Source organism: Rutidosis leptorrhynchoides, chromosome 7 (genome assembly GCF_046630445.1).
Source record: "Rutidosis leptorrhynchoides isolate AG116_Rl617_1_P2 chromosome 7, CSIRO_AGI_Rlap_v1, whole genome shotgun sequence".
NCBI classification, from domain to species: Eukaryota; Viridiplantae; Streptophyta; class Magnoliopsida; order Asterales; family Asteraceae; genus Rutidosis; species Rutidosis leptorrhynchoides.
Window position 1 is genome coordinate 237,980,078 of NC_092339.1, and position 72,089 is coordinate 238,052,166.

A 72,089-nucleotide genomic window follows, 5' to 3' on the forward strand; every position below is an offset into this window, starting at 1 on the left:
TCCTTGATGATTCGGTCTTTTCCAGGATATTCTGGTAATTTGACAAATCAAAATCGTGCCATTACCATTTCTTTCTTAGAGCATTAGCTATGTTCATTCCGAATTTCATACCTACGAATTCCGGACCATTGCTCGCTTGACTTGAGGACGGGAAGAAGAAACGAAGGGACAAAGCCCAAAATAAAAATTGGAGTAAAAATCACAGCAAATAGGAGAGGGTATTAACTGTAGATGACAATGATTATGGAAGACAGAAGTAGGGACATCGAAATATAAGGAAAGATATAAAACCCAATAACAACCCTAAAACTACAAATCGTGCATATCAATACGTATTGCCACGTAAAGGCACGGGAAGATTAAAAACACTATAACCTCAAGATAATAGTAGAAGTAAATAAAATCCTCCGGTGGTAGATGAAAGAGAAGAACGACGGATGTGAAAATTAGGATTATATCAAGAATTAGAATTGGATGGAGCATATTGGCGAATGTCTTAAAGTAGAAATTAAGAAGAAAGAGTAGAAGGTGTGAGTTGTGTAAAATAAGGAAACGAAGGGGTGGATTTATAGTGAAATATCCGACAGAGAAATCGAAACAGATTGTCGCATTAAATCAAAGAAGATCCTGATCGCCGAAGAACCAAATCTTATTACGTAAGATTTTCTTTAAATCCCTTAAATCCCGAAATTCAATAGTAACTACCTCAACGGGTAAAACGATTCCATATTTACTCATTTCACTCTCTCGCGATAGCTTCACTTATATTCTTCGCATAATCTTATTGTTTTATCTATATTACTTAAATATGATAAAACTCCATATTCACCTCATATTCGTCATGAAAACATTCCTATTGTTAACCATGACGACCTCAATCAAATTTCGGGGACAAAATTTCTTTAACGGGTAGGTACTGTAATGACCCGGAAATTTCCGACCAAATTTAAACCTTAATCTTTATATGTTACCGACACGATAAGCAAAATCTGTAATGTTGAGTCTAGAAAGTTTGAAATCTATAATCAGTTACCCTTTAACTATGTCTGACGATTCACGAACATTTATGTGTATATACATGAATACAAGTATATATATATATATATACATATATATATAATAAACTTGAATTAAATTAATAAATTATTATATTTTTATATATTACTTGGAATATACATAATGCTATAATTTAGATTTCTTTAATTCTAAATATGTATTTAATATATTTATATTACGTAATAGAAACATGTAATTAAAATGTAATTATATATATTGTTTAATATATATAATTATATAATTATATATTTTACGAATTTGATCTCTTTATTTAGAAATACTCATTTTATTTTTCATAAGGAAATTAATAACGAATATTTATATATATATATATATAATTATAAGTTAATAAATGATACATATATATATACATATATATATACATATATATATACATATATACATATATATATATATATATATATATATATATATATATATATATATATATATATATATATATATATATATATATATATATATATATAATTTACATACATAGTAATTTAAATAAATATTGTCATCTATAAAGTTTATATTTATAGAAATTATTAACATTTTATAATTATGTGTTAATTTGTTCTAATATTTTTATTAGTATTATTATTATGGTTATTATTATTATTATTTTTAAATTAATAATGTTATTAATAAGATATTTATTATAAATATTAAATTAAATAATTTATATATATAAATATATATACAAAAAACAGAATACAGATATTTTCGCATATATTACTAGTTACCTTTTTCTATTTTTATCTTTATCTGATTAACTATTAAGCCTGTGAACAAATGTGACACATATTTTTTTTATATATATATCTCCATCGAATCATCACAGATAAGGGAGAAAAGTTTAGTCGAATCTCTCTATCACCCTAATCAAACATAATAGTTTTTAACTTCAATTATTAAAGTAATTAAAAAAAAATAGAAAGTTTATGAAACCGGGACTCTGTTACTCGACTTTATTGCCAAAACCTCGAAACTCAATTCCATTTCAAAATCCACAAATTCAAGTTTGTTAGGAATGTTTCGTTGAAACTATCTGGTAAATTTCAACTCCTAATCTTTCAAAACGAGTTTGAATTTAGGAGTCAAAGTTCGGTTTTTAAAAGTCAAACGATTTGTTCATAAGAAAATTTGAGTTTGTTGTTGAGTTTCTGGAACAATTGACGATTGATAAAGTTTTTAGGTGTAATTTGAAACACGATTCATGTTATAATCTTTGTATAATACGTCCTCAAGATTGAAATCAATATTTTTTTTAAAAAAAATACTAGCGACAGCAGGTATGAGCATTTTTATTTTTTTTTTTATTTTTTTTATTTCAATTACACAACTTTATAATTTCTGGGTGTTTACAAGTCATAAACAACACTTTAAATTCGTTATTTTAGCTTTTGATGTTGGTTAGATCGATTGAGTTTTTGGAGAAGATGAACATAGAAATAGGGTTATGTTATATTTATATAGAAAGGTTATATAACAGAAAAATCATAACAGCTCGTTGGTTAAGGTGTTGGGGTGTATTCGGGAGGTCGGGGGTTCGAACCTTGTGATAGGCACATAGTTTTGGGAGCCCTTTTCTAAGGTAGTTTTCTATATTATTATTATTATTATTATTATTATTATTATTATTATTATTATTATTATTATTATTATTATTATTATTATTATTATTATTATTATTATTATTATTATTATTATTATTATTATTATTATTATTAGCAAGTAGTATCATTATTATTGAAAATATTATTATTATTAAGTATTATCATGTAGTATTCATATTGTTATTACAAATATTAATATAAGTATTGTCATCATTATAATTGTTATTATTAATAATGCTAAAACAAGTATTAAGTATCATTATTATGATTACTATGATTATTATTATAAACACAATAAAATTCATTATTATTATTAGTAACATATGTGTGATTATAGATAATATCATTATTAGCAATATTAACATAATTATCATTATTAATATTGTTATTATTATTATCATTATGATTATCACTAAAATTATTATTTTGTTTTCATTTAAACTGTCATTATTAATACTATCGGTATTTTCTATAACATTATTATATAAAAAAAAAAATTAACAATTCCGTTATGGAAGTAAAAGTTTTAAAAATATTGTTAGGGTTATAAATATATTTTAATCATATTAACAATACTTATATAAATGTTCATATATAACAAGCTAGGTATTCCTATTAAAATACTAATCAAATATATATTAATATAACTAAATACATATAATATATAAATTAAGATATAATATATACAGTTATTTAATTTCAGACATGTGTATTAATAAATATTCAAATGATATAGGTGATGTTAAAGCTAAGGGGTATATAATACTATTAAATTTTAGCAGGAAAATACTATTAAATACGATACAATTTTACACAAGATATTTATTTATTTATAGAATGGATATACTTAAACCTTGCTACAACACTTATAGGCAGTGTACCTAATCGTACAGTAGTTTAGTTTTTAGTAAGTCCGGTTCATTCCACAGGGAATCTTTTTAAACAAAGCTTAACGCTATATTAGTTTACTTTTATAAAAATACAAATATATATATATATATATAAGTAATATTATTATTATAAATGGGGGGTTTTTACCGTTTAATGACCGGTTTGTCGATTTTAAAACTTTAGTCGCAGTTAAAACCAAATGTAAAATATTAAAATAAATACAAAACTTAAATTAAAGCATAAAGTAAATAACGATAATAAAATTGCGAATAATAAAAGTGCGATAAAATAAAGTTGCGATAATTAAAAAGTACGATAATTAAAAGTGCAATTAAATACAATAACAATAAAAATGCGATAATTAGAAGTGCAATTAAATATAAAATAAAGGAAATTAAATATGAAATAAAAGAATTATGCTTATTTAAACTTCCGTAATCATGATGTTTGACGTGTTGATTTTAGTTTTATGCCCATGGGTTAATTGTCCTTTGTCCTGGATTATTTAATATGTCCGTCTGGTTTTTGTCCATAACAGTCCATCAGTCATAAATATAAAGTGCGAGTGTCCTCGTCAAATTATCCTTATACCCGAAGTTAAATATTCCAACTAATTGGGGATTTAAACTGTAACAAGATTTTAATACTTTGTTTAATAATTACACCAGGATGTCGACTGAGTGTAACCCAAGGTTTTAATATTTTGTTATCAATTATACCAAGTGTCATTTGTACATAATTTCACCCCTGTTTTAATTATTCTAGTGGCTATTAATCCATTCCCGTGTCCGGTTAAATAAACGATTATTCGTACATATAAATACCCCGCCCATCGTGTCCGATTGAGTGTATATGGTAATTTATAGGGACGCCCAATTGTAAATCTTTATATTAGCATTAACAAACTATCATTTAGTTAAACAAATATAAAGCCCATTAATAGCTCATAGTCTAATTTCCACAAGTGTCGTTCTTTTGTCCAAACCCCAATTATGGTACAAAGCCCAATTACCCAATTTTAGTAATTAGCCCAACATCATGATTACTTCGGATTAAATAAGCATAATAATAACTTAGCTACGAGACATTAATAAAAAAAGGTTGAACATAACTTACAATGATTAAAAATAGCGTAGCGTTACACGGACAGAATTTCGACTTACACCCTTACAACATTCGCTAACATACCCTTATTATTAGGATTAAAATTAAAATTAAAATTAAAATTAAAATATAAATATAAATATATACGATATAGATAGAGAGATGGATATATTTGGGTTTTTTTTTGCGATCAGAATTCGTTTGCTTTTATAGGGATTTTCGACTTTTCGGGCTCCGCGACTCGCGGCATTTTTGCCTTCAAACTCTGCGTGTCGCGGAGTTTACTTTTACAGCTCACCCATGTTTGGAGTCTTTCTTGCCGACAATTTATTTTATATATATAATTAATATAATTAATTATATATTATATTATATTTATATACATAGTTAACTTGTAATTTTTAGTCCGTTGCGTCGAGCGTTGAGAGTTGACTCTGGTCCCGGTTCCGGATTTTCGAACGTCCTTGCGTACAATTTTATATTTTGTACTTTGCGTTTTGAATCTTGTACTCTTGTAATTTCGAGACGTTTCTTATCAATAATTGGAACCTCTTTGATTATCTTTTGTACTTTTGAGCTTTTTGGTCGTTTGCGTCTTCAATTCGTCGAATCTGTCTTTTGTCTTCACCTTTTATTATTTAAACGAATATCACTTTTAAATAGAACAATTGCAACTAAAAGCTTGTCTTTCTTGAGGAATAATGCTATGAAATATATGTTCGTTTTTAGCATTATCAAATATTTCCACACTTGAGCGTTGCTTGTCCTCAAGCAATATCGTCTTGAAATACTAGAATCACTTCTTTATTCTTCACACTTTGTACATCAGTGATTTTCTATACGGCGGTATAAACAATGGTAGTAACGATATGGTTTACAGTCCCACATGACTATAAAAATTTAGATCCATTAAGGAAATTGGATCTTTATGAAAACATTTGATCTTTTGAAAATTAAATCTAGTTTTTACCCTAGATAAGTTTTCCGGGATAACCCTTTACCGTTGTTTGCAAAATATTTTTGTGGGTTTGGTGGGTTTCAGATTTGAAAATTTTAGCTCAAAACTTATGGTTTTGTGTCACCCACTTGCTAACCTTGTATTTGGAAAGCAATACGTCCAGTTTACTTGTCCCGTATATTACTTTTCGGTAAACTACCGTCCGGTTATAAAGGAAAGCGTTGAACAAGCAACTGTTAAGGCAATGTCCCCTGACATGCTTTTAATTATGGTCTATAACGTGTCGGACGCAATTACTATCCTTGGTAGTAGCAATAGTAAAGCTCACCCTTATGATTTTTTCGATCTGGCACAAGGTCCTGTCTTTGACCATGCTATGCAACCACCGTTCTTACGGTTGACACCCGATTTAGTTCAGGTGACCTAATGAATTTCAGGTGAATTCCTAGGATTTTACGTTCAATGGTAATGAACGCATTGAAAATAGGGTTTTCAGAAAACAAATCGGTTTGTAATTTTGATCAAAATATTTTCTCGTTCAAGCTCGAGTTTAGATATCATTGAATTCCATGAGTTTGTAATTCTCAATCTTTAAGGTCAATCTCTAGGATTGAGTAATATCAGGCTTTAAAAGCTGATTTTTAATCTTTAAGGAGATTATCCTTTCTGGGGATCTGATTCATTAGTCTTATCCAGCTAATTTCAATGGTGCCCCCCCATTGTACGAGATAAATCCTTCTCATGGTTAGGATAAATCTGACCACTTGGCAACCCTGTTTAATGCTGAGGTCCGTGGATTTCCTGCTGATTTTAGTGATGACTTTTCTAGATTTTTCATCAACCTACAACTGGTCTGGACGACAACTTCATGACCTAAATCAAGAAGCGCGTGTCTTTTTCGGAAGACTTTACTTCCTTTTAATGATGGAATTGATTCATCGTGTAGATCCATCTTTTCTTTTCTTTCATCGGGTAAAACAGTTTAGTTTAGTCCAAAGCAAAAGTATTTTCAGTTATTTGTTACAGATATATGTGACATATGTTTAAGATAACTTGGCAAATATTCCCACACTTGGCTTTTATTTTCCTTTTTATCGTCCTCTATTCCATTTTAAATAAATTTTAACATTTTAGTTTGTTTCTCAATTTATGTCCTTTCCGAGGTAACAATAATTTCGGTGTCAAAACCTAGTTTTATCGTTCATAAATATGTATAAACATGATTTTGAGTTCATTTAATTGAAAATTTTGAAAATTTTTACTAGAATTGGGTAGTCAGTATATAAGACTAGGGATGTTCTTTATTATCAGAGAGCACTAGATTCTAATACAACTACTGCTTTACTAGTATTTTTAATGGTAACCAAGTGTATAAAGTAAAAAATTTTAAAATCCGAAAGAATTTAACCCCTTCCTACACTTAAGATCTTGCAATGCCCTCATTTGCAAGAAATCAGTAATAATTTAAATTATTGAGGGTGATTTGTGTGAAAATGATTAAATTTTTACCAAAGTTTCCAAATATATTGGCGTTTGTTTGCTGAATGATAAATGGTGCACATCATTTGTTCATTCCGTCTTGTTGTTATTTCACATATATTTTGCCTCTTGTCGTCAAAATTAGTTGCTTTTGCTGGACTTAATGCCAGTCTTTGAAAATGTATTGTTTTATCCTATTGTGTACATAAGATAAACTGCAAACATATATACATATTTTTGAAGTTTGGTATATTACCCCACATTCAAAAATTATTAAAATCTAGGAATAAAAGTTAGAAAATTATAAAAACTATTACAATATTAACATAAGTATTAAATGTATCAATCATTACAAATTACAAAATAAAAAAAACTAAGTAGACTAGGGATGATACTGGTACCAATAGGGGTTCCAGGCATAACCATAGGTGCTATAGAATGCTTCGGCAGGGTTATACGTAGGATACGGTGGCTGCATCTCTATAGACCAGGGAGGGAAGATGGGTTTCGGTGTAGGAATATAGTTTCTACCTATATGTTGGCAATGAGCTATGATTTGGTTCTGATGAACTTGCCAATATTCAAATGCTCTCTGTCTAGCATTTTCGTACTCCTGAGAAGCTATAAACCTTTGCATTTCTTGCATCTCATTTCCCCCTCCTACATTACCTTGCTGTTGGTTTCTCTCAACCTGTGGATGTCTACCATGGTATTGTACTGCGGCGTTATTTCGCCTCTTCAAAACTTTCGCACCATGGTATACATTTAAACCTATAGTATCGCGGGGTTCTGGTTCTTCTACTAATAATCCCCCCCGACTTATATCCACACCGAGATATTCACCAATCAAAGTAATAAAAATACCACCTCCTATTATGCTATGCGGTCTCATCCCCCGAACCATAGCTGATAAATAATAACCCACACAATACGGTATACTTACAGCGCTTTGTGGGTCTCGAATACACATATGGTAAACAAATCCTGTTCATTTACTTTTTCCTTGTTCTTACCCCTTTGTGTAATCGAATTAGCTAAAAACCTATGAATTACTCTTAATTCAGCTCTATCTATATCCAAATAAGAGTAATTTCCCTCTTTGAAACGGTGATGGCTTGTCATTTGACTCCACACACCGTGTGTATCAAAATTTTCATCTATCTTTCTACCATTTAGTATTAACCCTCTACAATCGGCAGATACTAACTCCTCAGGCGTATATATACGTAAAGCCTGAGCCATGTCTAGTAAAGACATGTGGCGCATCGAACCGCCTAACAAAAATCTAATAAAAGAACGATCGGTTAAACTAGCTACCCGATCATTCAACTCTATACTACACAACAATTCTTCACACCATACTTTATATACAGGTCTACGCATGGTGAATAAACGTACCCAGTCATTAAAAGTAGAATTACCATACCTCTGTACAAGTAATTCCCTAATTGGCCCGGCCAATTCTACAGCTTCTAAGGGTCCCCATTCTATGACCCTCGGTACCTCAACAACCTTAGAATGAAGAGTATGCAAACTCCTTTGATATTTTGGATAATCTATCCAAAGTCTGTCAAATCTCAGGTTCGGGTGCAACTCTTCCAAGTGCATATCAGAAAAGGTCATGACTGGATGAGGTATATCCTGCTTGTAGTAGTTATCCACCTCCTGTTGTTCTGCATTCTCAGCAGGAGCATTGCGAGCTTGGGATGAAGATTCACCCCTTTCAGTCTGCAAAACACATCAAACACAATTTTTGTGCATCCAAATATGCATTAGTGTCAGCAAAATCATCAATCAAAATAATTACAATGACATGATCAATTTATATCAAACTTAAGCTCATTTTCACATTTTTATCAAATCTACACTTTTTCAAATAAGCATATACGAAAATGTTCGCCAAGTTCATAAGCATTCAACTCAAATAACATGTCAAAATAATCATTACTAGCAATTAAACAAGTTTCAAATGGCATTATCTCTCAAAAATCAAGTTCATGAATTTTAGACTTGAAAAAGTCCACTTTAATTCTCAAAATCATGTTTAGGCTCAAAGTTTGGATCATTTAACTACATAGACATGTTACAATACTTAATTTAGCAACAATTCATGACAAAAATCGGCCATAACCTGTTTATATCAAAAAGCCCCAAATTTGCTCAAGAACACAAACCCTAGATTACTCAAAATTTGAAGTTTAAGGCTTCTAATCATGTTAAACAGCATCAATCTAGGTTATACAAGCATAATACATAAACAATTTAAGCCTAATTACACTAAAAAGCATCAAAATTAAATTGGGGAAAAAAATTGCTCAAGAACACTAATTTCGGATTAAATGGTGTTTAGGTGTAGAAATTTACCGTTTTTCTTGAGTAATTCCTTGATAGCATCCTTCTCAACATGATTTTAGTAAAAGATTTGATGATTAACGGTTAAAAATTGTGATTTTGGGGGTTTTTTTCGGGTTTTTCGTGGGTTATTTCGCAGTTAATTTGCTGTATATTTAAGTTGTGTGTGTTGTCTGAGCAGTTCTTTGGGTTTTATTTTTTTTCTGTTTTTCGGTCCCTCCGCGACTCGCGGAGATATCCCCTTCAAACTCCGCGAGTCGCGGAGTTTGGTATTTTTTTTTTATATAATCTTTAACTTATTAAAACAATTAATTAATTAATTTTAAAATTTTGTTTCCTTTGTTATTTAGGACGAGGTCATTTCGGATCGATGTCCTAGTCCTTCCTTCGACAAAATTTTAAAATTTGTCTTTTTGTAGCGATTGTTTTAAAAGCTAAGATTTTTGGGTTTTTTTTAATGTTTTTGGCATACTTTAATTCAATAAGATTAAAAATAATGATAATAAAAGTTCTCGTCCCTCCCTCGGGTAAAGCAATTTCGGTTCAAAGACCTAGTCTTCAACTTACGACGAATTTTAAAAATCATATTTTTAACTTAATGAGATAAAGTAAATTTTTGTTTTTAAATTCACACAACTTAAATATAAAATTCAAAATTAATATTAAAAATTCACACCAAACTTAAAATTTGAAATGCATAAAATTAAAAATTCATATTTTAAAAATTAAAAATTCACACCAAATTTATATTAATTTTTCAAATATTTACAATTTTAAAAATATTGTTTTTACAAAGTTTACAATATTAATTTAAGATTTATATATTAATTTTAAAAACATGGTAAAAATAAAATTAAAAATCTTTTTGGCTTTTTATCCCACTTTAATCAATCAAATATTATCAAAAATATGCGCCCCTCTTTTCGGTAAAGTAATTTCGGTTCCAAAACCTAATTTAACTCATGACAAATTTTTGAAATATTTTGAGTTGATTGATTAAAGATATTTATACCTTAAGAATAAACGTTAAATTTCGCAGTGATGTAATAAATTTTTGAATGATATTAATAATTTCGGTCGCCAAACCTAATTTTATTCAATACCAATTTAATACTTTTTAGCTAACAAATTAGCGTTTATTATCAAAAGGTTAAAAAAAAAAAAAAAAACTGTACAGACATACCTGTGAAATAGATTTCTTAGTTATATGATCTATCCCATTCATAAGATAGTCGGTTTAATTGGTTTTCCATGGCTACATAGGCGTAACCTCGAGCATTTAGTGTCTTTTCTTCTAAACATATGAACGGTCCGTCTCTGCATAAAGTAACAAATTCGGTATTTGAATAGGTTTGATTATTTGAACATTTACCTCCATGTGACCATTTTCCGCATTTGTGACATCTTTCTAGGTGTCGTGCTCTTCTTTTCGCTGCGGATTTTGATTTTCCTTTACCAAATTGTAACTTATTATCTTCGCATCTGGATTCTTTTCTAACTCCGTCCATTCTTTCTCTGATTACTGATACTAGTTCACTCGGTAGTATGTCATTATTACGTTTAGTGATCAAAGCGTGTAGCATTAGACCATAGTTTAGTTCACAGGCAGTCTTCATTTTGTAAAAACCTAAAAAAAATAAAAATTCAGAATGGGGGGAGAAGACTAGTTCTTTAGGGTCTGCTAGGGAAAGACCATTCGGGTTCCATTTTTGAGAACTACACGAAAACAGACAATCTAACTCTAACAGAAATACATATTATCCTTTAAAGACTTGATTCTCCCCACACTTAGTTAGCTGTGGTGTCGAAATTGTGATTAACTTCGTTGTCAACTTCCATCGGACCATGTATGTAATGTTTAACTCTGTGACCATTAACTTTAAATTCAATCCCTTTTGAATTTATTAATTCTATCATTCCGTATGGAAAAACTCTTTTGACTATGAATGGTCCAGACCATCTTGATTTCAATTTTTCAGGAAATAGCTTGAATCGTGAATTGAAAAGAAGAACTCTGTCTCCTTCTTTAAATTCTTTTGAACTTCTGATTCTTTTATCATGCCATTTCTTCGTTCTTTCTTTATAGATTAACGAATTTTTGTATGCTTCATGTCTTAATTCTTCTAATTCGTTTAGTTGACTTAATCGTAGACGTCCGGCTTCATGTAAATCAAGATTACATGTCTTCAAAGCCCAAAATGCTTTGTGTTCAATTTCTACTGGAAGATGACATGCTTTTCCATAAACAAGTCTAAAAGGTGTGGTTCCAATTGGAGTTTTGTAGGCTGTTCTAAAAGCCCAGAGTGCATCCTCCAATTTAATGGACCATTCCTTCGGATTTGATCCTACGGTTTTCTCTAGAATACGTTTTAAGGCTCGGTTGGTATTTTCAACTTGTCCACTTGTTTGTGGATGATATGCGGTGGAGATTTTATGAGTTACTCCATATCTTTTAAGAACTTTCTCAAGTTGATTATTACAGAAATGAGTACCCCGATCACTTATCAAAGCTTTCGGTGTTCCAAACCTTGCAAAAAGACGTTTTAAAAAGTTGACTATAACTCGTGCATCGTTAGTTGGGAGAGCTTGTGCTTCCGCCCATTTAGATACATAATCAATGGCTACGAGTATATATAGATTATTATGAGATTTTGGAAATGGACCCATAAAGTCAATACCCCAAATGTCAAATACTTCACATACTTGGATGACATTTTGTGGCATTTCATCACGTTGACTTATTTTTCCGGCCCTTTGACAAGCATCACAAGATTTGCAAAGAAGGTGTGCGTCTTTGTAAATTGTAGGCCAATAGAATCCAGCATCATAAACTTTTCTTGCTGTTAGTTGAGGCCCATAATGCCCTCCTGTTGGTCCTGTGTTACAATGGTTTAATATTTTACTAGCTTCATCTCCAAATACACATCGGCGTATTATTCCATCTGGACAACTTTTAAACAAATGTGGATCTTCCCAGAAATAGTGTTTTATATCACTGAAGAATTTCTTTCGTTTTTGGTACGATAATCCTTTTTCAAGGAATCCACAAACTAAGTAGTTTGCATAGTCTGCAAACCATGGTATTTCTTTATAATCTATCTTCAATAGATATTCATCAGGAAAGTTGTCTTGTATGGCCGATTCATTTAGAACTTCTAATTCGGGATTTTCAAGACGAGAAAGATGATCAGCGGCGAGATTTTCTGCTCCTCTTTTATCTCGGATTTCAATATCAAACTCTTGTAAGAGTAATATCCAACGGATTAATCTTGGTTTAGCATCTTGTTTTGAAAATAGGTATCTAAGAGCAGAATGGTCGGTATAGACCACCGTTTTTGCTAGAACGAGATATGATCGAAAATTGTCAAAAGCAAAGACAATAGCAAGGAGTTCTTTTTCAGTAGTTGTATAGTTCGTTTGTGCTCCTTGTAACGTCTTACTAGCATAATATATAGGTTGAAATCGTTTTTCAATCCTTTGTCCTAAAACGGCTCCCATTGCAAAATCACTTGCATCGCACATTAATTCAAATGGTAGATTCCAATTTGGTGTGATCATGATCGGCGCATTAGTGAGTTTTTCTTTAAGAATATTAAAAGATTTGATACACTCATCTGAACAGATGAATGGAGCATCCTTTTCTAGGAGTTTATTCATAGGAGTGGCAATTTTAGAAAAATCTTTTATGAAACGTCGGTAAAAACCGGCATGCCCTAGAAAACTCCTAACTCCTCTAACATTGGTGGGATGTGGAAGTTTAGCAATTACATCTACTTTAGCTTTATCCACTTCAATTCCTTCTTTTGAAATTTTATGTCTAAGAACGATGCCTTCTTTAACCATGAAATGGCATTTCTCCCAATTAAGAACTAGATTTGATTGTTCGCATCTAATTAGCATTCGTTCCAGATTAACTAGACATGATTCAAATGTATCACCGAAGACTGAAAAGTCATCCATGAAAACTTCCATGCATTCTTCTATCATGTCATGAAAAATCGCCATCATACACCTTTGAAAGGTTGCAGGGGCGTTACAAAGTCCAAATGGCATGCGTTTGTAAGAAAAAGTACCATAAGGGCACGTGAATGTGGTTTTCTCTTGATCTTCGGGTGCTATTGGAATTTGAAAATATCCGGAAAATCCATCTAGAAAACAATAATAACTATTTCCGGCTAATCTTTCCAACATTTGATCAATGAAAGGTAAGGGAAAGTGATCTTTTCTGGTGGCGTCATTTAATTTTCTATAATCAATACACACACGCCATCCTATTACAGTCCTAGTAGGAATAAGCTCACTTTTCTCATTTGTAATGACAGTCATGCCACCCTTCTTAGGTACGCATTGAACTGGGCTTACCCATGGACTATCAGAGATTGGATAAATTAAACCTGCATCTAGCAGTTTAATAATCTCTTTCTTAACTACATCTTGCATATTAGGATTTAGTCTTCGTTGGCGTTGCACATACGTTTTATGACCTTCTTCCATAAGGATTTTATGTGTGCAATACGAAGGATTTATTCCTTTAATATCATGAATCTTCCATGCAATGGCTGGTTTATGAGCTTTCAACACAGAAATGAGTTGTGATTTCTCATTTTCAGTAAGAGAAGATGATATTATTACAGGTAATTCAGATTCACCATGTAAATTAGCGTATTCCAAATGGTTTGGAAGTGGCTTTAACTCTAATTTCGGAGGATCTTCTATCGATGATTTGTATCGATATATGTCTTCTTTTAGCATTTGAATTTCTTCTGTTGTTGGTTCATATCCATTAGCTATAAGTGTAGCTAACATTTCAGCTTCATCAATTGGTTCATTTCCTTCTCCTAAAGAACATTCTCCTGTTCCTTGTAATTCTGGAAATTCTTCTAATAATTCTGCATGTGCATCTATAGTTTGAATATAATAACATGTATCATCTGCAGATTGTGGTTGTTGCATTGCTCTATCAACTGAAAAGGTAACACTCTCATCCTCTATACTTAGGGTCAATTTCTTACCGAACACGTCTATCATTGCTTTAGCCGTGTTTAAGAATGGTCTTCCTAATATGAGAGGAACTTGAGAATCTTCTTCCATGTCCAGAACAACAAAATCTACTGGAAATACTAAAGTACCAACTTTAACTAGCATGTTCTCCATTATCCCTCTAGGATATTTTATTGATCTATCGGCTAGTTGTATGCTTATTCTGGTTGGTTTCAATTCTCCAAGGTCTAGTTTAGCGTATAGTGAATACGGCATTAGATTTATACTAGCACCTAAGTCTGCCAATGCTTCTATTGAACTAAGACTACCCAGAAAACATGGAATTGTGAAACTTCCTGGATCAGATAGTTTTTCTGGTATCTTATTCAACAGCACTGCTGAACAATTAGCATTCATGGTAACAGCCGAGAGTTCTTCCATTTTCTTTCTATTTGAGATTAGATCTTTCAAGAATTTAGCATATCTAGGCATTCCTGAAATCACATCAATGAAAGGAAGATTTACATTTATCTGTTTAAACATATCCAAGAATTTGGATTGCTCGGCTTCAAGTTTCTCTTTCTTCATTTTACTCGGGTAAGGAAGTGGTGGTTGGTATGGTTTAACATAAGGTTTAGCCTTAACTGTGTTATCTTCATTAACCTTTTCAACTGCCGGTTCTTTTTCCTTATCTTGATCAGGTTGTGGTTCTTGTGGAGTAGGAATAGCTTCATCAGAAATTACAGGTATTTCAGGTGGTATAAGTGTTGTACCACTTCTTGTGGTAATAGCTTTAGCTGTTTCATTCCAGGGGTTAGCATTTGTATCACTAGGTAGACTTCCCGATTTTCTTTCACCTATTAACCTTGCTAGGTTACTCACTTCTTGTTCCAGATTTTGAATAGAAGCCTGTTGATTTCTAAATGCTTGAGCATTTTGTTCATTGGTTTGTTTTTGAGATGTGAAAAACTGTGTTTGAGTTTCAACTAGCTTCGTCATCATATCTTCTAAATTCGGCTTTTTATCATCGGTTTGTTGTGGTGGTTTGTTTTGAAAATTAGGTCTTTGCTGATTGTAAGTATTATTGGATACTTGTTGATTGCTAGGACCTTGTTGGTTGTTGTATGGAATATTTCAGTTATAACTCTGGTTTTGATTGTAAATCGGTCTTGGCGGTTGATAATTATTCTGATAATTATTTCCAGGCCTTTGGTTTATGTATGAAATATTCTCTCTTTGTTCCATTGTTAATTCAATACTGAGACAATCTTTTGTCAAATGTGGTCATCCACACTGCTCACAACTAATTCGTATTGAGTGAATATCTTTAGTCATCTTTTTCCATTCGTCTTTCCACAGCATCTATCTTTGCGGAAATGGAATCTAAGTCATGGCTAGAATCGGCTCTAGCTGCTTTAGATGATCTAACGATATCTTTTTCTTGGTGCCACTCATGTGAGTGGGAAGCAGTGTTATCAATAATTTTGTAAGCATCAGTTTCGGTTTTCTTCATAATAGAACCACTAGCTGCTATATCTATGTCTTTCCTTGTAGTGATGTCGCATCCTTGGTAGAATATTTGTACTATTTGACAGGTGTCTAAACCATGTTGCGGACATCCTCTTAACAACTTTCCATATCTAGTCCACACCTCATATAGAGTTTCATTCGGTTTCTGTGTGAACGTAACAATTTCTGCTTGAAGTCTTACGGCTTTAGATGCCGGAAAGAATTGTTTAAGAAAATTTTCAACTAAAACATCCCATGTATCGATCGCCCCTTCAGGTAACGATTCCAACCAATCTTTGGCTTCTCTCTTTAAAGTCCAGGGAAATAACATGAGATATATCTGTTCATCCTCCACTTCTCGGATTTTAAATAGTGTGCAGATCCTATTAAAGGTACGTAGATGTTCATTTGGATCTTCCTTCGGCGCACCACTAAATTGGCATTGATTAGTCATCATGTGTAGAATTTGTCCTTTGATTTCATAATCTGGCGCATTAATGTCTGGATGAGTAATTGCGTGACCTTGGCCAGTACGTTTAGCTCTCATTCGGTCTTCCATACTTAAAGGTTCCAGATTCTCCATAATTGAATTTGTTGAATCGGAATCACTAGAGGATTCTGATTTAATGGTTCGTTCCTCAACAATCTCTGTTTGAATGATTGGTGGTTTCGGAGGAAAGTTTAGTGGTTCAGGATCTACAAACCGTTCCTGAATATTCTCCGGATTCTCAATTGTGAGGTCGGGTTCAAAAAATGGATTATCGGAAATTTGAACTGAAGTACTTGGTCGACTGGATGACGATTCTAAAGAAAAATCAACGGCAGTAATATTTGCTAAATGTCTTGATCTAGTTACAGGTGGTGAACGTACAAAAGGTGGTGAACGTCTTGCTCGGTGCATTCACTGAATATCCTATTAATTTTTAAAAGGAAAGAAAAATTATAATAAGTTATCCAATCAATAGACTTTTCTGATTTTGCCCACGTTTCGAATAGCCAAAAGATGCAGCAGAGGGGCAGGATTCGTTTGGTCTCAATATAATTGAGGACTATTTGGCTCCAATAACCCGGTCCACGTACAAATCCAACTATTACTACGAACCAGAAAATTTTGATGTCTATCAATTTAACCACTTAAAATAAATTTTCGTAATTTTAAGAAATTTAGATAAGAAGTAGAATAAAAATCTATGTCCTAAAAAATAGAATAGCGAGAAATAAGAAAGAAAAAGAGTTCGTCGAAAAAGGTCGAAAAAGAAAAATGGTTGAAAAATAAAAGGTGACGGAAAAATTAAAGAAACTTATAAAACTTAAAAATACTTGACTAACCTAACCTTATTACTACAACTAACTTAAAATTATAATCGCAAATTGAAATTACTAATTGGAATGATAATTGATACATAGGTAAAAGGTGTCTAAAAATATTAAAGCTTACAGGAAAAACTAAATACCAAATGGAAATAACTTAAAAAGAAACTAAAACTTAAAAAGGCGTCGCAAAATTCTTAAAGTACCTAAATCTTAGTCTAAGAAAAAGTACTTAAGGAATTCTACGGCAAAGCCTAAAAATCTAGAAATAAAAATAACTGTGGCAAAAACTAAGTTTAAAACTAAATATGAGCTAAAAATACAAATATTACGCTAAAACGATTAAAAAGGGACAAAATATAAAAATATACAAAAAGTTGTAAAAAATACAATTTTTATAAAAATATTATTTTTATATTATTTTATAAAAGTATTAATTTAAATATATAAATAAAACTAATTAAAACTTAATATAACTAAATAATTAAAATTAAATATTAATTTAATTAAAACCTAAATCTTAATTAATTAATAATAATAATTATTACTCCGTATTAAATGCTGTTTAGGGTTTCTGTCGGTGTCAGAGTTTCTCCGCGAGTTGCGGTATTTAATGCATCAAACCCCGCGAGTCGCGGGGTTCCAGTTTTAAACTGACAGGTTATTTAAATTCAACGCGTTTTTCTTTATTTATTTTTTTTTTATTTTCTGTTTTTAATTTTTTTCTGTTTATATAAAAAAAAATATGTGTATAATAAAAACTTATATTTAAAACTTAAATAAAAATAGAATTACTTTATAATTTTATAAATAAAAATCTTAAAACTAGATTTATATATATATTTTTTATATGTTTTTAAATAAAAACAAAATACTTAAATAAAACTTATATAAAAATAAAGAAACTTTATAAAACTTAAATATTTAACAAAATCTTAAAAATACATAATATTTTTTTTTTATATTAGCGTTGCGCTTCCGGCTTTTAAGAGACTCCCCGGTAGCGGCGCCAAAAATACTTGATGTTAAAGCTAAGGGGTATATAATACTATTAAATTTTAGTAGGAAAATACTATTAAATACGATACAATTTTACACAAGATATTTATTTATTTATAGAATGGATATACTTAAACCTTGCTACAACACTTATAGGCAGTGTACCTAATCGTACAGTAGTGTAGTTTTTAGTAAGTCCGGTTCGTTCCACAGAGAATCTTTTTAAACAAAGCTTAACGCTATATTAGTTTACTTTTATAAAAATACAAATATATATATATAAGTAATATTATTATTATAAATGGGGGGGTTTTTACCGTTTAATGACCGGTTTGTCAATTTTAAAACTTTAGTCGCAGTTAAAACCAAATGTAAAATATTAAAATAAATACAAAACTTAAATTAAAGCATAAAGTAAATAACGATAATGAAATTGCGAATAATAAAAGTGCGATAAAATAAACTTGCGATAATTAAAAAGTACGATAATTAAAAGTGCAATTAAATACAATAACAATAAAAATGCGATAATTAGAAGTGCAATTAAATATAAAATAAAGGAAATTAAATATGAAATAAAAGAATTATGCTTATTTAAATTTCCATAATCATGATGTTTGACGTGTTGATTTTAGTTTTATGCCCATGGGTTAATTTTCCTTTGTCCTGGATTATTTAATATGTCCGTCTGGTTTTTGTCCATAACAGTCCATCAGTCATAAATATAAAGTGCGAGTGTCCTCGTCAAATTATCCTTATACCCGAAGTTAAATATTCCAACTAATTGGGGATTTAAACTGTAACAAGATTTTAATACTTTGTTTAATAATTACACCAGGATGTCGACTGAGTGTAACCCAATGTTTTAATATTTTGTTATCAATTATACCAAGTGTCCTTTGTACATAATTTCACCCCTGTTTTAATTATTCTAGTGGCTATTAATCCATTCCCGTGTCCGGTTAAATGAACGATTATTCGTACATATAAATACCCCGCCCATCGTGTCCGATTGAGTGTATATGGTAATTTATAGGGACGCCCAATTGTAAATCTTTATATTAACATTAACAAACTATCATTTAGTTAAACAAATATAAAGCCCATTAATAGCTCATAGTCTAATTTCCACAAATGTCGTTCTTTTGTCCAAACCCCAATTATGGTACAAAGCCCAATTACCCAATTTTAGTAATTAGCCCAACATCATGATTACTTCGGATTAAATAAGCATAATAATAACTTAGCTACGAGACATTAATATAAAAAGGTTGAACATAACTTACAATGATTAAAAATAGCGTAGCGTTACACGGACAGAATTTCGACTTACACCTTTACAACATTCGCTAACATACCCTTATTATTAGGATTAAAATTAAAATTAAAATATAAATATAAATATATACGATATAGATAGAGAGATGGATATATTTGGGTTTTTTTTTGCGATCAAAATTCGTTTGCTTTTATAGGGATTTTCGACTTTTGGGGCTCCGCGACTCGCGGCATTTTTGCCTTCAAACTCCGCGAGTCGCGGAGTTTACTTTTACAGCTCACCCATGTTTGGAGTCTTTCTTGCCGACGATTTATTTTATATATATAATATATATATAATTAATATAATTAATTATATATTATATTATATTTATATACATAGTTAACTTGTAATTTTTAGTCCGTTGCGTCGAGCGTTGAGAGTTGACTCTGGTCCCGGTTCCGGATTTTCGAACGTCCTTGCGTACAATTTTATATTTTGTACTTTGCATTTTGAATCTTGTACTCTTGTAATTTCGAGACGTTTCTTATCAATAATTGGAACCTCTTTGATTGTCTTTTGTACTTTTGAGCTTTTTGGTCGTTTGCGTCTTCAATTCGTCGAATCTGTCTTTTGTCTTCACCTTTTATTATTTAAACGAATATCACTTTTAAATAGAACAATTGCAACTAAAAGCTTGTCTTTCTTGAGGAATAATGCTATGAAATATATGTTCGTTTTTAGCATTATCAATAGGTTCGTGAATCCGAGGCCAACCTTATACGTGTTCAATGATGTTATATGTATTTTTACTACAAAATACAGTATGGTGAGTATATAGTCCCTTTTAAACTCTAAATATTTTGGAATGAGAATACATGCATTTTATGATTTACGTTATGGACACAAGTGATTAAAAATAAATTCTATGTTGAGTTGTACCATGGCATATTTCTTTATACTTGGTAACTAATATTTACATGAGGAATGTAAACGCGAATCCTGTTGATAGATCTATCGGGCCTGACAACCCCAAACGGGCTGGACGACCAGTTTTCAACGGTTGCACAGTACTTTGTTTCTGTATACTACACTTGGTACGGTGTAGCAATTATTTAAGAATATGCTGCGATGATTTAAATGTTAAGTATGGTTACCAAGTGCTCAACTACTTTTACATACACTTGCGAGTGTATTATATTTAATTATATGAAATCTTGTGGTCCATAGTTAATACGCTGCTAGCATCAAACCTATATATCTCACCAACTTTATATTGACGTTTTAAAGCATGTTATTCTCAGGTACGAATTAAGTCTTCCGCTGTGCATTAGCTCATACTAAAGACATTACTTGGAGTCGATCATCGCAATGGAACCAAATGTTGAAGACTTTGTCCAGGTGGATAAGGACGGGTCCTTACATTTAATTAACGTTATATTAATGTAAATAATATTATATTAGTTAAAACATAATATTATTTAATATTAGTATACTCATGTAATACATATATTTTTATATAAATATTCTTCTGTTTGTAAAATTAATAATCATAATAATACTAGATAAGTATCATAATAATAATGATAGTAATAGTAGTGATAATAATAATGTTAATTTTTAGTAATGATAATTTGAATAAAGATAATAACTTTAATAAAAATAATAATTTTACTAAAAATGATGCTTTTACTAAAACGATAAAATGGTAGTTTTATAATTAATGATTCTTTTAATAATATTATAGTTGTAATAATAATAATAATGATACTTTTATTGATAAATGATAGTTCTAAATTTTAATCATAATACTTTTAATAATGATGATAATGTATAATGTTTATAAAATCACGTCAATGATAATAATACTAATAGTACTGATAATAATAATACTATGTTAATAATTTTTAATGTCAATAGTAATAGTTTTAATCATAACGATACCAATAATAATAACCTAAGTGATAATACTAATATTCATAATATTTATGATATTAGTATTAATGATAATCATATACTTATTCTATTAATAATAACTAAGCTAATGATCATAGTTAAGTCAATGATAATAATTACATTTAATAGTAATACTTGTTAATACTAATAATAATAATAATAATAATAATAATAATAATAATAATAATAATAATAATAATAATAATAATAATAATAATAATATAAACAAAAGCACTACCTCAATGTATTCAGGCTTTAAAAACAAATAAACGTCAATGCCTGGGCTCGAACCCGAGACCTCTCGCTCCCTCCTAACACCCTCCAACCAGTTGCTCTAGTCCATCTTTCTGAATTATAACCATATAGTATTTATTTAAACTATATCTATCTGCTCTCAATTTCCCTTCTTCTTCATTGTTTGATCGATCAAGAATTTGTAAGACAAAATAACACATTCGTTGTTTTATTTAAGGTTTATAAACATCAACAAATATTAGAAAGATAGTTATTAATTAAAAAAAAACAAAAAAAAATAGACATCTAACAGATACTGCTGTTCGTCGAGGTTTATAGAAAAAAAAAATTGAATAAGGATTTGAGGACGTGTTAGCCAAAGGTTATAAAACGAAATGTGTTTCAAATGATCATTAGAACCTTTCTCAAACACTAATTTCAATAGAAACAAGCTACAAAGCTTTAATTTAATCAAAGAACATAGGTTTGACTTTTTAGTTTAAAAACTTTGACTCGACAATTGATAACCAATATGAAAAATTAAAACCTGTAACTTTGCAGATAGTTTGCTCAATGGATTCCTAACATATCAGCAATTTTTGTTTTTCAAAATTCGTATGAAATCCTTCTTTTCATAAAATGGAGTGTTACAGAGGTTAGAGAAAAAATAAATAAATAAATAAAGGTTTTAATTCAATAAGTCTAATTTGTTAGTACCAGTTATAATTGAGATTTGGTGACAGAGGATTGAATGAATTTTCTTCTCAACACCAATTAATCGATTCCTTATATTATTTGGGAGTATCGACAGCAAATTCCATCCAGGCAAGTGAAAACAAAAAAAAAAAAAAAAAAAAGGCAGATAGTGATCGAAATTTGACTTGTACCAGATGTGATTAAATTTTTTGTTGTGTAGCTTGATTGTCTAGACAAGATCGTACTAGTATGAAAATTGAATCAGGAAAACAAATAAAATAAGTAAATGAAGATAAAGAAGACTACGATGTGTAACTAATTTTTTTTATCCATCTGATCTTATTAATTTTAATTAATATTAATATTAATAATTATATTAATAATACTTTTAATATTTAATAATAATTGTAATAACAATAATGTAAATAATATAAATAATAATAATAATTATAGTAATAACTAAAATCATATTTATAATAATGATAATAATAGTAATAATAATAATATTATTATTAATGATATTGATAATAATAGCTATAAAATTTATAGTAATTATAACTATAATAATAATATTAATATTTTTAATGATAATAATAATATTAGTAATTATAACACTTTCTATATATATATATATATATATATATATATATATATATATATATATATATATATATATATATATATATATCAAATTTGTATTTATAGATTTTAATAAATCTTTTAATAAATATAAATTAATAATGCCCTTATTATTATAACTAATAGTAATACAGGTATAATAGTTGTATTAATGATAATGATAGTATTATAAAATGTATAACAATAATGTTATTAATAATAATATTACAAATTATTAATTTATATATATATCAACTTTCATATCTATGTACTATCTATTGATAATAATAATATTTCTAACACTGATTTTAATAAGGATCATAATAATAAAAGTATTAATATTATTAATGTACCAGTAATATTATTAGTTATAAATGTATTAATATAAATAATATTAATAATATAGCAACTTATACTTATCAAATTTCATATATATAATAATAATAATGATGCAAATATTATTATAAGAATAATAATAATAATATTAATATAACAATTATAATGTTAACTTGTAATTACATATAATATATTACCTTTATAATCTATCAATTCTATCCTTTATTATAATTTATTAACTTTTATTATATCCTATTTACCAATTATATAATTTATTGAATCTTTTAATATTTATATATTACAATTCGTATGATATTACTTATGTATAAAATTCGTATATATTTACATTTTTATTTACACATAAATGTTCGTGAATCGTCGGAAGTGGTCGAGGTCAAATGATTTCATAAAATAGTTCAAAAATTTCGAGATTCAATTAAATAGACTTTGATTATCGTGTTGAAATCATATAAAGATTAAGTTTAAATTTGGTCAGAAATTTCCGGGTCATCACATACAATGTAGCATGAAACGAGGAACCTGAATCCACCACCCATTACCCATCAAGAACTCCCTCATACAACATCAGCGTATCATCGATCACTGCAACTGTTTCACTCCCACCGTACTTATATTTCTAGCATTTTGACTTGTTGTGACCAACCCGCTGCCAATTCAAACACGTTACGTTCATACTTTTTGGTGGACTTCTCGATCTAGTTCTCCTCCGTTAAATGCTCAAAGCTGAACTTGAACTATCACATGAAATCCTTCAAAAAGTAAGCTTAATAGTTCCAGATGAAACTAATTGTTGTCATAGTGCCAGTTTAACTCCCGTTTAATGAAAACAACATAAACAATGCCTCCATCTCATCCTCAAATTGTACCCCTACTGATTTGAAACGGGTTAAACTCAAGCTAAACGTGTTCGCATGATCCGCTGCTACCTCCATCATTCTAGCATTCACCAACTGTCGTATCAAGAAATTCAAAGTAGGTGGATTTTCATACAACCTAGATAAAGCCCATGGTTGTGGTCTTTCCCACAATGTTTTAAGCGACGTTCTTGACCGTAAGAAGTAGAACAATCCCTTGGGCTAATCACATGCTCCTTTCTCCATATCTTCCAGTATAACACCTAATAACGGCTAGTACAACTTCTTTTGATTGATGAAATCATTTATCTGCATCTTATAGGAACTGAAATCAATCCCATCAAACCTATATATCTTCAACTAATTTTTACCTACTATTGTTCCCAGAATACACTCGTAGCATGATCTCTGATACTACTTGTTAGTAATTTTGGGAGACATAATAAGAGCTTGATAATCTAAGGTTATCACCCAATAACAACTAATAGATAATCACAAAGTAACAAAAAAAAGCAAGAATCGTAATGAACAGAAAGAACTTAGAGTGGTTATATCCAATATTGCTATTGGTTTAATCCACGATCAACCAGTAAGAAATTATTATTATTTTCATAGGTTTATTATTATTTTCATAGGTGTTAAGTTTACAAGAGGCTAAGGTTTTAATTTATAGGATAATACAAAATAAGAAACAAAATCTGCCGACTTGCTAAATACACCAGATGTTGCGTCTCGCGAACACCCTCTCGCGATACATGGGGGTCTTGATCTCCAGTCCATCAACTACTCGGTTACACTTCTCGCGTTCTGACACTTCTGCTCGTGATCTAGGAAGTAACCCTCATGAACCGCGAGGTACCCCTGTACCTTGTTTCTTCTTCGTTTTGCACAAACTGTCTCAATGGGACCGGGGTTTGAGGTTGTCCCAAGTTACGAATAAGATCACATCTTATCCCGTCACAAAGCGATTAAAATCTAGAAAACTTGTTGCTGAATTTCTCTGTAACTAAATTCCAAAATTCATCTCTTACACTTGAAAACCCCCAATTTCGCAAAAAAAAAAAAAAAAAAAAAAAAAAAAGTTGGCCTACTTCCACACTAGATAGGTCGTATAACCTATTTAGTGTATGGTATCTTTGATACGGATACAACTGCTTATCACCCACCTTAGAATCAACTTATGCGTATATGTTCACACGACATAAACTATATGTAGATTATTGTAGACCGTTTTGTATAATAGAGGACCATTATAGTTCGACACTTTAAGTAACAATGAATACTCTTTTTGTTTAATTATTCCGGCATGGTTTATAAATAATTAAAAAATTATTCAGGCTTTTAAAATGTTTGAGCCGTTTAAAAATTTTAAGCCCTGTTCGGTTGCACACTTTGTACATGGCCCGGAGATATCTTTGTCTACGGAAGCTTGAAGTACGATTACCTAATTTCATATGTTATATATCAGAACCAACAAATCAAAAGTTCATACATTCTTATTGTCCTATAATATTGATCAATTTGAATTTTAAGATTTATTTCTAAAATTAAAACTATAATTTGATCAATCATGGATGATGATCAATTTACTATAGAAATAAACTCAGCCCTGGAACTTCTAGACAACATGGATCAAAGGCATGACGATAGTCTTCCATTCATAAGTTTATCAGATGGTACCAATGAAAATCCAAGCTTTACCTTCATTGGTGATCATCAAGCTGGTTGTTATTATGATCCAATTGCAGATATCTCGACAACAAATGTTATGTCGACGAAGCTATCAAGAGTCGAAAGTTTCTTCAATTCAAATCCGCCAAACTTAAACTATAGCTTTACTGGGGAGAATAAGCCAATAAGGAATTATGTAAGTCGTTTGTAACTAATTTTGAAAACAACTTCAATTTCTTCCTGATAACTCAATATAAATAATATTTGTATGAGTCTTTTGTAATTATCCTTTTACGTCGATATTTATATGTTCAATTAAGAGATATGGTGGTAAAAAGCGAAAGAAAAACAATGAAGCCAAAGAGAAGAAACTGCGAGAAGTTGTTCATGTTAGAGCACGCAGAGGTGAAGCTACTGATAGTCACAGTTTGGCAGAAAGGGTTTGTTTCCTCTGATTAAAATTCACGTATAAAAATTAATATACTACTTGGTTTCGGACTTTTTTTCTAAACGCGATTTATATTAATGAAAGATTAGTAGTATATTAGAAACCCTAACATCAACAAAATGTTGATCTTGATTTATTTTTATTACTTCTTGTATATATAGTTAAGAAGGGAGAAAATAAACGGAAAGTTAAGATCATTACAAGAACTGGTTCCAGGATGTTATAAGGTATAAACAGATTGTACATATGTATCTATTTATTTATAATCATTTTCGGGATCTACTATTAAAACTGAATCATTTTTATCGAGTGTCAACAGACAATGGGAATGTCAATAATGTTGGATGTAACGATCAACTATATCCGATCTTTGCAGAATCAGATCGAGGTGCCTTTCTTAGAGTAACCTTTTACTAGCTTACATTCAATAGGTTATGAATTATGACAGGCTGCTTGTCTTGATTTTTTTTGTTCTTCTCAGTTTCTTTCTATGAAGCTTTCTGCTGCAAGCATGTTTTACGACTTCAACTCTGCTGAAATGGAAGCTTTGGATTCAATGAAGGTAATACACAGTACAGTTATGACCAAGATGCTCAATATATTAAAAATATATTTCAAGTTGATCTTGATTTTCAATTTGGTTATCTTTAATAGCATGTTTAGTTCCCTGAGTGATCCCAAACTACTGTTCAGAAAAAATAGCATGTTTATGGGTTCATTAATGTGTTCGATTCATGATATAGTAGTGAATCTGCTGCTAGAATACATAATTATTTCTCTAGAAAATGTGGAACAAAAATCTTGTTTTCAACAATGAACTATTTTATCCTAAATGTGTCAAAAGAGCAGATTTAACGAGCTGAGCATTTACAATTTCACAAATCTGATACTTGTTCATCTTCAAAAGCGAAGATATAACTAGATACATTATAGTCTAAGGATTGAGTAGATAAACAACAATTAATGGATCTATTGTGCGAATATCATGACATATACGCTTATGATGATATGTTCGTTCATCCATTTTCAATAATAATTAATGCATTGGTTGAAAAACTGACTCATAGGTTTGTTGTGTATGTTGACATAAATTGATGATATAGGTAACAAATGGATATGAAGGTGACCAAGTTATAGACAGGATGGGTGATGAAGGTTATGGAGAGCTTCTACAGTTTCAATCAGCATGGCCTCTTTGAACTTTATTCATCTATTAAAAATTAATATTTTTATATATACACTAATCATACACGCACATATATAGTCCAGAAATTAATGGTGCAAAATATTTATAATCATAAGTGCTACTTTGTTACTTGAAGTGTTAAACCATAACTTTTGGTTTCATGTATTTTACATACATATAGAATAATCTAGCCACGGTTAATCATTGCTTTATAGTGTACACTTCTTATTTTAGCTACTTATCATAATGGCCTGCAACATCTTCTGCGAATTTTTTGACGGTATAATAGTATTAATCATCAAGTTTATGGTTCTAAGTAAAAAAAAAAAAATTATAAAACTAGTATAACCGGTGTTGGAAACATAGGTTTGATGATGTCACTATCAAACCGGTGTTGGGAAGGCCGATTTAATGATGTGGCCATCAAACTGACCATCAAATCGGTGTTGGGAAGGCCGGTTTGATGGCTTACATGGATTTTTTTTTTTTTTTTAAATCTCATTTTAAGTTTAACATGCATTGAGTTAGTTACAAAACATGCATTTATGAAATAATATACGAGAGTTTAATATATATATATTTCTTTGTATATACAAAACTTTCTTTAGTCTGATTTTTGTATAACTCTGAATGGGTATTAGGATGAATTTCATTAATCGTTCGCAATATGTGCTAATTACTGAACGTTAGAGTAGCATTTAATTAAAATAATGAAGCAACATTAACGGGAAATGTCAAACCATTGTCAAACCAGTATGCACGAGGTTTTGAAATCTCCTAAAACACACAATGGACCCGACCAATGTCAAACGATAACATTAACGGGAATAAACCTAAGAGTAGTTGCTAGCCAATTAGAGAGTTGCTAGCCAAATGGAGGTACCGATACACCATTTAAGGAAAAGCTAGGATCATCTCTCCACATACACTACCATTAAAACTTGCTTGAACTAATATAGATGAGTGATGTTTCCAAACCTCATTTAAAAAGTGTTGTAAAACTTTCCGCACAATTGTTTCTAGGATTACGAAAATTAGACTCCGTAAGTAACTAGAGAGATGGTGAATAGTTACTTAATAGGATTTTTAAACTTTTTCAATGACCAACAAGATTTGAACAATCTTTGATCAACTTAATCAACTCAAACTCAATGTGTGTAGTGTTTATTTTTGAAGTAATGCAGAATGTAAAGTAAAGAACATAAACACAAGAATTTATAGTGGTTCGGGTGGATGTTAACTAATCTATCTTAATCCACTCCCCAATTCACTAATCGGGAGTTTTGCTTCACTAAGCCCCTTTCTTCAAATTCGTTGGAGATCCGATTTACAAGCCTTATATACTCCTTAATAGACAACAAACTTAATCCTTCTATCCCGTCTAAAGATTACTTCTAACTTAGATCAACTTGTCTTCACCTTGGACAAGTATAATCCTCAATGGAATTAATCAACTTCCTAGTTCCCTTTAAGGAAGAAGATAACTAAGCTAGCTTATGCTTTTAATTACAAAGTACAAGACTCACCCTTTCTAGTGATGAAAATCCTAAGACAATTCAAAGGATAACACAACACTAAGTAAACTCACAAAGATCGTAAATTTGATAGTAAGTTTACACCCTTCTACAATCTATGAGATCATAGAACTTCTCTTGCAAATCACAAAAATATATGAGTTATGATCTAGTGATTCTCTGATAAATTTTGAGTTGAAGTATGCAAGAGGGTCTAGTCTTCAAAGTTCTCCAAGTCTTGCTATTTATATGGAGAGATAAATAAAATAGTTGTTACTGCGGCTCAACCCACATGCGGTACAGTCTAAAACACTTATCCGTTGTATAGCCGTTTGAATCAGTTTTGAACTCAAATCTTTGGACTCTTTACTTCATTTAATACCTGCAAAAGATACTCAACATCCTATACAAGTACTTTATGCATTAAGTGAACATTTATCTTGGATGTATTGTCTACATAGTGACTTGTCATATTCAAAGTGGTAAGTCTAACATTCTTGGATACATGTCATGATAGTCATTTGAGGAAATCTCAGTTTTGTCATAATATTTTATTTGTAATTAACACATTTGCTAAAGTAGGGATGACAGCGGGTCGGGTTTGATCGGGTATAGACAATACCAAACCCGAATCCGATTAAAAAACTCACTCCCAAACCCGGTTTCATACCCGACGGGTACCCATTTATTAACTAACCATCGGGTAACGGGTTTCCCCTCGGGTAACGGGGATCCCCGTTTATACATTCACCTGTAACAATTTTTATGGTTCTATAATAATATAATGTCAAAAGAGTACCATGGGCCATGAGTTATCAAATTCTAATATCATGCAAAAATAGAATTGATAACAAAAACATCAAACAACAACATGTCTTAACTTTTAACACAAGGTCTTAACAAAATGTATGAAAATCTAAAATATAGAATGATAATAGAAACAGCAACAGAAGCTCAAAGTTGACAAGTTTAATAATCTAAAACATAGAATCATAATAAATGGGTCGAGTAAATGGGTCGGGTAAATGAGTTTTTAACTAAAACCAAACCCAAACCCGAGTCCGGAAAAAAAATAATTCTATAACCATACCCGAACCTAAACCCGTATACCCGAACCGTACCCGGCCCGATTATTCGGGTTTCCCCATCGGGTACGGGTATTTTTGCCATCCATATGCTAAAGTCCTATTGGTTGGTCAACATGTCATTGATGACAATAACCCACTTAATCACAAAATACATTAAAATTCATCTTTAAGCTTGTTTGTGGATTAATTAAGTGTGTTCATAATGTCTTAACAAATGAAACAAGTAATATCAAGTAAGCATGTTGTAAGACATTAAGTTAATCAAGACTAGACCATTTTTAAACTTGTTTATAGACTTAAGCAAATTCCATGTGTGTTAATAATTCTTTATCCTTTTAAGATCACTAGATTATGACATATCAAATGGTATCCAAGTAGCATAAGTATATTGAAGTAGTCCAAATACAAGTTGATGTTTTTCCAACTTGTTGCACATAGCAAGACAAAGTTCATGCATTTATTAAGTAACTACTAGCATATTGGCATTTAGCACATAGTCATATAATACTCATGTATTAATAGCAAGTAGTCAAGTAATACTCATGTAATGACTAGCAAAGATATCACTAATTAATCTAAGATTAAACATATAGTGATGACATAGCATTGTACCAAAGCTGTGTAAGTTTTACTTGCAATGTAGCATTTGCAAGATTAATGTATAAGTATACATTAATATCCAACACATGTACAAGGAAGGAGCAACTCTTGGTTGAGACTTGATGACCATCTTATGTATGTCTAAATACATTTTAGAACTACATGTTTTCCTGCAACACTTATGTGTTACCTCTTAATCAAGGCTAAATTGTCATTAAGGTGCCATTAGGTGTGATTAATTAAGATTGGCGTTCTAGTGATCAAAACTCTTTTAGATATGAATGGGGCAACTATTCTAAGAATTTTTAAACAAGTTTCATAAATTATAGATGTCTCAAAGTGGTCAAACTAAATTTGATCAAAATTTCAGACAGAACCTTTTGCGGTAGACCCACGGTTGACCGTGGAGTCGATCATGCACTCCTGGTTTCATAAGCCATGGTGCAGGGTTCCACGGTTTGACCTGCGGTCGACCGTGGACCAAAACGTGTGGTTTATGTTTATCTTTTAAGCTTTATTTGGTTTTGGTCTTTTGCTAGAGTAAGTGTGTATTATTGAACTTGTATATTTATGTCAAGATGTCTACCATCACCTCTAGTTATGTGCATGTGTCATCATAAAAACACTTATTGTTATGGGATAATATTAGTATAATCGTTAAGCATAAACTCACATTCTCCCCAAACAAAATGGAAATTAGAGACCATGTACCCAACCACTTTACCCCTCGAATTACACACAATGCCACATGTATTCCATGAGGCAATCCTCATGTCAACAATTTACGCTTTGTCTTATCGTTGCCCACCAACGCGTTCATAACACTACTGAATTTCCCAAAAGAAGGTATTGATTTTTTTTCCGAGCAGACTGACTACCAAGATGTTTTTTAGAACTCACCTTTTTGAGGTCACCATTGGACTCTATCACTTGAAGATTCCGAATATTCGTACAAAAATGAGGTATCGTATATCTCTTCCTTAATAGCTGAAACCTTTTCTTTTGACTTCTTGTTATTCCCATTAACAGTGGGAGTCCCCTAGCTAAACTTCAGTTTGTTGCATCCTTCAAAATCCTTACTTACTTTTATTATTTAAAAGTTCTTTTTTACCAATGCACATGAAGCTCTACAATTTTATCCATCACAATTACAATTACAGTTGCGTGAGATTTTAAATGATCAGAAGGTGCAAAAGAGATTGGGTTATTCTGCAAAATGTTATTTCAGAAAAGGGGACGGTACCCCGGCAAATGTTATCTGGTTTCAGGGTATGGGAAAAAGGAGCAACATCTGAGGAAGGAGAGAGTGAAGGAAAAGTTCACTTATTTTAAATATCAGAATTATTTTGGAAAAAGGACGAATCAGGTATAGTATTACGAATAGAAGAGGTTTTTTTTGCCAGCTATGTCACTAATACTTTGTGACCTATTAGCTTAATTCTTTTGATTTGTACGATTAAAAGGCTGTTGTGTGTCTCCACTTTGCCTTTCGTTATTCGTTGTGTAACTTTGTAAATATTTCTCTAATTTATTCAAGGACCCAGAATAAACATCGTATTGGTAAAGTGCAACTTGAATTGAGTCCCCCACTCCACCTCTTTTACACTTTCCCACACAATAGGAATAGAATTTGAAATTTGCTCGCTAACGGCCGACTGAACCTCACCTAAACAAGTAACCGGAGCAACTTCTACCTTCGGCAGGACTGACTCGGGGTTCATCTTCATCTGTATTACTTACCTTCTTAGCAACTAACTCATTTAATGACTCAATATCCTCTTCAGAAAACACATTACCAAAATCGATCTCACCTTTATCTTCTTCCACCCAGATATTATACTTTTTGTATTGTGAGAAGGCCCCAATATATTTAGAGACGAAACTAGGGTTAGCAAGTTTCATTAAAACATAAAGTGAACATTCTTGTCTTTTTTGGTGATTGTGAGAATGAACATGCAAAACATTCCCTAGACCTTTGGCGATATTCCTTATAGAATCAAAATGACAACATTCTAAAGGAACGTCGCGTAATTCCAACCAAACTATCCTAGAATATTTTCCTTTTCAGACGTACATAGGTTGAACACGTGCATAATTGTCATAGTTTAAAGATGGACCATTAGTAACCTTTTTAAAACTGTCCTTATCTTTATATTGAACAATGCACGCTAATTTTTACCATAAAGTAACAGACACAATTTGAACATCCATGTGTTTCAACCATGCAAAGAGTTTATCTGTGGAGAAACTAACCTTATCGATTATTTGCACGAAAAGCCCCAAAAAATCCACAGTTTCTTGATCTTCAATCAAAATGGTAGTCGAAGTGGTGTAGTTGTGTTGTCTATTTTCCACGTACCTATTGTTGGCAGTTACTATCTTTTGGTCCCAAATTAACAACGGAAGTATTGTAAAGGGGCGGTAAATAAAATTATTTTGCTAATTAAATGCTTTCAACATTAAGCATATAATTAAGCAAGTAATATAAATCAGAGTCGAGATAATTTTTAACTTATTCTTTTATTGACATAATCTCAAAAAAAATCACGATTATCTTATAGCGGAAAAGATAACCAGTTGATACAGATTAACATATTGATAGCTTAGAAAACTCTTAAGCACTCTTAAGCATACTGCATATACAAGTTACATAATCTATCAATTTATAATCCCAGACCACTAAAAAATAAAACCTTAGTGTATTTGTCTATTTAAACAAAGTCTAGTAACCGTGTGATGGAGCTAGTGTCTGTTGGTTAAAGAGATGCTTGTACTTTGGCGGAAAACACTATAAGAAATCACGTGGCTATCTTTTTTTTATAAGCTATATCTGGAACTGCCTAATTTAGGTGGACATACTATTTGAATAAACAAATAGAATGTTGAGTTCCCAAGGCATTGACAATACGTATAACCATGAAATGTGCATGGGTTATACCTCTGCATTCTACGTTGTCTTTTAAGGTCACTTGTCAACCGCCGACTTGTGTCCTTCTCTCTTCAACTTAATCTTCAATGTCAGTTGAATAGAAAGTTTGTGATGCAGACAACATTGGAAACATTCATGTTTTTTAACAGCATTATTTGACCAAGTGTTTTTTGCTGCTTCTACATCTTCTGCCGGTTCTTTTTTGGTCTTTTGTTGGGTCAGCATCCATCCCTCATGCTAGTTATGAAGAACCAGTATACTTAACTATTTTAAGCTATTTTAAGCTGATAGTTAAGGCAGCAAACCTCAAACACTCAGGACCAACTTACATTTTTGCTGGTTACACACAACTAACATATGTTGGATGTTAACAACTCAGTGCTGCTGGTGGTTTGCACATAATTAAATCCTTAATTCTATAGGGGACTCAACACTATCATTTCTTACCTAGCGAACCCACATAAATCTTCCTAGTCTGCATGATAGCGCCATTCCTTTGGAGCACAGCTTCATAAGCTTGATAATGATTTTCAAATTTAACGAATGCAAACTTGCGATCTTGCTTCCAAGAAATGCCTAAAATCTTGCCAAACCATTTAAAAACAATCGAGGTACTTAGGGGTGAGGTTTTGAGGGATAATTTTCCAAGAAAAATACTTGAAGTGAAATTAGAATTTGAACAAGTTTTTTCTTTATTAGTGTTCATTCCAATGAAAGCTAATTGTTGAAATTGATTGCGGACTGGGATTGAATTAGGATATGAAGGTTTGAAATGGGAGAATGATTGACGATGATGGGTTTGGAAAGGGTAATTGTTTGGAAAAGGGGGTGAATGGAAGGTTTGAAAAGTGGGTTGAGTGTTAGAGAAGACCATGCTTCTAGAGTTCGGGGATATGATGATAGATATCCATTCACCACATAAGTGTTAAATTTATTAACAATCAAACTTATTTTTAGTATGTTTATGTTATTTTGCCTTATTTGTGGTGTTTTCTAGTATTTTGTGCAGGCTTTAACATTCTTATGATTCCCAAGGGACCAGTTTTGACATTATCAAAAGTAGATGGACTGCTGAGGTTGTGTAAAGAAGATTCAAGGATGTTTTAGCTATTTTCTCCATTATAAAAGAGAATATGATTTAGGGTTCTAGCAGTTTTCACGATTTCATCATCTGCTTCATCATATCTCCCTCAAAGGAAAACCCTAGTTCATATTTTGTGAAGAATCAGTTCTTTTGATTCTTCTGTTTCAGTTTTATTTCATTCTTATCAGTCTTTGATTGTGTATTCTTAAATCTCAAACATCTTGAGACTTATTTTGATTTGTTCTCTGATTAGGGATTGTGTAATTTTGGCTAATAGTTGAAGTTTTCTGCTACTCCAGAAGTTTATTGTATTCTGTATATGAATTTTTCATGGTATCAGAGCGGAATACGATCGATTGGTGATTTTGTTCTTCATTCTAGAGTTTGAAGGGTTTCTTCTAGAGCTGTTCTTGTTTCTGTTGATATTGTGTTATCACAATTGTTAAAGGTTTTGTGACGGTTTATTGTTGCTGTAGTGAAGATTCCCTAATTCTTAGGGTTAGGGTTTTCTGGTTTAAAAGTGGTGATCTGTTGGTGCTTGAAAGTTCTTGTATCTTCTTCTGCTGTGATTCTTCTTGTCTTCCGCTGTAATTTCTCTTGTGTTCTCAACTCTGGTTGATCTACAAAGGGGAGTCTCGGATTTATTCGTGTTATTTCTTGTGTGTTTATTTGTTTTTCTTTAAATTTTTTTTTATCTTGTCTTGCTGTTACTTGGTTTCTTGTTGATTATTTGTATGTTTATATTATTGCTTTCATTATGGGTGATGAAACTGCTCTTACTCTTATTAATAAACTTGATTTTAGTGATCCACTTTATTTGCATCCTAGTGATACTACTGGTACACCACTTGTTTCTGTCAAATTAAAAGGAACTGAAAATTATAATATCTGGAGTAGATCTGTTTTGCTTGCTTTAGGTACTAAAAATAAAGTTGGATTTATTGATGGTACATGTGTAAAAAATACTACTGATGATGTGCTTGCTAGACAGTGGGATAGATGTAATTCTGTTGTGTTAACATGGTTACTTGGATCTTTAAGTGAATAATTGTATTCTGGTTCTATTTTCTCTGTGGATGCTGCTACTGTGTGGAAGGATTTAAAAGATACTTATGATAAAATAGATGGATCTGTTATCTTTAATCTGTATCAAAATATAAATACTGTTAAACAATGTAATAGTACATTAGCTGAATACTATCATAAGTTAAGTTTTTTGTGGGTTCAGTATGATGTCATGATCAAATTGACTAAATGCACTTGTGATGCTGCTCAAACTAATCAAACTCATAATAATATGTTAAGATTGAAGCAGTTTCTTATGAGATTAAATGACTGTTATATTGCTTTTAGGAGTAATTTACTTCTTAGAGATCCTTTGCCTAATGTTAAAACTGCTTATTCTGTGATTTCTAGAGAAGAGTCTCATAGAAGTGTTATTAATGGTGAATCTAGTAAACCTTAGAATTCTGTGTTTTTATCTCAATCTGATACTAATAGTACTGTTGTTAACTATAGTAACACTAATAGAAATAATAACTTTAACAGAGGAAATGCAGGCACAAATACTTTTAATAGAAATGTCAACTCTAACTTAAAATGCACAAAGTGTAATAGGGTTGGTCATACTATTGATAGGTGTTTTGAAGTTGTGGGTTATCCATCTAATTGGAAGAGAAAACTCTTTGTTAATAAGTTCAATAATAATAAAAGTGTTACTAACAACAATGCTGTTAGTAGTAATTCTGATGTTTCAGGTTCAAGCAATATGAATCTTACAAATGATCAAATGATGAGACTCCTATCTCTAATAAATGAAAAGAATCCTGTAAATGAAATTGCTAATGATAACATGGCAGGTACTGTTTTTAATGGGAGTAAGAAGTTCAATGAAAATTTTGGTACATTTTTTAATGCAAATGGATGTTTAATAAATAATAAAAGTAAAAGTTGGATTGTAGATTCTGGTGCAAATCAACATATGACTGATTCTATTCAAGGTTTAACTAATGTTTTTGATGTAACTTATTTAAATCTAACTGTTGGACATCCTAATGGTACAAAAGCTCTTATTAGAAAAATAGGTGATTTAAACTTAACCAAAAATATTGTTTTGCACAATGTGTTAGTTATACCTGAATATTGTGTAAGTCTGCTTTCTGTGTATAAACTTTCTAAGGATAATGATTTATTTGTTGGTTTTGATAAGTCTAAGTGTTACATTCAGGACTTGAAGCTAGGGACAATTGTAGGGACTGGTGATATGTATGATGGTCTCTATGTATTTGATGTAAGCAATTCTGTGTGTATGAATGTTTGTTTCTCTGAAAATAAAAGTTATATATCTAAACAATTATGGCATTCTAGACTTGGTCATCCTTCTGATCATGTTCTAGATATTTTGAAAAAGAAAATTGCTATAACTAATTATGATAAAAAGTTAATTGAACCTTGTGATATTTGCCATTAGGCAAAGCAGACAAGGGATTCTTTTCCTCTCAGTGATCATAAAACTACAAGTCTAGGTGAATTGGTTCATCTTGATTTGTGGGGACATTTCAAAGTTCAAAGTAGAGATGGATTTAAATATTTTTTAACTGTGGTTGATGATTTTTCTAGATGTGTTTGGATATATTTAATTAAACATAAAGATGAAGTTACTCATCAAATTAAAAGTTTTGTTTCTTTCTTAGAAACACAATTTTCTAAACAAGTTAAAACCTTTAGGTCTGATATTGGATCTGAATTTGTTAATAATCAAACTAATGAGTTTTTTAATTCCAAAGGAATTTTACATCAAACATCATGTGTTTACACTCCTCAACAGAATGGTATTGTAGAGAAGAAACATAGACACTTGCTTAATGTTGCAAGAGCTCTTATGTTTCAAGGGGGGATACCTCTTAATATGTGGAGTGATTGTGTTCTAACTGCATGTTACTTAATTAACAGGACTCCTTCATCTGTGCTCTCTGGTCTGTCTCCTTATGAAGTAATTTTTAAGAAAACTCCTAGTCTCTCTCAATTAAGAGTTTTTGGTTGTCTTTGTTATGCTGTTGATTTAAAACCTAAACATAAATTTAGTAGCAGGTCTGTGCAGTGTGTTTTTATTGGCTATTCAAATCAAAAAAAGGGTTATAAACTTTTTAATATTGAAAATAAAAGTGTGTTGTTTTCTAGAAATGTTAAGTTTTATGAAATTATTTTTCCTTTCAAAATTAAAAGGTTTTTTGATAATTGTGATAGTAGAAGTGATTTGAATCAAATTAATTTTTTGATTGTGTTTTAAGTCAATCAAATTCTCTAAGTCCCAATGATGAGGAGAGAGACATCAGTGATGGTGAGGGTAGTAGTGGTACTTGTCCTTTAAGAGATGAGTGTCCTACTGATGGTAATGCTAGTGACACTTGTCCTTCAAGTGATGAGTGCCCTATTTCAACACCTTTGGACAATTCCACATCTCCTGAGGGCACAAGTCATTCTGAACCTGTTGTTGATCAAAACTTAAGGAGATCAACCAGAGAGACTAATATTCCGAAGAAATTTGATGATTATGTTTTTGAAGGAAAAGTTAAATATGGTGTTGAAAGAGTTGTGAATTATTCAATGCTTAATTCTGATAATTGATGTTTTGTGTCTAACTTGAATAAATCTGTTGAACATAAGACTTATAAACAGGCTGCATGTGATCAAAATTGGGTAGATGCTATGAATCTTGAAAAGGCTGCTTTAAATAGAAATAATACTTGAGAAATTACTGAATTACCTCCTGATAGAATACCTATAGGTAATAAATGGGTTTATAGAATCAAATATAAGTCTAATGGTGAAATAGAAAGGTATAAACAAGGCTTGTGGCTAAAGGGTATAGTCAACAAGAAGGTATTGACTATGAAGAAACCTTTTCTCCTGTTGTAAAACATGCTACTATTAGATGCATTGTTACTCTTGATGTTAATAACAACTGGCCTATGTTTCAATTAGATGTTAATAATGCATTTCTATATGGTGATTTATATGAAGAAGTTTATATGACTTTGCCTGAAGGATATTTTTCTGAAAATGATAATAGAGTATGCAAACTTAACAAGTCTCTTTATGGACTTAAACAAGCTCCTAGGCAATGGAATGAAAAATTAAACTCTGCTCTTGTTGAACATGGTTTTAAACAAAGTACATGTGATTACTCATTATATGTTAAGTCTTCTGATAATGTGTTTATTGCTATTTTGGTATATGTTGATGACATTGTTGTAACTGGTAATAGTCTGAATGAAATTGAGAAGTTTAAATTGTTCTTGAAGTCAAAATTTCAAATAAAAGATCTTGGCAAGTTGAAATATTTTCTTGGAATTGAAATTTTAAATAATGAAAAAGGTATTTTGTGACGACCCGGAAGTTTCCATCCAAATTTAAACTTAATCTTTATATGATTTCGACACGATAAGCAAAGTCTGTAATGTCAAGTCTCAAAAATTTTGAACTGTTTCATATATTCAATTGACCTTCGACTGTTCCCGACGATTCACGAATAACTATTTGTAAATAGATATGTATATATTTAAATACATATATATATATAATTTGAAATATAATTTATGATGAAATTGTTAGAAATTAATTATGTAAAAATAATAATTAGTATTTAAAGCATACCTATATGTGAATAAAGTATATTGAATAAGTATATATAGTTTCGAAGTTATGTTATAGTCGTCAGTAATGCTCAATTGTCATTCGATCGATAGGAAACAAGTTAAATTCAAACTTATAAGATTTTAAGAATAAACGGTGATCCGAGTTATATAAATTATAGCTTCATTAAAAATATATTTAGAATATATTTTGATAAATTTTAATACTCTGTACATTTTTACTTGGGACTGAGTGCAAATAATTAATCAACTCATTATAATTGATTTTACACCCTAAACGACCGAAATAAATAAATATATTTAATATAAAAATTTGAGATTTTTTCGAAGACTTTTATTCGCCACTGATTAAACAACGGAGCACGAAATATTGATTTGCAAAATAGATGTCGACAAGGATACTGCCAATTGACACTGCTATACTATTTCCTTTATATTTAAACATGTGATTCCTTTTTGCTTAATAATTCTGCTTTCCACTTTATCATATTTATATATGATATTTTTTTTTCACCCACTTGAATTGAATAATTGCTCGAGCCTTTTAATGCTTCTATAGATTTGTTAACAAAAACTCTAACACCATCATATCCTATTACACTAGAACAGTTTTCCATAGAACAACAATACCATCTTCATTCTAGTTTCAAGATCAAACCACATTCATTAAACCATGGTAAGGCTCCCAATATTTTTTTCTTTCTCCTAATAGCCACAATCAGGTTCCGTTTTCAATCTAGATTGCTTGAGCTGGCGACTAGGCGACTAGACCAACAGCACCAAGGATTGAATCCTACTTCCATCATCATGTGTAGATTATGTGGGTCAATCTATGGTTGGGGAAACAACATGATAAGGACTCTAATGTCTTCGCAAATGAAGCATACTAATACGCTATAGAAATTAAAGTCACCACCTTTCATCGCTTTTGGTTTTCGCCATTGTTGCTCTAATCAAAACTCGCGTATTTTTCTTTTTCTTTACTTATATTACATACTCTGTATAATGTATCATTCTTCACCATGGTTTCTATTTGTTTGTTAATTGCTGAATCCATAAATTATATTCGATCCACCCAAGAACACACCACCCATCTCACCACGTTGATAAAACTTGATGTTTGAAGATCTGCTACACTTCCAAATTTTCTGTTTCTTTCCTTTTGATCAAACAATGCTACTACTACATCTATAATCTGTTTCCTGTTTAGTTTCAAAACCAACCACCACCACTGTTTTCTTCTCCACCAACCACCAACAATCCCTGCAGCTGCTTGATTGTTTGTTTTTCTATTTTGCAACTCAAACAACACCACCACAATCCACCATCAGTCACCATTACAACCACCACTATCTACAACCTCCAATCCCATCATAACCACCACTTGGTTGCTATTATAATTGTTTCCTGATGTTTCTATTTCATCACACATTGAACATCATCATCATCAACATAGAACCCACTACATCACCCCCATTCGACAAACCTGCAACACTTTTTTTCTTTTTCTGTTTCTCAGCTCATGTTCTAGCAGTTTCTGTTTCTGTTTTCAATCGTGAAGAACCAATTCAAAATCTTGCTGCTGCTGTTTTAATTAAACGACAATGATGATGATGCTGAGATTTATTTTTCTATGATGATGAAAATAATTAGATAAATTGATGATGATAAGTATCGTTTCTGTTTCACTTTTTCCTAACGAGAGAAACCCACCACCAAAGTGACAGATAATCAATTTTGTTTTAATTCTCCACATATCACGAAACCCTTTTACTTAGCTGTTGTCGGCCACTAAATTTTTTTTTAAGTGTATTGTATACCGAAAAGCCTTGATTTAATTGATGAACTTTGGGCTGAGATTTTCGTTCTCTGATTGGGCCGAATATGAAGCATGATGTTGGGCCATGGGTTTGCAAATGGATTATTGTACCATGGACTTCTAGTGTTGGGTTGTTTCTTGTTGGACCGAGAGATGGATTATGATGATGATAACCATACATGATAGAGGATGATAAATGAAGTTCACTATAATGATTATGATCAGGTCAATGATGATTCAAAACAGAAAACCAAGTTAAAAGATATTAAAATCTTAATAATAATAGAAAAACTGATATGGTGTAATGGTTAAGGATGTTATCGGGCTAGCGGGAGGTCGCGGGTTCAAACCCGGACTTGGGCATTTTTTTTAGGACTACTTCTTTGAGGTAGTTTACTTATTATTATTATTATTATTATTATTATTATTATTATTATTATTATTATTATTATTATTATTATTATTATTATTATTATTATTATTATTATTATTATTATTATTATTATTATTATTATTATGATTAATGATTAATGTTATTAAAATGTTAAGGTTAGGTTTAAGAATAAAATTAAGGATTAAGTTTATGATTTAAAGTAGGTTAATGATATGATTATGATTATTAAGAAAAAGTATGATTAAGCTTATGACAAATACTTATTATTATTTTTGAAAATTATTAATATTATTATTATTATTATTATTAAAACTATTATTATTATTATTATTATTATTATTATTATTATTATTATTATTAAAAACTATCATGTTTATTAAAATCATTATTTTTAACAATATTAGTATTATTATTTTTATCATTATGATTATTATCCTTAATAGTATTATAATTATCATTAATAAGAATCATTATTATTAATATATCATTATTGTTAATATTAAAATATTTTAATGAAACACATAAGTTATAAAATGATATCACTAGAAAATAGGTATATAAATCTATTTATTACAATTAGAGGTGTTAATATATATACTTGATATAGGTTCGTGAATCCGAGATCAACCCTGCATTGTTCAGTTCCGTCGTATGCATATTTTTACTACAAAATATCGTATTGTGAGTTTCATTTGCTCCCTTTTTAAATGCTTTTGCAATATATATTTTTGGGACTGAGAATACATGCGCTGCTTTTATAAATGTTTTACAAAATAGACACAAATAATCGAAATTACATTCTATGGTTGGATTATCGAAATTGAATATGCCCCTTTTAGCTTGGTAGCCTAAGAATTAGGGAACTGGCCCCTAATTGACGCGAATCCTAAAGATAGATCTATGGGCACTAACAAGCCCCAGTCAGAGAATTTGAACTGCTTTAGTACTTCGATTTTATCATGTCCGAAAGGAGTCCCAGAATGATGGGGATATTCTATATGCATCTTGTTAATGTCGGTTACCAGGTGTTCAATCCATATGAATGATTTTTATCTCTATGTATGGGATATATATTAATGAGAAATGGAAATGAAAATCTTGTGGTCTATTAAAAATGATGAAAATGAATGTTTATAATAAACTAATGAACTCACCAACCTTTTGGTTGACACTTGAAAGCATGTTTATTCTCAGGTATTAAAGAAATTTTCCGCTGTGCATTTATTCATTTTAAAGATATTACTTGGAGTCATTCATGACATATTTCAAAGACGTTACATTCAAGTCGTTAGGTTCATTAAAGATTATGATTAAGCAAATGACAAATTAGGTCATTTATAGTTGGATATTATGAAATGGTATGCATGCCTATCAACTTTCGATGAAATGAAAGTTTGTCTTTTAAAATAAATGCAATGTTTGTAAAATGTATTATATAGAGGTCAAATACCTCGCAATGTAATCATATGTTATTGTATTCATCCTTATGGATTAGGACGGAGTATCACATATTTGTATGAATCAAAGAAAATATTGTCTTGATCTTCTTAGTGACTATGGAATGCTTGGTTGTAAGCCTGCAAATACTCCTATTGAATCAAATCTTTGTGTTACTTGTGATCTAAGTGAAAAAGATCCTTTGTTATCAAATATTACTGAGTATCAAAAACTGATTGGTAGATTAATCTATCTTACTCTTACTAGACCTGATATTTCTTATGCTGTACAAGTTCTTAGTCAATTCATGCATGCTCCTTTACAATCTCATTTGAATTTGGCTTTTAGAGTTCTTAGATATCTTAAATGTGCTCCTGGAAAAGGAATTCAGTTTGTTAAAGGTAATGATCATGATGTTTATGCTTAATGTGATGCTGATTGGGTAAGTGCAAGGTTATGAGAAAGTCTGTTTCTGGATACTTAGTTTATTTTTGTGGATCTTTAATATCTTGAAAAAGTAAAAAACAAGATATTGTTGCTAGGTCCTCTGCTGAAGCAGAATATAGGGCTATGGCAGCAGCAGCTTGTGAAATTGTTTGGATAAAAAATTTGCTTCAAGAGTTGAATATTAATCTCAAACTTCCTATTAACTTATTCTGTGATGATAATTCTGCCATTCAAATTGCTGCAAATCCAGTTTTTTATGAAAGAACCAAACATTTTGAGATTGATATTCATTTTATAAGGCAGAAAGTTTTAATTGGTTTGATTAAAACTGTTAAAGTTCCACCTGTTTTACAATATGCTGACATTTTAACTAAAGGGTTAAGTGTCACTCAACATGGTTTTCTTTCTAGTAAACTTGGTTTATATGATATATACCAAAAATAAGTTTGAGGGAGGGTGTTAAATTTATTAACAATCAAACTTATTTTTAGTATGTTTATGTTATTTTGCCTTATTTGTGGTGTTTTCTAGTATTTTGTGTAGGCTTTAACATTCTTATGATTCCCAAGGGACCAGTTTTGACATTATCAAAAGTAGATGGACTGCTGAGGTTGTGCAAAGAAGATTCAAGGATGTTTTAGCTATTTTCTCCATTATAAAAGAGAATATGTTTTAGGGTTCCAGCAGTTTTCACGATTTCATCATCTGCTTCATCATATCTCTCTCAAAGGAAAACCCTAGTTCATATTTTGTGAAGAATCAGTTCTTTTGATTCTTCTGTTTCAGTTTTATTTCATTCTTATCATTCTTTGATTGTGTATTCTTAAATCTCAAATATCTTGAGACTTATTTTGATTTGTTCTCTGATTAAGGATTGTGTAATTTTGGCTAATAGTTGAAGTTTTCTGCTACTCCAGAAGTTTATTGTATTCTGTATATGAATTTTTCAATAAGTTCTATAAACTCATTGCAAAATACGAGTAATGATCCAAAAAAATAACAGGCTAAAAAGGATAGAAATAAAAGGAGCTAATGATATAGAAATACTAAATCGAAAATAAAGTTCAGGGTCGATTCCATACATAATCAAGATAGGATTGTCTATTATGATAGATAAATGAAATATTTTCTCAAGATTTATATTCATCGACTTCATATTTCGAAAATGGGATGGCTTCTATCTTCTCATTTGCCTCACCCTCCTCATTACTTTCTTCGAATTTTAATGGCAATGCTCGAAACCTAAAATCAAACATTTGTCAATTATTTTCCACTAATAACAACTGCAAACTGCAACAACAAAAGAAGAAGAAATCTTTTATTGTTGCTTTAGCATCCCCAATGCCATCAGCCGTTGTGAGTACAAATTTCCGGTTCAAGCTTGATAATATTGGACCTCAACTGGGTTCAAGAAAAAACAGAAAAGAAAAGGAAGAGGACATGCTGCTGGTCATGGTGGAAGTTGTGGGTTTGGAATGAGAGGTTAGAAATCATGGTCCGGTCAAATGCCTCTTTATTGAAGGCTTCCTAACTTAAGGGGTATTATTGGAGGTAATAAAAAAAAAAAATATTCATGAAAATAGAAACTCAATCTTTTCAAAACTTGTATGAAATGAGTCTTACTAATGTTAGTTAATTGTGGATTGATTTAAGGTATGTCTACTGGACTATCAAAGTACGTTCAGGTGAACTTGAAAGACGTAGAAAGTGTAGGGTTTCAAGAGGGGGAAGAAGTTTCACTTGAATCATTGAAACAAAAGGGATTGATCAATCCATGAGGAAGACACAAAAGTCATCCTTTAAAGGTACAAACTTTATTTAATTTGCTGATGGAGAAACATAACTGTTGTTAGAATTGGTAAGCACAAACACAATCACAGATGCAGGAAAGACGGTTGAACTTAGAGAAACGTAATGTTTCACAATTGATAAAGATATACATTCATGATGATAGTATTATTATCAGCCTATAAGTAATAAGTACGGAGTAATAGCTTTGCTATTGGTCATTGATAGCAGCATGAAACACAGTTGAACTTCTTAATTGTATATAGTACTCCATACGAATTTTGCTCGTTTTGTTTAAGCAAACAATCCAACGTATTGGTGTGAGTGTATACATTGACTTATCAATAAATATTAGTCATTTATCTCTTATAATACTCCACTTATCTCTTATCAGTATCTCTTTGGAAATTAAATATTAGATATTGACGTTTAATGAGATGTTGATCAACGAGTTATCAAACTTTCAGTGTGTAATAAGTGTTTGGGGTATGCTAATCTGGCTGGCATGTAGTTTGATCCAAAAATCGTCAAGGGTGACTATTAATATGGAAAGCTAGTTTTGGACATTACGCAATTGATCAGATCAAATGTTTATAGCTCATTATGGTTGTAAAAGTCAGTCAACTTGGCCGACTAATCTTCTACTATTCGGGATTTTGAAGTATCCCGGACTAGTTCTCGACTCATCTCCGACTTGGCTGATTTATTTGGTTATAGTTGTCCGAAGTCTAATTTAGTAGTCAAAGTTGGATTTACTCGGTCCAAATCTTCCACTGTAGGTCAAATACAGTCAAAGTTGGTCAATGTCACACTATCCTCCAACTTGGCTGATTAGTCCCTACAAGGTCCTAACCGACTAGTCCTGACTAGCGACTTCTACAACCTTGGCTCATACCGTAGTATCTAATAACCTAATTAAGATCTATTTCGATATTATTTGTTCATCACTTACAATTTTAGTAAAATATCATTTGTTCTTGGCTTCATCCGGGATTTACATGGTTCTCGATCTTCCAAAAGCAACACAATTAATGATAATTTGTTTTTTTCTTTCTTTTTTTTTAGATTTTTGGTAATGGTGAAGTAACTCTAAAGTTGAATTTTCAAGGTTCGTGCAATTTCTGCACAAGCGAAAGAAAAGGTTGACGCTGTTGGTTGTTCTTTTAGACCATATATAACCCTGCCTGTGACGTCACAAGCGGATTATACACTTTTTGACAAAAAGTACAATCTCTCTTTGACGTAGCAGATGTCAGTTTCTGACCCAAAATAACCCTGACGCTCCATTTCTGTGTCACCTGAATGTAGGTCCCACCAGTTTTATTATTTTTTTATTTTATATTAAATATGAATACAAAGTATTTTTTATAAAATAAAATGCATATAAAATATAAAAAAAACATCACAAATTAATATTTCATAAAATTCAACCATTACGCTCATGGTGCAACAATACGCTCGTTTTCCGAATCGAATTCGGAATTAAGTAAATACGATGCCATTTAATTATATAAATAATTTGAATGAAAGTGTTAAAATGAGAGAAAATATTGAGTTTGATGTGTTAAAATGATAGGTTTTGATGGATTTATATAGAAAAGAATATATAAATAATTTAAATAAATAAATAAAAAACAAAAAAAAATCATTTGAATGAAAGTATTAAAATGAGCGAAAATAATGAGTTTGATGTGTTAAAAATGATAGGTTTTGATGTGTTTATATAGAAAAGAATATAAATAATTTAAATAAATAAATAAAAAAAATTATTTAAATGAAAGTGCTAAAATGAAAAAAAAATATTGAGGTTGATGTGTTAAAAATGATAGGTTTTGATGGGTTTATATAGAAAAGAATATAAATAATTTAAATAAATAATAAAAAAAACAAAAACAAAACAAAAATCATTTGAATGAAAGTGTTAAAATGAGAGAAAATATTGAGTTTAATGTGTTAAAAATGATAGGTTTTGATGGGTTTATATAGAAAAGAATATATATAATTTAAATAAATAAAAAAAACAAAAAACATCAAAATACGTGGACCAATCACAGCATCTGACGCATTTTTTCCGTAAAAAATCCGACTGACGCCCCGGGGCGTTTCGCCTGACGCCGCATTAGGGGTATCAGAGGGCGTCAGCGAGCCTGACGGGACGCCTCTGTCGCCGCGTTAAAAATGGTCTTACCATTTTACCAGGTCGAAAGAAATTGGTCAAACCAGCCGTTGTTAAAAACCTGGCTCGTGCTGATGAATACTTTGGCAAGAAACGAGCTGCTGCAGCTGCTAATGAGTCACTTGAAACTCCCACTGCTTAGAAACGACCGCACAACTGAATCAACTGTAAGATTAAATGTAGATGTGAGGGTCACCAAGTTATATTCTGTTTGCCTGGAATATTTTCATCCTTTTATCTTCAAGAATATAAAGATCTCCTTTTTGTGCTTGCTTTGTCTTGGCCCATTTTATGATCCTATAGGGTAGTGTACTTTTTGATTTCTCAAACTTGTTTTGTAATAGAAAACATACGTTTGTTAATAACTCATGTTCATTATTGTATACTATCTTCGTTCCATTTTAATCGCTTACCTTAGTATTTTTATTTGTCTAGAAAAACGTCTACTTACAAAAATAACTAATAAAACTCATAATCATATTGTTCTAAATAACAGTAAAATTCGTTTTAAATACACAGTTAAATATGATGATTCATCAATGTATTGTTAATAAAAAGGTTAATTGAAGGATATTATGAAATAGAGGAAATAAACATTTTGCAAATTGGGTATAAAGACAACCTTCGCAACATTATATGTTTATATGTTGAAAACGAAAGTAGTGTGCTAGTTTTTGAAAGAAAAAGAGTTACGAGATCTCATATTGTTATAATTCTATTAGTTTATGAATACTTTTAACCTAAGCCTATACAATCCCTAAATATGAGAGAGTAGTAATGGAAAAGAGAGATAGTATATTTCTTATATGTAAGAAAGGGTGTGTATATGTGTGTTCATTATCCACATATATATAGTACAAATTTTACTATCCATATTTGACTAATTACCATCCATATTTTACTACTAAATTTACAACACTCCCCCTTGGATGGTAATTTTTTTTTTTTTTTAAATAGCAATTAATACTGCCTCGTTAAAAACCTTGCTAAAGAAAACCTAGTAGGATAAAACTTTAGCTAAGGGAAAAAGAGTGCAGCATAGAGTTGACTCCCCCTCAAGTAGACAACGCTGAGTCGTCACATCTTTTGAACTTGCCTCATGCCAATATTGTGAACGTATGTTTTGAAAATAGCGATTGACAGTGCTTTGGTATAAAGATCAGCAGAGTTGTTGTATGAACGTATCTCATTTTAATCTGGTTGTTTTTTACGAGATCTTGAGTATATGAGAAGAATATGAGGTTTTCATCTGAAACTGTATCATCTAAATCTTTTATGTACAAGTTTAGCCCCTGTGATTTGTCTACAATCTCCTTCATGGTTTGTTCAAACCCTTGTTTCAATTCCTATTCCCTTGTAGTCTTTTCTGAACCTTACCAACATACCATTTTTTTTTTCATCAAACTTATGACCGTTAAGACTGTCTATGGCTTTGGCGCCTCGTCAGTATTTATATTTTGTCCAGTCACTTTTGATACTCTTCTTTCATTTGTATTATGCAAGCTGCATTATCTTCATATATAGTTGTTGGTGAAGATAGTTGTTAGTCTTTTATAGCGTTCTAGTCCACAAGAATCAATAATGATTTGTGTCATTGATCTCAACCAAACACATTTTCGAGTAGTTTCATATAATGCAATCACTTCGTCATGATTTGATGATGTTACAACAAGTGTTTGTTTTAAGAACGCCATGATTTTTGTGGTACCTCCATTTAGGAATACATATCGAGTTTAAGATTTATCTTTATGAGGATTTGATGAATGACCTGCATATACATAATCAACCAAATCTTGTTTTGAAACGTTAGAATAAAATAATTTTAAATCAGCAGTTTCTCAAGGGTATCAAAATATGTGTTTATCCCATTCCAATGTCTTTTTGTAAGGGCTGAGTTGAACATTGTCAACAAATTAACTGTAAAAGAAATGTCAGGTCTTGTACAATTTGTAAGATACATAACAGTCCCAATTGCACTAATATATGGAACTTCTGATCCGTTAATATCTTCATGATCTTCACGGGGATGAAATGGATCAGTGTCAATATTGAGTGATCTAACAACCAATTGGTTTTATCTTTAAATAAATGTTTTAAAATCTTTTCAGTATAAGTTGTTTAATGTACAAGTAGATCATTAGGCATATGCTCAATTTGCAATCCAAGGTAATACTTGATTTTTTTCAAGATCTTTCATTTCAAAATAATTCTTTAGAAGTTGAATGATTTCATAGATTTCTTTATTTGTTCATATGATGTTAAGAACATTGACATAAACAACTACGATCACATATCCGAACATTGTTTTTATAAAACATACGTGCAAAATAAGTTTATATGTATATTTTTTTTTATCAAGTAGTCATTTAATCGGTTATATCACATACGTCCCGTTTGTATAAACCCATTTAGAAATCTTTGTGATTTAATGGAATATATTCCCTTGGGTTTTACATTAGATGCTTATGATACCTTAACCCTTTAGGTATATATTCATATATATCACTATTAAGTGATCCATACAGATAAGTAGTAACAACATTCATGAGATGCATTTAAATAACTACCAGGTTGATTAAGTATCTAATAAGTAATTGTATCCATTACAGGAGGATAAGTTTTCCTCCTAATTCATTTCTGGTCTTTGTGGGAAATATTGAGTTACAAGTCTAGTTTTGCCTTGTAACTTCATTTGCACATTTCTTTTCGGATAAAAATTCATTTGTATCCCATACGTTTCACATCTTTAAAAGTGATAACGATTGATCCGAAAACTTTTCTTTTATCGAGCGATTCTAATTCAGCTCGTATTGCTCCTTTCCATTGAGCTCAATCATGTCCATTTTGTATATTCAATGACAGATTTTAGTTCCAGATCATCATCTTTACTCATGATGTCATTGTAACATTATATGAAAATATCTCATAGAGATTTTAATTTCATTTCGGTTCCATAATATTGCATAATTTATTGCAATTTTAGTATTTACATTTATCAATATCCTCTGCAGAAGGAATATTGATTTGTGGTTCTTCTTGAACACTTTCTTTTACCTCATTATCAGCTGATTTTCTTTTTCGAGGATTTTTATCTTCGGAACCAATTGATCTTCCACGTTTGATGCGTGGCAAAGACTCAACAGTGACATTATTGCCAGCTTTTGGAATTTCAGTTCGAGCTGAAGCATTTATCGCTGGTATATATGATCTAGTCACCATTTTTATATCTGTAAATGCATAAAGTAATTAATTTGCAAGTTCTTGCATATGCATTATTTTTTTTTTTTTTTTTTGAACTTTCGTTTCACATTCTTTTGTGCGAGTTCAATATACCTTAATTGATGTTCAAATCATGAAGCATCATTTTATTATTATTTTTTTTTACTTCACCCCCTAATCTAGGGAACAATGTTTAAAATGACAATCAGCAAAACGTGCTGTAAAAACATCACCCATCATGGGTTCAGTATATCTTATGATTGAAGATGTTTTATATCCAAAATATATTACCATATTTCTTTGAAAAACCATTTTATTGTGTTGTGGTGATATAATTGGAACATACACTGCACAACCAATGTTCTAAGGTGGAAAATATTTGGCTTTTGGCCAAAAACAAGTAGTAAGTGAAACTATTTATGACTTCCACATGGTATAATGCGAATTAATGTCGCAGCATGTAAATTTACATGTCCACATATAAATATTGAGAGTTTTGTACTCATTATTAATTGTCTAGTTATTAGCTGCAAGCGTTTATCTATTGATTTAGCTAAACCAATTTTGTGTATGCACATGAGCAACTTGATGTTCAACAACAATCCCTGTAGATATATAATGATCATTAAATGCTTGAGATGTTAACTCACCAGCATTATCAAGTCTCATCCTTTTAATGGTGTAATCAGAATAATGTGTTCTCAATTTAATAATTTGTGCAAGAAATTTTGCAAATGCCATATTACGGCTTGATAACATATAAATATGAGACCATCCGCTAGATGCGTCTATTAGAACCATGAAATATCAAAATGGTTCACATGATGGATGAATTGGTTCATATATCTTACCTTGAATTCTTTCAAGAAAACATTTGTGATTCTTTTTCACAATATACTTTTCATTAATCACCATATGTGTTTTCCATTAATCACCATATGTGTTTTTTTTTTATTTTATAAATCACCATATGTGTTTTTTCATCATATATCCTTTTCACCATTTGCGCTTTTAATCATATGCGTTGCGCTTTTGTGTTTTGCGATTTTACAGTAGAGTTCATGTGACTTGTTTATATCTTAATGGAATAATTAACAATTGTTAGACTAGGGATGAGTTTGGGATGAAAATATCATTTTAAGGACTATTTGAGCAGTTTTTAATTGGGAGGGATGAAAACACAAAAATGAGTTAACACAGAATGATTTGAGCAATTTTATCTATACAATATTGTTTCATATTATAAATATTATATTAATAACTTAAATGTTTTGAGGGGATACAATCTCCTTTTATCTCTAGTTGCACCTTAAGAGATGGTCACAAAAGAGGTCCACAAGTTATCAAGCGGGTTATGCTTTGAGTGCAAATAGTGAAATCAAATTGGGGATTAATTGTTTAGTTTACACTCCGATAAATGTTCATACAGAATCGTGATATGGAATCGGCGAGTGTGTCTGAAACCATATCAAGTAGGTAATATTTGCTACTTGCTAATCAAAAGAAAATATTAGACAGTCAACTAGTTATGCAGAATCATTAACGTCATGTACGATCAAGTATTATTAGAAAAATAAAAAAAAAATCCATAGAAATGTAACCAGAGATAGTTCTTGTTGCGATGTTGTCACATCACCTATTACTAGTAATAAAGCATGCTTTATGATATGATAAATATCGTCCTAATTTTGTCAAAAAAAAATGGTAGATTCATCACAATATATGCATGTTGTAGGTGTGATGGTTACTAGGCCCACAAGAACATCAATAATTGAACTTTAGTGACTGATATTTTCGCAACTACTACAAACCAACAAATAAATAATTTCTTCAACAAGTCAATTTTTTTCGTAGTTTTTTTTTTTTTAATTTACATATGTACAATCCATTCAAATTGTTACGCGTAATAAATATGCAACGGTTTGCGTGAATCTAAGATATATAGTGTTTAGGTAGAGAAAAACCCGTATGAATAATTCATATATGTTTCTTACCTACTCTTAGTGGGATCCACAAAACACGTTTAATGACTATAAAGAAAATTGTCATTTACTTTGGTTTTGTATATGAAGAAAGTGAGTAAAAAGTTTGCAAAAATCAATAATGACTATATCCGTTTTATAGTGATATTCAACTATTTTATTTTATCTCAAATTAATATTTAATTTCCCAATAAATTGATGGTGTTTGTGATTATCGAGACAAAAGACGATAGACGATTGAGTGTAAATCTAGACAAACTAATTTAATTATTTGTTGGTCTAACAACTCAAACCCAATAGTTATCCTTGTGTATCCCTTTTCTCAATTGACGATTCAGTTTGTTTTCATATTTTAATTACATCAATAAACCAAAAATTATCTCATAGCTACAACTATTCTCTACTCTTCTTTTACAAATGATAATATGCATCTTCGAACTTTTAACAAGGTAATTTGTTCCATTTCAATATTCCATTTATATCTACTATTTTCTTATTTTAACTTTTAAGATTTACTTTTAATACAAACTACTTTTTGTATTTTAACTTTTAAGATTATAAATTTAAGAATAAACACTAGTATGCATGAAATAAATAATGATTAATTGCATAAGTAATCATAAATGTTAGATAGCATATAAAGACCCCATTGTATTCGTATTGATCGGAATTAATCTCGACCCATGGTACCGTGTTGTCAAATGACGTGTTGCGTACATGAAGTACCGTGTTGTCAAATGACGTGTTGCGTACAATCATGAGGTCTTATTAACATAAATATAAATGTTAGTGAAGTTAATAAGAGTTAGTAAACATAAATATAATTCAGGCGGTATAACCGACCATATATAACTTAAATAACATAAATATAAATGTTAGTAGTCCAAAGTTTGATATATTCGAGTCTGAAAATTATTAATAATTTCATACCTTGATCAGTGACTCGTGATCGTTTGAGATATCCTTTGATTACACTAAGCTCTTCGTGCTGATAACGTGTTATAATTCTATTAGTTTATGAATACTTTTAACCTAAGCCTATACAATCCCTAAATATGAGAGAGTAGTAATGGAAAAGAGAGATAGTATATTTCTTATATGTAAGAAAGGGTGTGTATATGTGTGTTCATTATCCACTTATATATAGTACAAATTTTACTATCCATATTTGACTAATTACCATCCATATTTTACTACTAAATTTACAACACATATAATATTATATCCTTGCATCTAAATAAGAAAAATATTTGTAACAATATATTAATTAAAATTTAGTTAATATTAAAGATAGTTGATGTAAGAGGGTTGCTTGCACATTTGCACATGGTCATTCATTAAAATGTTGCGTGGTGGTTTTTAATGTGTACATTGCCGGTGGGTCACAATAAAGTGGTTGAATGTGGGTAAAGTAGCATAACGACAACACAATTATTAAGTTAAGCTTTTTATTACACCAAATCAAATCAAATCCTTTTTTCACCCTTCATAGAATATGATTTTAAAAAAGTGTCACGTTAATACTAAGGTTCTAAATATCTATGTTATTTCTTTGGAAGTAGATAAATTAAAAAGCTCTTTGGGAAGTAAATAACAATGAAGAATTAGGTTAGTTTTGGTTTTGGTTTTGGTTTTGGTTTTGGTATTTCTCCCGTTTTGTTTGGTATGGTCTGTGTTGTGCTTTTTGGCTAGTTTTGTTGGTAGTTTAGACCTCTTGGAATCAATTGCTTTGTTTCATTGATGTCTATTTGACTAAACTCGCCTATATTGTTTAGGCTAGTTTGGTTTCGTTTGTGGTCTGCTTTCTTATTTTGAGGCTTGCTTGTATCTTTTATACAGTTGTAAAGTTTCTCAATGGATTCTTTCATTTTTGATGAAAGTTTCTTGATTTTTAATGTTATCATTTTTTAGCAGAAAACATTTTAGAGGGAAATCGCATATATTTCATTCAAGTGAATAAAATCGCTATTACAATATGATAATATATCAAAGTTAACTAATTAACCAACCTCAAGGTATTGACGTATTGGTGATGACCTGACTTCCTATAAGGGATGTCAGGGGTTCGAACCCCATGAGCTGCACAATTGTAGTGACCCGAACTTTTCCATGTTTATATATATTAAATGAAATTGGTATATTTACATGATTAAATGTTTTCAACATGTTAAGCAATCAAACTTGTTAAGATTTGATTATTTGAAATGTGCTTCATATAGACAATTGACCGCCTAAGTTGACCGGCGATTCACGAACGTTAAAAATTTGTAAAACATTTGAAAGACTTTCCAGAAATGCCTTAGTTTATAAAAGGCTTTCCTTTGATAGGTGGAGTATATCACATTGGGGAGACCGTAAGTTACGCCGTATTTTCTTTAAAGCGTTAAGTGCAGGGAACCCAAATGCAATTTTACGCTGCGGGTTAAGAACCTATTTGGACTCAACATATCCCAACATAGGATTTCATGAGTTAGAAAGAGCTTCTAACATGCAACATAAGGAAGCGTGTTATGCTTACAGGTTAGTGATGTTCGCTTCTCACCAAAGTGAGAAAAAGAATATCGGATTAAAACTTTTAAATAAAACCTTCCCGCAAGTAACGGATTCAGTAGTTGGGGTGAGAAACAAGGTTTTTAGATTATTACGGGGCTGTTGGACATTACGAAACCCTCGTCCCTTTGATGATGTTACAACATGCTGTCTTGTCAACGGTCACAACGCTTATGTTCCACAAGACCAAGGATGAGAAGTAGTCTTAATAAAACCAGAATGCATAGTCATTTCTGGACGTATGAATTACGTGTCTTTATTGCCTTTGTTGAACGACTTGCGTATTAACTAGAATTATCTTCGGAACTGTTTTGTATCAGAGTTTTTATGTGCTATATTTCATGATATATGTAAAATAGCGGTATTGTAAGTTTGCAAAATATTGTATAAAAGTTTGAATGTGAAATATTATTATAATCAGTTTTTCATATAGAATTGTAGTTGTTGAATTGTATGTTAGCTACTAAGTATGAACTTAACGGGTAGGTATTACCCGAATTAAAAATTATAAAATGCTAATATGAAGAAAAAGCTTTTATAAATGAGTTCATATTATGCTACGGAATACTATTGGCTACTCTTAATATTCTATGTGATTAACTTAATTCTTTTGGTTATTTTTGAAGGAAATGGCACCAACTGCTCGTCAGAACTTGAACATGAGTGAGGAAGACTTCCGTGCTTTCCTTGTGATGACCCGGGAATTTCCGACCAAATTTAAACTTAATCTTATATGATTTCGACACGATAAGCAAAGTCTGTAATGTTGAGTCACAAATATTTTGAATTGTTTCATATATTCGTTTGACTTTCTACCATTCTCGACGATTCACGAACAATTAATTGTAAATAGATATGTGTGTATGTATATATAAATAATTTGAAATATAATTTGAAGTATTATATGTTGTTGTTATTAAAAAGTAATAAAAATAAAAAGAGTATAATTATTATTTAAAATATATCTATATATATAATTAAAGGATACTAAAAATAAATATTAAATAATCGTAAAACTCGTTTGATGTTCCGATTGATATTAAGCAAGTTAAATTCAAACTTATGTAATTTGAAAATAAACGGTTAGCCGAAAATGAGTTTTACAAACTATAGGATTATTAAAAATATATTTAGGAACTATTTGTTGAATCTTAAAACTTTTTATATTTTACTTGGGGTTGGGAGTGAATAATTAATGTAATTTTATTTAATAGTTAATGATCGAATTTTATACCATAAAGACAAAAATAATTAAATGAACTTAATTTAAAAATTTGGAATTTTTAGGAACACTTTTATATTTTAACTGTTTAGCAATGAACCACGATTGAGCACCCGTGTAAAAGTGTCGGTAAAATAAATCATATGAATCCACTACATCTAACTATCTAACTTTCGGTTATCTTTAAATTTCAAATAAATATCTAATTATTATAATTATATTATTATTATTAATTATTATTAATATTATAATTAATTATTGTACTAAAAGTAGACAATGAAAGATAGATAAATGGAGACTGCAAACAAATATCCGATTCCTTAATTCCTGATTACTATTTGCGTACTGTGCCCTTTTGTTCTTTACAACCACTTAGTTTAATTTATCGGGTCAAACAGTATAACCGATTAATCAATCAATCATAAATATTGTTTTTATCTATTTTTTTCCACGAAATCTAAAAGTAAGTGGGCAAATATACTTTCTCAATTATTAACTGTACGAGCTTTATGGAGATAATATATATTATACATATACACACTTGATCACACTACTATCAAACACATCGGTTTCATCATCCATATTTAAATCGCCACCAACACCTTCTTCCACCACCATAAACCGCCACCACCATTCGTCACCTAGTTGTTTCTGTTTTTTTATTCAATCGCCAACAGTCACCATGGACTCACCACCTCAAACCTTTGATTATCATCAACTTAAACCGAAACCCACTTGGGTTTTCTGCTGATCGAACAACAGCAACATCACCTTTATCTCTTCTCTAAACCGAGCACCAAAACCACTCTTTAAACAACCATGATCACCATGAAAACCATCACAACTAATTACTATTCAAACCCAACTGATTCATTTCTGGTCTACTGTTTCTATTCGTGTTTCACCACGAACATGATGATGAACGGTACATGTTATATGAACGAGGATGTTATGATTCAATATGAGAATAATGATAGAGTGTAATGATGATCATGAAAATGAGATGGTGATAAAAGGAAGTTGATGATGAATATGGATATGTGATGCAGCAATGATGAGAAAGATGATGACTTTGTGATGTTGTTGTCGAACCCTATAAACCCCACAGGTTACTATCTCATTTTTATTTTTTTTCTAACTTCCCGACAACAAATCCCATAACAAATGGGATTGATAACCAATTATGTATAAACAACAAATCACTAAATGGGTTATCGTATTGGTCTATGAATTGGGCTGACTAATCTATTTAGTAATGGGCTACTCTTGGGCTCTAGAGCAACTTGGGCCACTACATTGCAACCTCATCATTTTCTGTTTCCTTATTTGACGACAACACACACACACACACACATTATATAAGCAATGATGAGGTTATGAGGAAAGTACCACAATGATAAACGATGATACAGTAGATGATGTTAGTAGGATAACGCTGATCATAAACCCGTGATCATGAGTATAATATACGGATGTAGTAATGATAATCGATCATGATGACCATTGTGATATTAATGCTACTCGATAATGATCGTGAAGATGAAGATGATCATGATGATGGTGAGGTCATGATGAAGATGATAGTGAGTTGATGATGATGCATATGAAAATGATGATGCCTTGATGATACTGTGTTAATGAAACGACTAAGATATTGATTATGATTAAGGATGATAATGATATCGGGTTAAAGCAAAATCATGTACCATTTAAATCAGAAAAGTAATAATTGGTTTAATGGTGTGGGCGTGTGGGTGGTTAGCAAGAGGTCGCTGGTTCGAGCCCGGCCTGCTGCATTTGTTTTTGAAAAAGGAGGAGAAGAAATAAGGAAAAAGAAAGATATATGTTAAATAAAACTAATATTGGGATTTAATCAGAAATGCATACGCAGCCTAATGGTTAGGTAGGTGTTGGGTGAGTGAGAGGTGAGGGGTTCGAATCTTGTCTGGAGCAATTCTTTTTAGAAAAAGCTTGGAGAGGGTATACCGTTTTATTTTATTTTCTATCCTTATTATTATTAGTAATTATTAAATATTATGATTATTAGGTTATCATTATTGTTATTAATAGTATTATAATTATTATTATTATTATTATTACCATACTTATAAGTATTATAATCATTATTATCATTAGTACTATTATCATTTGATTATAAGTATTATAATCATTATTATCATTAGTACTATTATCATTTTATAATTATGATCATTATTATTATAATTATTATTATTATAAAAATAATATAAATTATTATTATTTTCATAAATATTAGCATTAGTATCATTTTTTAGTACTACTATTATTATTATTATTAGTAACATAAGTATTATTATAAATATTATCATTATTATTATTAATAATAGAATTATCATAAATCATATTGTTATTATTAAAAATTGTTAACATTATTATCATTTTTATTAAAATTATTATTTTACTATCATTAAAACTACCACTATTGTTATTATCAGTATTATCTATTTTATTGTTATTATTAAATTAATTATGATTACTAAAATAAAAGTTTTAATAACATAGTTAAGGTTATAGGTATAAAAATAAAGATTTTATATACAAAAATATATTTAAATTACATAACTTAACTATATCAATATATCTACATATATAAAATGAAATTATATAAAAAAAAAATGAAACTTATAAATTATTAACATAACAAATACATCATTAATAATAAATAGATTTATTCGATTACGAGTATACGTTTTAATACATATACAAATAATATAGGTTCGTGAATCCGAGGCCAACCCTGCATTGTTCAGTTTCGTCGTATGAATATTTTTACTAAAAATATTGTATGGTGAGTTCATTTACTCCCTTTTTACTCATTACGTTTTTGGGCTGAGAGTACATGCAAATGATTTATTAACTGTTTTATAATATTTATATGCGTGAGTTTATTTACTCCCTTTTACTCTTTACATTTTTGGGACTGAGAATACATGCGCTGTTTTTATAACTGCTTTATTAAATGCTTTTGAAATACATTTTGAACTGCGAATACATGAAATGCTTTTATAAATGTTTGACGAGATAGACACAAGCAAAACATTCCTCGAATGAATTATTATGCAGACAGAAGTTCTGCGGAATATTGTTGAATTATGTGGACATGATAATTGCCACCGTTGAATTATGTGGACATGATAATTGCCACCGTTGAATTATGTGGACATGATAATTTCCACCAATTGATATGAATGTTATGTATCGAGAGAATGATTTTATACACAGGTTATATGTATGTTATTTTTGTGCACGAGATATGTGTACGGTTTCTAAGATTTATGAAAATGGTTTCGTACACGAGAAAGGTGTAATGTATTTAAAAGATATCACATGTACATTACAGGTGGGTATAGGATTCGGGCCCATTTGTACCATGCAACATTTAAATTTTGTGGTCTATCAAAATGATGAATTTTATTGTTTTTATGATAAACCTATGAACTCACCAACCTTTTGATTGACACTTGAAAGCATGTTTATTCTCAGGTATGAAAGAAACCTTCCGCTGTGCATTTGCTCATTTTAAAGACATTATTTGGAGTCGATCATCGCAATGGGACCAGATGTTGGTGACTTCGTCCAGATAGATTAGGATGGGGTATGACATGTGGTATCAGAGCGATGGTCTTAGCGTACCAGGTCTTGCATTAGTATGTCTAACTGATAGTCGTTAGGATGCATTAGTGAGTCTGGACTTCGACCGTGTCTGCATATCAAAAGTTTTGCTTATCATTAGTGTCGAAAATTATTTGCTTATCATCCTTAAAGTCTAGACACGTCTTACTGCCTCTATTGCATAGACAGTGTATAGATAAATTCATATCTTAGCGTATATGTTATTGTTATCTTTGCCTGACAGCTTCCGTAGATTCCTCCATAACTTATGAGATTATGGTATTATATATGCATATGTAAATTATGTATTACAGAATACTAATCTACATCCTATAATCTATTTTTTTTTATTGAAAATCCTTCATCTGATTGTACGAGATGAATCCCTCAACTAGTTCGAGTCCCTCGAATTCTGACAGCTATTCTGATAGTTATCCCGACAGTTATTCCGAATGGATAGTCATATAAGCTCCGGAAGCAACGTCACCAGAATGAATCAACCATTCAGCCATCTCTAATTCATCTGATGGGTTCGTAGCCTTCTCAATCATTGGAGACAAGAAGAAGGTGATCCTTCCATCAACCGAATTCACCACTTGATGAAAAACCTAAGCACATACCGGCGAACCTGTCCGAAACACCATATTCACCCTCATTACCAGGATATCCCACAACGATTATATGATATCCCAAATTATGAACCTTATTCATCCGCTCGTTCCAACCGTCAATCATTCATGAGTAACAGAAGAAGTCAACGAACTTTGCGCTCGAGTAATTAATTTGGAAAATATGGTGCAAAAAGTATCAGCTTCAGCAACATCAACGGCACCAACATTACCACCAACAACCTAAGTTTCAACATCACACGCCTCAACATCGCAATCTATACCTTGAGCATAATCTTGTTCTACATCGGTTATCTTCGTTCTACATGACGTTCTACCTCATCTATCTTCATTCGACATGGCGATTATGTAATCTCCAATGTTTAAGAGATTATGTACTCTAACTCTAACCGTAAACCAGATGAGTTTAATATCATATTAACTCATTAAATCCATGATTAAATCTGAAGAAAATATATATGTAAGTATATTTTCATAAAGATTGTAATTAAAAATTCTTGTGTACAAACTGTTAATGGTGAAAATATTTTAACGGGTAGGTAATACCCGAGGAATATTTAGATTTCACATTAATAAGTTACATTGTACATTCTTCGAATCTGATTCAACAGTCATTTACTATCCTACTTACATCCACAGATATACGTGTCCGTTCACCGCAGAATAACCATTTTCATTCAATTTCATATTTGGATTTTGACCTATCAGAATCCAACAAGTGGCATAATGAAGAAAACATTTGACGAAATAAAAATTTGATAGAAAAAAACAAATTAACTATGAGAAATTTTGTTAAGAATCCACGCTAACTGTTCCTAGCTAATTGTTCCCAGCTAACTGATTTCACTTTATTTATCGCAATTTAATTATCGCAAATTTAATTCCCACAATTTTATTTATCGTCATTTAATTTCTGTTATTTATTTTACGCACTTTATTTATCGTCATTTAATTTCTGTATTTATTTTACGCACTTTAAATATCGGGACACGTATACAAGGTTTTGACATATCATATCGACGCATCTATATATATTATTTGGAATAACCATAGACACTCTATATGCAGTAATGATCGAGTTCTCTATACAGGGTTGAGATTTATTCTACAATAATATATATAGTTTGAGTTGTGATCGAGTCTGAGACATGTACACGGGTCACGATACGTATTAATTAATTCGAATATTATAAATTAAACTATATATGAATTATTGGACTGTTAACTGTGGACTATCGAATGTGGACTATCAAGATTGGATAATTAAAAATGAATTAAAATATTGATTATAACATATGAAACTAAACAATTCTTCAAGTTGCCACTTGATTTCATCTTAAACCTCATTTGTATCTCGACGATTATAATCTGCGTTCAAACCTTTCATGATTCTTGAAAACATCTCAATCGAGAGGATGAACCAACCACACTTCATCTACGAAAGGAAAGATCAATGCATATAGTTATGCACCTGAAAACATTCGAAACTTGAGTAAACATTTAACACATATCTGTGCTAGCTTCTTTGGCGTTGTTATTACCGAAAATAACTTTGCAATCCCTCTCCAAATTAGCCAATTATATCACAGCTCCAGCAAATCAATTCCGACTTTTCATTCGAATAAACTTTATTATAACTTTGATATATAAGTTCGCTCTTCATCATCGTTACCGGAGAACCATTTATATTCCACCACATTAGCAGTAAACTTACCAGCAACTTCAATGAATTTGGACTTTTCGAAAAATCATTATACTCATTGAAACCCCATCGTGTATTCATCTATACCCTATACCAATAATTTCCATACCAATTATCGAGAATCAGCAATCAGTATTTCGAATCCCGTAGCATTTCTACATCAATAGTTATATGTATACATATAACAATTATCTCAAAAAAATTACGATCTTCAATTCTGATATTTTGAAAAGCACCCAGCCTACGAATCAATACTTTGAACTTTGAAAAAGCTGAATGAAGCAGCAGAAACTGTAGGCAAACGTAAAAGACCTTAATCGTCGGAAGTTTGATGATAAAGAATAGTATGTTGGAAAAGCTCAGAAAAGTTAGAACTGGAAAACGAATTGAGCTAACCACAAAGGAGACCAAGGATAAATACAAGGACCATACCTTATATTCAAAGAATCCAGGTAATTCTGTATCCGTTGAAATCTTTAGAGAATATCTTTTTCTGAAGTCATGTTAAAATCTTGCGGAAAATCTTTTTTCATCGACCATCGAACTTAGAAATTCCAAAATATCATCATAAATATCTTCGATATTTCTGAAGATATTTTCATAAATATTCTCATCCAAAATTATTTATCTCTTCGTGCTATCTACATTACCTCATAAAGGAAACTACTTTAGTTTCTAAATTTCTTTAAAATTTGAGTTTGAATTATGAATGATTTTGAAGTAGTATTGGAAATTGATGCATGAGTTAGTATAATATAATGACACTTGATCAACGTGATTATATTACAGTAAGTCATGCTGAGTTTCTAATGAAACATGATGATTCACAGACTATAACGTCATCATGTGCCATGTTACACGACTCTTACATTCTATCTAATTTCCAAACATATCGAGAATATATCTTCCTGATAGTTCTATCTTTTCTTTTGAATGCTGGTAATTCAGCTAATCAAGATCGTGCTATTACAATTTACTTCTTAGAACATTAACTATGTTCATTCCGAATTTAATATCTACAAATTATGGACCATTACTCGCTTTACTAGGAGTCGAGAAGAGAGTAAAAAGGCAAAGAGCTCCGAAACATAAGGGAAGATATAAAACTCGATAACAACACGGAAGTTACAAACCGTGGATATTAATACGAATAGCGATATAGAGACATGGTAGAATTAAGAATAGTATTACCCTAAGGTAATAGTAAAAGTAAACAGATTCTTCTGGTGGAAGATTGAAAAGAAGGATGACAGAAATGATGATTAGGAAAATATCAAGGATTAGAACTGGATTAAGCATTTTTACAATCTTTGGATGTATGAACTAAGAAGGAAAGTATAGGAATGGTGAGAATAATGGAACGGAAGAAGCTTAATTTATAATGAAATTACTTGATAGAGCAATCGAGGCAGATCATCACATTTAATTAAAGAGATCCTAGTTTCCTCTTTTAACGAAGAATCATTTCTTATTTAGATTTCGAAGAATTTCTTTAAATCCCTTGAATTCTGGAATACAAATCAGACTACGTCAAAAGTTAAGACGCACCTTATTTTCTAAATTCAACCCTAACTCTGTCAAAAGTTAAGACAAATCTTTACTTTTCCTATTTCAATCTTTTGTGATAGCTTCATTCGTACTCTTTGAATAATCGAATTATTTTTATCCATATTACTAAATGATAATAAAAATCAATTTATCAACTCATATTCGTCATGAAAACATTTTTATTGTTAGCCATGACCACCTCACTCAAATTTCGGGACGAAATTTCTTTAACGGGTAGGTACTGTGATGACCCGGGAATTTCCGACCAAATTTAAACTTAATCTTATATGATTTCGACACGATAAGCAAAGTCTGTAATGTTAAGTCACAAATATTTTGAACTGTTTCATATATTCGTTTGACTTTCGACCATTCTCGACGATTCACGAACAATTAATTGTAAATAGATATGTGTGTATGTATATATAAATAATTTGAAATATAATTTGAAGTATTATATGTTGTTGTTATTAAAAAGTAATAAAAATAAAAAGAGTATATTATAATAATTATTATTTAATATATATCTATATATATAATTAAAGGATACTAAAAATAAATATTAAATGATCGTAAAACTCGTTTGATGTTCCGATTGATATTAAGCAAGTTAAATTCAAACTTATGTAATTTGAAAATAAACGGTTAGCCGAAAATGAGTTTTACAAACTATAGGATTATTAAAAATGAATTTAGGAACTATTTGTTGAATCTTAAAACTTTTTATATTTTACTTGGGGTTGGGAGTGAATAATTAATGTAATTTTATTTAATAGTTAATGATCGAATTTTATACCATAAAGACAAAAATAATTAAATGAACTTAATTTAAAAATTTGGGATTTTTAGGAACACTTTTATATTTTAACTGTTTAGCAATGAACCACGATTGAGCACCCGTGTAAAAGTGTCGGTAAAATAAATCAAATGAATCCACTACATCTAACTATCTAACTTTCGGTTATCTTTAAATTTCAAATCAATATTTAATTATTATAATTATATTATTATTATTAATTATTATTAATATTATAATTAATTATTGTACTAAAAGTAGACAATGAAAGATAGATAAATGGAGACTGCAAACAAATATTCGATTCCTTAATTCCTGATTACTATTTGCGTACTGTGCCCTTTTGTTCTTTACAACCACTTAGTTTAATTTATCGGGTCAAACAGTATAACCGATTAATCAATCAATCATAAATATTGTTTTTATCTATTTTTTTCCACGAAATCTAAAAGTAAGTGGGCAAATATACTTTCTCAATTATTAACTGTACGAGCTTTATGGAGATAATATATATTATACATATACAAACTTGATCACACTACTATCAAACACATCGGTTTCATCATCCATATTTAAATCGCCACCAACACCTTCTTCCACCACCATAAGCCGCCACCACCATTCGTCACCTAGTTGTTTCTGTTTTTTTTATTCAATCGCCAACAGTCACCATGGACTCACCACCTCAAACCTTTGATTATCATCAACTTAAACTGAAACCCACTTGGGGTTTCTACTGATCGAACAACAGCAACATCACCTTTATCTCTTCTCTAAACCGAGCACCAAAACCACTCTTTAAACAACCATGATCACCATGAAAACCATCACAACTAATTACTATTCAAACCCAACTGATTCATTTCTGGTCTACTGTTTCTATTCGTGTTTCACCACGAACATGATGATGATCGGTACATGTTATATGAACGAGGATGTTATGATTCAATATGAGAATAATGATAGAGTGTAATGATGATCATGAAAATGAGATGGTGATAAAAGGAAGTTGATGATGAATATGGATACGTGATGCAGTAATGATGAGAAAGATGATGACTTTGTGATGTTGTTGTCGAACCCTATAAACCCCACAGGTTACTATCTCGTTTTTATTTTTTTTCTAACTTCCCGACAATAAATCCCATAACAAACAGTATTGATAACCAATTATGTATAAACAACAAATCACTAAATGGGTTATCGTATTGGTCTATGAATTGGACCGACTAATCTATTTAGTAATGGGCTACTCTTGGGCTCTAGAGCAACTTGGGCCACTACATTGCAACCTCATCATTTTCTGTTTCCTTATTTGACGACAACACACACACACACACATTATATAAGCGATGACGAGGTTATGAGGAAAGTACCACAATGATAAACGATGATACAGTAGATGATGTTAGTAGGATGACGCTGATCATAAACCCGTGATCATGAGTATAATATATGGATGTAGTAATGATAATCGATCATGATGACCATTGTGATATTAATGCTACTTGATAATGATCGTGAAGATGAATATGATCGTGATGATGGCGAGGTCATGATGAAGATGATCGTGAGTTGATGATGATGCGTATGAAAATGATGATGCCTTGATGATACTGTGTTAATGAAACGACTAAGATATTGATTATGATTAAGGATGATAATGATAGCGGGTTAAAACAAAATCATGTACCATTTAAATCTGAAAAGTAACAATTGGTTTAATGGTGTGGGCGTGTGGGTGGTTAGCAAGAGGTCGCGGGTTCGAGCCCGGCATGCTGCATTTGTTTTTGAAAAAGGAGGAGAAGAAATAAGGAAACAGAAAGATATATGTTAAATAAAACTAATATTGGGATTTAATCAGAAATGCATACGCAGCCTAATGGTTAGGTAGGTGTTGGGTGAGCGAGAGGTCAAGGGTTCGAATCTTGTCTGGAGCACTTCTTTTTAGAAAAAGCTTGGAGAGGGTATACACTTTTATTTTATTTTCTATCCTTATTATTATTGTTAGTAATTATTAAATATTATGATTATTAGGTTATTATTATTGTTATTAATAGTATTATAATAATTATTATTATTATTACCATACTTATAAGTATTATAATCATTATTATCATTAGTACTATTATCAATTAATTATAAGTATTATAATCATTATTATCATTAGTACTATTATCATTTTATGATTATCATCATTATTATTATAATTATTATAAAAATAATATAAATTATTATTGTTTTCATAAATATTAGCATTAGTATCATTTTTTAGTACTACTACTATTATTATTAGTAACATAAGTATTATTATAAATATTATCATTATTATTATTAATAATAGAATTATCATAAATCGTATTGTTATTATTAAAAATTGTTAACATTATTATCATTTTTATTAAAATTATTATTTTACTATCATTAAAACTACCACTATTGTTATTATCAGTATTATCTATATTGTTATTATTAAATTAATTATGATTACTAAAATAAAAGTTTTAATAACATTGTTAAGGTTATAGGTATAAAAATAAAGATTTTATATACAAAAATATATTTAAATTACATAACTTAACTATATGAATATATCTACATATATAAAATGAAATTATATAAAAAAAAATGAAACTTATAAATTATTAACATAACAAATACATCATTAATAATAAATAGATTTATTCAATTACAAGAATACGTTTTAATACATATACAAATAATATAGGTTCGTGAATCCGAGGCCAACCCTGCATTGTTCAGTTTCGTCGTATGAATATTTTTACTACAAAATATTGTATGGTGAGTTCATTTGCTCCCTTTTTACTCATTACATTTTTGGGCTGAGAATACATGGAAATGATTTATTAACTGTTTTATAATATTTATATGCGTGAGTTCATTTACTCCCTTTTACTCTTTACATTTTTGGGACTGAGAATACATGCGCTGTTTTTATAACTGCTTTATTAAATGCTTTTGAAATACATTTTGAACTGCGAATACATGAAATGCTTTTATAAATGTTTGACGAGATAGACACAAGCAAAACATTCCTCGAATGAATTATTATGCAGACAGAAGTTCTGCGGATTATTGTTGAATTATGTGGACATGATAATTGTCACCGTTGAATTATGTGGACATGATAATTGCCACCATTGAATTATGTGGACATGATAATTGCCACCAATTGATATGAATGTTATGTATCGAGAGAATGATTTTATACACAGGTTATGTGTATGTTATTTTTGTGCACGAGATATGTGTACGGTTACTAAGATTTATGAAAATGGTTTCGTACACGAGAAAGGTGTACTGTATTTAAAAGATATCGCATGTACATTACAGGTGGGTATAGGATTCGGGCCCATTTGTACCATGCAACATTTAAATTTTGTGGTCTATCAAAATGATGAATTTTATTGTTTTTATGATAAACCTATGAACTCACCAACCTTTTGGTTGACACTTGAAAGCATGTTTATTCTCAGGTATGAAAGAAACCTTCCGCTGTGCATTTGCTCATTTTAAATACATTATTTGGAGTCGATCATCGCAATGGGACTAGATGTTGGTGACTTCGTCCAGATGGATTAGGACGGGGTATGACATTCCTTGCAGCAAATATAGCCGCAGTACAGGCTGCAATGCAAAACAACAATAACTCAGGGTCTAGCAGTGGAGTTAACTCCACAGGAAACCGTGTAGGATGCTCCTACAAGGCTTTCACTGCCTGTAAACCTCTGGAATTCGATGGAACTGAAGGACCAGACGGGCTGAAACGATGGACCAAAAAGGTCGAATCTGTGTTTGCTATAAGCAAATGTGCTGAGGAAGATAAGGTAAAGTACGCCACACATACCTTCACAGGTACTGCGTTAACATGGTGGAATACCTACCTCGAACAAGTGGGATAAGATGCTGCTTACGCACTACCATGGTCAGCATTTAAACACTTGATGAACAAGCAGTACCGTCCCAGAAACGAAGTCAATAAGCTCAAGACAGAGGTTAGAGAATTACGAACGAAGGGATTCGATATCCCCACATACGAATGACGATTCACCGAGTTGTGTTTATTGTGCCCAAGAGTGTTTGAAGATGAAGAAGAGCAGATCGATGCGTTTGTAAAGGGGTTACCAGAGAGAATTTAGGAGGATGTAACTGCAAGCGCGCCCACTTCAATGCAAAAGGCAAGTCGAATGGTTCACAAACTTATAAACCAGATCGAGGGAAGGAATAAAGAGCAGGTGGCCGAGGAGGCCAAAATGAAACAAGTCAAGAGAAAGTGGGAAGAACCCAGTGACAAGAGTCACAATTTCAACAATCTACACCACAATCACAACCACAATCACACCATTTTTCGCAACAACAAATGCAACAAAAACCATTCCAACAACAACAACAACAACTACAACAATCATCCCAACAACAATACCAACCGCAACAACAACAATCCCAACAATAACAATAAGAGGCAGAAATTCTGCCAGAGATGTGAAGGATACCATCCAACTGGGCTCTGTACAGCAGTGTGTACTAAGTGTAATAGAAAGGGCCATGGTGTGACAAAGTGCGAAATCTACGAATCAATGGCTAAGGGAACAAATAATGCCGGAACAAGTTATGCCGACATTACCTGTTTCGGATGCGGGAAGAAGGGCCATTACAAAAATATGTGTCCAAATCAGGGGGATAATAATGGGCAAGGCCGAGGAAGAGTCTTCAACATTAATGTGGTTGAAGCGCAGGAAGACCCGGAGCTTGTTACGGGTACGTTTCTTATTGACAATACATCTGCTTATGTTTTATTTGATTCGGGTGTGGATAGAAGCTATATGAGTAAGGATTTCTGTGCTAAATTAAGTTGTCCATTGACGCCTTTGGATAATAAGTTTATACTAGAATTAGCAAACGGTAAATTAATTGCAGCAGGTAATATATGTCGGAATCGAGAAATTAAACTGGGTAGCGAAACGTTTAAGATTGATTTGATACCAGTAGAGTTAGGGAATTTTGAGGTGATAATCGGCATGGACTGGTTGAAAGAGGTGAAAGCAGAGATCGTATGTTACAAAAATGCAATTCGCATTGTACGAGATGAAGGAAAACCCTTAATGGTGTACGGAGAAAAGAGCAACGCGAAGTTAAATCTTATTAGTAATTTGAAGGCGCAAAAGCTAATAAGAAAGGGTTGCTATGCTGTTCTAGCACACGTCGAGAAAGTACAAACTGAAGAAAAGAGCATCAATGATGTTCCCGTCGCAAAAGAATTTTCCGATGTATTTCCGAAAGAATTACCGGGATTACCTCCACACCGATCCGTTGAATTTCAAATAGATCTTGTACCGAGAGCTGCACCAATAGCTCGTGCTCCATACAGACTCGCACCCAGCGAAATGAAGGAACTTCAAAGCCAATTACAAGAACTTCTAGAGCATGGTTTCATTTGACCAAGTACATCACCATGGGGAGCTCCTGTTCTGTTTGTCAAGAAGAAAGATGGTACATTTAGGTTGTGCATCGACTACAGAGAGTTGAACAAACTTACCATCAAGAACCGTTACCCACTACCGAGAATCGACGACTTATTTGATCAACTACAAGGCTCGTCGGTTTATTCGAAGATCGATTTACGTTCCGGATATCATCAAATGCGGGTAAAGGAGGATGATATTCCAAAGACTGCTTTCAGGACGCGATACGGTGATTACGAGTTTATGGTTATGCCGTTTGGTTTGACTAATGCACCAGCTGTGTTCATGGACCTCATGAACAGAGTGTGTGGACCATATCTTGACAAGTTTGTCATTGTCTTCATCGATGACATACTTATTTACTCAAAGAATGATCAAGAGCATGAAGAACATTTGAGGAAAGTACTGGAATTGTTGAGGAAAGAAAAACTGTACGCTAAGTTTTCAAAGTGTGCATTTTAGTTGAAAGAAGTTCAATTCCTCGGACATGTTGTGAGCAAAGAAGGTATTCAGGTTGATCCGGCAAAGATTGAAACCGTTGTAAACTGGGAAACCCCGAAAACTCCGAAGCATATACGTCAATTTTTAGGATTGGCTGGTTACTACAGAAGATTCATCCAAGATTTTTTCAAAATAGCAAAACCCTTGACTGCATTAACGCATAAAGGAAAGAAATTTGAATGGAATGATGAACAGGAGGAAGCATTCCAATTGTTGAAGAAAAAGCTAACTACGGCACCTACATTGTCATTGCTTGAAGGGAATGATGATTTTGTGATATATTGTGACGCCTCAATGCAAGGTCTCGGTTGTGTATTAATGCAATAAACGAAAGTAATTGCTTATGCGTCTAGACAATTAAAGATTCACGAACAAAATTATACGACTCACGATTTGGAATTGGGCGCTGTTGTTTTTTCATTAAAGACTAGGAGGCATTACTTATATGGGGTCAAAAGTATTATATATACCGACCACAAAAGTCTTCAACATATATTTGATCAGAAACAACTAAACATGAGGCAGCGTAGATGGATTGAATTGTTAAATGACTACGACTTTGAGATTCGTTACCACCTGGGGAAGGCAAATGTGGTAGCCGACGCTTTGAGTAGAAAGGACAGAGAACCTATACAGGTAAAAGCTATGAACATATTTATTCATACTAACCTTACTACTCAAATAAAGGAGGCGCAACAGGGGGTTGTAAAAGAAGGAAAGTTGAAGAATGAGATACCCAAAGGATGAGAGAAACATCTTATAATTCGGGAAGACAGAACCCGATATAGGGCTGATAGAATTTGGGTACCAAAGTTTAGAGATGTAAGAGAAATGGTACTTAAGGAAGCACATAAAACCAGATACTCAATACATCCCGGAGCAGGAAAAATGTACAAAGATCTCAAGAAGCACTTTTGGTGGCCGGGTATGAAAGCCGATATTGCTAAATATGTAGGAGAATGTTTAACGTGTTCTAAGGTCAAAGCTGAACATCAGAAACCATCAGGTCTACTTCAACAACCCGAAATCCCAGAATGGAAATGGGAAAACATTACCATGGATTTCATTACTAAATTACCAAGGACTGCAAGTGGTTATGATACTATTTGAGTAATAGTCGATCGTCTCACCAAGTCAGCACACTTTCTGCCAATGAGAGAAGAAGATAAAATGGAGAAGTTGGCGAGATTATACTTGAAGGAAGTTGTCTCTAGACATTACAACAAGCATTGGGAATTACCAAGGACATGTTATCTCTATTATCTCTGATAGAGATGGCAGATTTGTTTCAAGGTTTTGACAGACATTACAACAAGCATTGGGAATTCGTCTAGAC

At 31.2% G+C, this 72,089-nt stretch overlaps 2 protein-coding genes and 1 pseudogene across 2 annotated transcripts; all 3 read left to right on the plus strand.

Annotated features, from left to right (window-relative positions):
- Window positions 1-25,804: 25,804 nt before the first annotated feature.
- LOC139859915 (transcription factor BEE 3-like) lies at window positions 25,805-27,552 on the plus strand. The gene is made up of 6 exons (XM_071848690.1): window positions 25,805-26,101; window positions 26,226-26,345; window positions 26,515-26,580; window positions 26,673-26,741; window positions 26,835-26,915; window positions 27,457-27,552. Exons 1-6 carry the CDS (start codon window positions 25,805-25,807, stop codon window positions 27,550-27,552), a joined length of 729 nt encoding a protein of 242 aa, XP_071704791.1.
- Window positions 27,553-35,511: 7,959 nt separating this feature from the next.
- LOC139859916 (uncharacterized) lies at window positions 35,512-38,381 on the plus strand. The gene is made up of 7 exons (XM_071848691.1): window positions 35,512-35,777; window positions 36,108-36,199; window positions 36,512-36,613; window positions 36,716-36,900; window positions 36,982-37,044; window positions 37,225-37,844; window positions 38,045-38,381. Exons 1-7 carry the CDS (start codon window positions 35,512-35,514, stop codon window positions 38,379-38,381), a joined length of 1,665 nt encoding a protein of 554 aa, XP_071704792.1.
- A 6,295-nt stretch (window positions 38,382-44,676) lies between these two features.
- LOC139858876 (large ribosomal subunit protein uL15c-like) lies at window positions 44,677-47,612 on the plus strand (annotated as a pseudogene).
- The last annotated feature ends 24,477 nt before the right edge of the window (window positions 47,613-72,089 follow it).

What these genes read in the sequence shown, in the direction of transcription:
- LOC139859915 (XM_071848690.1), top strand. Translation starts at nt 25,805, where the DNA reads ATGGATGATGATCAATTTACTATAGAAATAAACTCAGCCCTGGAACTT. An exon ending in GTCACAGTTTGGCAGAAAGG is followed by an intron (nt 26,346 to 26,514) that starts GTTTGTTTCCTC and finishes TTGTATATATAG; the next exon opens with TTAAGAAGGGAGAAAATAAA. An exon ending in CTTTGCAGAATCAGATCGAG is followed by an intron (nt 26,742 to 26,834) that starts GTGCCTTTCTTA and finishes TGTTCTTCTCAG; the next exon opens with TTTCTTTCTATGAAGCTTTC.
- LOC139859916 (XM_071848691.1), top strand. Translation starts at nt 35,512, where the DNA reads ATGGGTGATGAAACTGCTCTTACTCTTATTAATAAACTTGATTTTAGT. An exon ending in TGCTAATGATAACATGGCAG is followed by an intron (nt 36,614 to 36,715) that starts GTACTGTTTTTA and finishes GTTGGATTGTAG; the next exon opens with ATTCTGGTGCAAATCAACAT. An exon ending in AAACATAAATTTAGTAGCAG is followed by an intron (nt 37,845 to 38,044) that starts GTCTGTGCAGTG and finishes TTGTGTTTTAAG; the next exon opens with TCAATCAAATTCTCTAAGTC.